This window comes from Ictidomys tridecemlineatus, chromosome 2, assembly GCF_052094955.1.
Source record: "Ictidomys tridecemlineatus isolate mIctTri1 chromosome 2, mIctTri1.hap1, whole genome shotgun sequence".
Taxonomy (NCBI): domain Eukaryota; kingdom Metazoa; phylum Chordata; class Mammalia; order Rodentia; family Sciuridae; genus Ictidomys; species Ictidomys tridecemlineatus.
In genome coordinates, this window is record NC_135478.1 from 136,677,831 (window position 1) to 136,749,919 (window position 72,089).

The 72,089-nt window shown below is 36.7% G+C and overlaps 1 protein-coding gene, 1 long non-coding RNA gene and 1 pseudogene across 3 annotated transcripts; 2 read left to right on the forward strand and 1 right to left on the reverse strand.

Moving 5' to 3' along the window:
* Positions 1 to 21,459: 21,459 nt before the first annotated feature.
* On the forward strand, positions 21,460 to 26,967 carry LOC144375349 (putative monooxygenase p33MONOX pseudogene; annotated as a pseudogene).
* Positions 26,968 to 37,801: 10,834 nt separating this feature from the next.
* Positions 37,802 to 41,750, reverse strand: Yae1 (YAE1 maturation factor of ABCE1). The gene is made up of 3 exons (XM_005319209.5): positions 41,617 to 41,750; positions 39,960 to 40,081; positions 37,802 to 38,252 (listed from the first exon to the last, which is right to left on the reverse strand). The coding sequence occupies exons 1-3, from the start codon at positions 41,743 to 41,745 to the stop codon at positions 37,823 to 37,825; spliced, it is 681 nt and encodes a 226-aa protein (XP_005319266.1). The 5' UTR covers positions 41,746 to 41,750; the 3' UTR covers positions 37,802 to 37,822.
* LOC144375350 (uncharacterized) lies at positions 38,146 to 44,519 on the forward strand. Of its 2 annotated transcripts, none has more exons than XR_013435054.1 (4): positions 38,146 to 38,283; positions 38,552 to 38,688; positions 38,834 to 38,941; positions 41,448 to 44,519. It is a non-coding gene; the product is annotated as an uncharacterized LOC144375350 (long non-coding RNA). The 2 variants fall into 2 exon arrangements; XR_013435055.1 differs by having other exon boundaries at positions 38,176 to 38,283; positions 38,523 to 38,688.
* Positions 44,520 to 72,089: the final 27,570 nt, after the last annotated feature.

The window sequence follows — 72,089 nt, forward strand, 5'->3', positions numbered from 1 at the left end:
TTGAGGGGGGTGGAATGATGGAATAGATCATAAAATTGAAAAAATTAAAACACTGACATTGAAGGAGTGCATCTGGTTTCCATTGATAATTGCTTCCAGGACTCTATGAATCTTTTCTTACTATTCTTCCAGTTTCCTCTGTCCATATGCCCATTGGTACCTTCCATTTTTTACCTGATGGTTCCCACCATGCCAGAGAAGGCTAAATGTTGCTGCCCCCTCCTCCCTGTATCCTTAGCAGATCCTGAGTCACGACTCTGAGTGTTTTTTATGAGTCATGTGTCCCTTTGGACCAGCCATCTGACCAGGAGACAGTTATAGAGCACAAATATATGAGAACTGCCATGTACTCATCAAAAATGGAGAACTTCACGGTTAATTTTATGTGTCATCTTGGCTAAATTATATAGCCAGTTACTTAATCAGACCCTGTTTTAATCATCTTTTTCACTGCTATTAGTAAAAGACCTGACCAGAACAATTTTAGAGAGGGAAAAGTTTATTTGAGGCTCATGGTTTCGGAGGTTTCAGTCTATAGACAATAGGTCCATTCCTCGGGGCTCAAGGTGAGGCAAGACATCATGGTGTAAAAGTGTGGCAGAGGGAAGCAGTTCACCTGGTAATCCATAAACAAAGAAAGACTCCACTTGCCAGATACAAATATATATAACTCCAAAGCCATGAGTCCCACCTCCTCCAGCCACATCCTGCCTACCTTCAATTAGCACTCAATTCCATCAGGTGATTGATTAATTCATTGATTGGGTTAAGGCTCTCACAACCCAATCATTTCTCCTCTGAATCCTCTTGGAGTGTCTCACCTGAGCTTTTGGGGGGACACCTCATATCCAAACATAACAGACCCTAATCTAGATGTTTCTATGCAGGGATTTTGCACAGTGACTAACACCTAAAAAAAAAATACAATTAGTTGACTTTAAGGTGATTACCTCAGCCTAGGTGCCTTGATGAATGGATAATAAAAATGGATACATACACACAAATGGCATATTATTCAGCCATAAAAAGAATGAACGCATCATTTGCAGGAAAACATGGAACTGGAGATCATGTTAAGAGAAATTTGGAAGACACAAATACAGGTATCACATGTTTTCTCATGTGGAATCTAGGGGGAAAGAGGCATGAAAGTAAGGAGAGAGAGAAGAGGAATGGGATAGAGGAATGAGGATGGGAGGGTAAGAGAAGGTAAAGGGGAGTGGATATGATCAAAGTATGTTATTTACATGTATCAGTATATCATGATGAAACTTTATTATTTTATAAAATTAAAATGTGCCAATGGGAGAAAAAAGAAGAAAAGGAGATTATCCTCCATGGTGTGGCTAGACCTACTCTCTAATCGGCTGGAGGGATTATGAGCAAAAGCAGGTTTCCTGGAGAAGAAATTCTGCCTCAAGATTGTAGTGTCACCTGGGTGTGGTGGTGTGTGCCTATAATCCTAGTGTCTTGGGAACCTGAGATAGGAGGGTTGTGAATTTAAACTTAGCGAGGCCCTAAGCAACTCAGAGAGACCCTGTCTCTAAATAAAAAAATACAAAAAAGGCCTGAGATGTGGCTTAGTGGTTAAGTGCCCCTGAGTTCAATCCCTGGTACCAAAAAACAGATTGCAGTGTCATCTTGGAATACAACTGAGTTTCAGCCTGCCCTATGGATCTATGCATTTTGGATTTGCCAGTTGCTACAATGGATCTCTGAATTTTGGATTTGCCAGTTGCTACAAACATATAAACCAATTCATTGTGTGTGTGTGTGTGTGTGTGTGTGTGTGTGTGTGTGTGTGTGTCTATTTGGTTTTGTTTCCCTGGGAAACCTCAACTGATAAAGGGATCATTCCAGGATGTGATAGATTCTCTGAATTGGGAGCCAGGTAGCTGCACCAATAGTTATAAGTGACAGTAAATGATACACAGAAGAATGAAAAAGAAAAAAAAGGGAGGAATAATGAAAAGTACATGTGATGAATAATATTAGAATGTGGCTATGCATTGACTTGTGAGTAGTTTTAAGTTACCTAACCTTGTCCTAATGCATAATAAGGAATCACCATAGAAGTTCAAGCATATATTAAAATTGTCATTCCTTTGTCATTCAGATTAAGTAATTCCTTCACTTCCAATTACTCTGTCACAGAAGGTTTCTATAATTTCATGTCTTAGCATGTTTTATTTTTTCTTATCTAACATTCTTTCACTAGTGTTTTTATCTTCTAAATAAATATATTAGTTTCTTATTGCTACTGTAACAAATTAGCACAAATTTAGTGGCTCAACACAAAAACAAATATATTATTTTATAGCTCTAGAAGTCAGAAGTATAAAACAGGTTGGTGTTTCCTCTAGGGGAGAATCTATTCTTTGCCTCTTCCAGGTTCCAGAAGCTGCAGATATTCCTTACCTGGCTTTCTATCTTCAAAGCCAGCAATCTCATCAGTGTTATTTTGCTTTTGTCATCCCACTTCTTCTATGACTCAACCTCTTACCTCCTTTTTATAAGGACTATTGTGATTGCATTGGGTTTACCAGATGATCTAGAAGTGTTTCCCCTTCTAGGATCATTAATCACAACTGCCAAATCATTTTTCCTTGTGAAATAACATTCATAGGTTTGTTATTAGGACATGAACATCTTCAGGTGGGGGTGTTATTCAGACAACTGCAATAAATAATTTTTAAACCAATATGTAAGTTTAAAAAAATCAAATAATATTGAGAGTCCCTTTCTCCAAGGCAAGTATTTTTAGCTTTGTGTGTGTATATGCTGGGGATTGAACACAGGGCCCAGGATTGTTCTTCCACTGAACCATATCCCTAGACCTTTTTATTCTTTATTTTTGAGACAGTTTTGCTAAGTTGCCAAGACTGTCCTTGAACTTGTGATCTTCTATATCAGCATACCTAGTCAGTGGGATTACAGGTATGTGACAGTGTGCCCAGTTAGCTTTTTATATCTTCATCTTTCTCAACAATGGGCTAACACTGTCATTCTTTTTTTAAAATCAATTTTAGAAATTATCTGTTGACTTCTTATTTTAATAGACAATTTTGTAGATGAAGATTTGGCATCCAACTTTCCCCATAAATTTTTTTTGTCCTGGGGATTGAACCCACAGGTACTTTACCACTGAGCTACATCCCAGCCCTTTTTAATTTTTATTTTGAGAAAGGTCTAGCAAAGTTGTTTAGGGCCTTGCTAAATTGCTGAGGCTGGCCTTGAACTTAAATCCTCCTGCCTAAACCTCCCAAGTCCCTGGGATTGTAGGCGTGCACCACCACACCTGGCTTCCCTATCATTTTTTTATAAGCCAATAATCAATGTTCGTATCATTATGATGGTGTAAATGTTTTTTTACTGCATTATCAAATAGAAAAGAATGATTTCATTTCCTTTTCTAAAGACATGACTTTGCATATTTGTCTTGTTTCATTTATATACATAATTTATATATACAATTATCTATTTCTACCTAGATTTCCTTAATGTTTTCTAAACATTTCATTGTATTATCCATTAAGTCTCCTTTTTCCTGGGGGTCAGTCCTCCTGATTTCTGTCCTAGTGATTCTCTAGGTCTACAGAAGAGGTCTTATCCTGTAGTTTGCATTAAAAGGGGAGACAGTGAGTAGAAAAGTGTTTAACCAAGATGCAAAGAAAAGACTACCAGCTCCAATTTTAAATCAAATTAAAGCAAGCTTGTAATTCGGACCAGCTGAGACTGCCTCTCCCCAAATCCTTGGGTTGGAAGACAGTATGCCAGCTCTCTAGGAGAGCACAAAAAAGTTGCAAAAGGGGAGTGTCTTGAGAATTTACAGATAACAGGATTTTGACAAGCAAAATACAAAGGCAGGTAGTAGATTAATGGTCTAAATGGTTCAACACTTAGGGAGTAAATTTAGATCCCAACGTCAGAATTTATGAGGCAACACTAAGGTTCCAGAGAGGGTTGTTATCTAGTCAGGGAAAACCAGGCATGGGTGAGTTCAAGGCACAGGCAGGCATTCCAGGCAAGTTTAGAAATCACAGTAATTTATAGTAAAGCAGAAATTAACTTTTCATGATTTTGTGACAAGATGGCTCCCAATCTTAAAATGGAACTAGGTTCATCAAAAAGGTGATGAAAACTTTTTTGAGAGTTATATTTCTGATTTGTTGGACTCACTATTGTCTAAATGTTCTATGGTGATAGGAAAGATTTTTAAAAATCTGACTGAAATCTTTATGCTTATAAAACAGGCCTGACTTTGGTATAAAATAGATCTTGCCTCAGTATTTCTAACAACCAAGTAAGATGCAGAGAGAACATTGTTTTTTTAAAATTAAATATATTATAATTTGTTCAGTTACAAGCCCATAGTCTTTTGCATAATGAATTAAAAAATTGTTAAAAGCAATTGTTTATACTTTAAATCTGAATGCCTTCAGAAGACTTGGCTTGATACTGAAATTCCAGAAAATGTAAAATTTTAATCATACCAGAATCATGTATAAATAAAATGTTAGATAGCATTAGCCTTTTTCCTGACTTTCCACTAACAAGAAATCAGTACAAGAAGTAAGTCATTCTATAAATATTTGTTGAATAGTTCTTATGGTCTGGATACCAAGTGTCCTGAGGGTTCTTATGTTTACCATTTTTCTTCCTCTCTTTGTTTTCTATCTTTCTGTGTTTTTTTTTTTTTTTGCATGCTAGATAGGTAAGCACTCTACCAACTTCACCATATCCCCAGCCCTGTGCTGAATATTTTATAGGCATTCAAGAAAGTATTGACCATTGAAAGATTTTAGAATTATAGGTAAATATAGCTTTGTTTCTAAGCCAATTTTTAAAAATTGCATGTTTTTATATCCACATGACAATGGCACCTCTGTTGATTTTAAAGTTATTCAGTAGTTCTTGTAGTTAAATTAATTTTGCTGATAGAACTAAAAAAATCAAGGGAAGGTGATTATCTGCTAGGATCTTTGGATTTGGCCTGATGGCTATTAAGGATTTCAGTAGAAATGGAATCAGTGCAGAGGAAAAGCAAAAAAACAAATAAAACATATGCATTAGTTATGTATTACTTTTGTGATAAGTTACCATAAACTTAATGGTCTAAAACAACACAAATTATTATCTTACTATTCTTTAGATTGGAAGTTCAACGTGTATCTTCCTGGGCTAAAATCCTAGAAGCTGCCCAACATTCTTGGCTCCTGGCCCCTTTCCTTCACTGGGCTAACATACCAGGTCAAGTTCATATGTGTTACCATTTCACTGGCTCTCACTTCCAATTCTATATTCTACTTTTAAGAATTATGTTAGGCCCAAATGTGTAATCTAGGATACTTTTCTATTTTAAAGCCAGTCAATTATCAAATCTTACTTCCTTCTGCAACCTTAATTTCCCTTTGCTATTTAAGGATTATTATATAGGCAACTTTATAATATTATTATGTCTACCACAACAAACTAAGGAGAGAAACCAGACAATCCTAAAAAGGGGGGAAATTATGGCATTAAGTAAACACCATAATTTGGAGTAGCAAATGTAATAAAGAACCATTCAAGAGAGGATAGCCTCTCTTGGTAATTCTTAATATTTTCATAGAATTATGAGACTGAGAAGAACTTGGATATGCTGTGTAATTATTTTGTTAGAAAGCAAAACATCAAAGCTAATTTATATTTGTAAAAAAATTTCAGAAAAGAATAAAAATTTTATCACTTATCTCTTGAAAGATTTGAACTTAAAATTATGACAGAAGGCAAATTTATGCAAATAATTCTGAAATGAGAAAGTGTATTTTTCTTAAATTCAATGCAATTACGGAAAAGGATTATATTTTGCAGTCATATAATTTGATGATTTTTGGATTGTAAATTGTTTAAGTTAATTATAAATAACTTCTTATGACTATAATGCTCTCTTGGATTTGTGTTTTAGTGCTATTTTGCTATTATGTCTGGGATTTTCTAATTTGCCCCTAAACTTAGGTAGAAAATACTAAGCACATCCTCATGTGTATACATAAATATAGCAAATTGGATGATGTTTTCTATAGCCCACCATCCACCTAATTCCACTTCCGTGCTCAGCAAAAATCTACTCAGGATGGAGTAGATTTATGCAGCATAGAAGAACAATTTCACTTTTTCCTTTTGTTCCTAATGGGAGCCAGGGACTCATCATTGTCAAAAGGAATGAGATTAGAATTTTCTATTCCTTTTATGTTTGCATGATGTTTCCCAATGTTAAATTAAAAACTTAACTACAGTGCATATTTAATACATCAACATTCTTTTGCCAAAAATTTATTAAATGAAATTTGAAGTCTAAATCCCAAATAGCTCTATTTTAAAATGATCATTTAAAAATACAATCTACATCTCCTTTCCCTATTTCTACTTTTGATTTTTTTCACTTTTAATTTTAATTTGTTATGTATGACAACGGAATGCATTACAATTCATATTACATATAGAGCACAATTTTTCATATCTCTGGTTGTACACAAAATAGAGTCACACCTCTGTGTCTTCATACATGTACTTGGGGTAATGATGTCCATCTCATTCCACCATCTTTCCTACCTCTGTGACTCCTCATTTCCCTCCCTTCCCTTTTCCCCTTTGCCCTATCTAGAGTTCATCTAATCTTTCTGTGCCCCACCACCAACACATTATGAATCAGCATCCTTAAATCAGAGAAAACATTTGGCATTTGATTTTTTTGGAATTGGCTTATTTCACTTAGCATTATATTCTTCAACTCCATCTATTTACCTCCAAATGCCATGATTTTATTCTCTTTTGATGCTGAGTAATATTCCATTGTGTATATATACTACATTTTCTTTATCCATTCATCTACTGAAGGACATCTAGGTTGGTTCCACAGTTTAGCCATTGTGAATTGTGCTGCTATGAATTTGATATGGCTGTGACCATGTAGTATATTGTTTTTAAGACCTTTGGGTATAAGCCAAGGCGTGGCATAGCTGGGTCAAATGGTGGTTTGGTTCCCAGTTTTTCAAGGATTCTCCATACTGCTTTCCACATTGGCTGCACCAATTTGCAGTCCCATCAGCAATGTGTGAGTGTACCTTTTCCCCCACATTCTTGCCAACACTTATTGTTGTTTGTATTCTAAATAGCTTCCATTCTGACTGGCGTGATATGAAATCTTAGAGTACTTTTGATTTGCATTGCTGGAGATGTTGAATACTTTTCATATATTTGTTGATTGATTGTATATCATCTTCTGAGAAGTGTCTGTTCTGTTCCTTAGCCCATTTATGGATTGAGTTATTTGGTTTTTTGGTGTTAAGATTTTTTAGTTCTTTAGAGATTAGTGCTCTATCTGATGTGCAGGTGGTAAGAATTTGCTCCCATTCTGTGAGCTCTTTATTCACCTCACTGATTCTTTCTTTTGCTGAAAAAGAAGCTTTTAAATTTGAATCCATCCCATATATTGATTCTTGATATTAATTCTTCATTATAGGAGTCTTATTAAGGAAGTTGGGGCCTATTCTGACATGATGGAGATTTGGGTCTATTTTTACTTCCATTAGGTGCAAGGTCCAGGGTCTCTGCTTTAATTCCTAGGTCCTTGGTCCACTTTGAGTTAGATTTTGTGCATGGTAAGAGATAATTTCACTTTGTTGCATATGGGTTTCCAGTTTTCCCTGCACCATTTGTTGAAGAAGCTATCTTTTCTCCAATGTACATTTTTGGCACGTTCATCTAATATAAGGTAACTGCAATTATGTGGATTAGTCTGTGTCCTCTATTCAGTACCATTGGTCTACAAGTCTATTTTGGTGCCAGTACCATGCTGTTTTTGTTAGTATTGCTCTGTAGTATAGTTTAAGGTCTGGTATAGTGATGCCACCTACTTCACTCTTCTTGCTAAGGATTGCTTTAGCTATTCTGGGTCTCTTATTTTTTAAGATGAATTTCATAACTGCTCTTTGTATTTCTATGAGGAACGTCACTGGGATTTTGATTGGAATTGCATTAAATCTGTATAGTGCTTTTGGTAGTATGGTCATTTGGACAATATTAATTCTGCCTATCCAAGAACAAGGTAGATCTTTCCATTTTCTAAGGTCTACTTTAATTTCTTTCTTTAGTGTTCTGTAGTTTTTGTTGTAGAGGTCTTTCACCTCTTTTGTTAAATTGATTCCCAAGTATTTTATTTCATTTTTTGATCAGGAACATATCTAAACATTATAAAAGCTATCTATGCTAAGCCCCAGGCCAACATCATTCTAAATGGAGAAAAATAGAAAGCATTCTTTTTAATATCTGGAACAAGACAGGGATGCCCTCTTTCACCATTTCTATTTAACACAGTTCTTGAAACACTGGCCAGAGCAATTAGACAGACGAAAGAAATTGAAGGGATCCAGATAGGTAAAGAAGAACTCAAATTAGCATTATTTGCTAATGACATGATTCTACACCTAGAAGACCCAAAAAAATTCCACCAGAAAACTTCTAGAAATAGTAAATGAATTCAGCAAAGTAGCAGGATACAAAAATTAACACCCACAAATCAAAGGCATTTCTGTATATCAGTGACAAATCCTCTGAAAGGGAAACAAGGAAAACTACCCCATTTACAATAGCCTCAAGAAAATGAAATACTTAGGAATCTACTTTCGATTTTTGTTATTAAATTTTCTTTTTTTGGACACATACACAAAAATAAAGCCAGTAGTCCCATAGGAGCTGGACATGATGGTACATGCCTATAATCCCAGCAGCTCTGGAGGGTGAGGCTTGAGGATCAAAAGTTCAAAGTCAGCCTCAGCAATTTAGTGAGACCCTGAGCAACTTAGAGAGACCCTGTCTCAAAATTTAAAAAAATAGAAAAGGGCTGGGGATGTGGCTTAGTTGTTAAGTGCCCCTGGATTGAATCCCTAGTATAAAAAAAAAAAGTCCAAAGGCAAAAAATGTGAGAACAGTATGTTAAGATAATAACAAGATTTTAAAATCATATGAGAGTTTTAAGGTGGTCTAGATCAGAGAATTTCTTTAATTGCTTTGCCATGACTCCTGAATGTAGCCAAGACCCTTCAGTCCATATTTTCCCATTTTCCAGTAGAAAGAACTCAGTGATGATGAATGAATCAATAAAAAGTAAAGTAGAGCTAGAATTCTAATTATTCTCAAAAATCCAACAGTACGTGAGAAGCATGCATATTCACCTATAAGAACTGGAGAAAGCACTTGATTTGGGAGGAGTTCTTAGCCCATGTATTAATCAGGATTCTCCAGAGAAATAGCACCAACAAAGGGTGTGCTTGTATATATATGATGAGGAGCCTGGTAGGAATTGGCTTCTCTGATAATGGAGACTGAGATATCCCAAGGTTTATAGGCAACAAGCTGGAAACCCAGTAGAGCTCATACGTAGTTCTAGCCTGAGCCCCAAACCTGAGAACCAGGACAGCAGAAAGCCAGCAGTCTCAGGACCAAGATTTGCCAGTTTTAATATGAGACTAAAAGCAGGAAAATACCAAAGCCCCAGTTTAATGAGTCAGGCACAGGAGTTTTCTCTTACAAAGTTAGCATTTGTATTTTATTCAGGCCCTCCATTGAATGAGGGTTACTCACACTGGGGAAGGCAACCTGGTTTTTTCAGTGTTCTTTTTCAAATGTAATGTCATCCCAAAACATTCTCGCAGACACACCTACAATGTATTACTAAATATCTGGGAACTCCAAAACCCAGTCAAATTTACACATAATACTACTTAATCGGGCTGGGGATATGGCTCAAGCGGTCGCGCGCTCGCCTGGCATGCATGCGCCCCGGTTTTATCCTCAGCACCACATACGAACAAAGATGTTGTGTCCACTGAAAACTAAAAAAATAAAATATTAAAAAAAATACTACTTAATCAAATTAGCTTTAATCTACTGCAAGCTGTGTAATCCAAGTACTTTACATAAATGATTTCCAAACACTCCTAATATATATTTATAATATTGATATCTGTCACATATTAATATTGCAATCCTGCCGTACAGTGTTTTCTTTGAGATTCACATGTCGGTAGTGATATACTGTATAATAAGAGACTCTTTGATTCTGTTAGGTATCTGCTCATCCCCCTGATGACTCAGGTGAATGCAATAGGCATGAATTCTGTTTGGTCTAAAGTAATTAAGGGTCCAGAATGGAAACAATCCTCCCTGTCAGGATATTGGTTTAATGACATATTATTATATATGTGATAAAGTTCTGGCCAATTAGAAGTGTAGGAAGGTTGCTTACCTAGCATGCACAAGGTCCTCCCGCACCACCAAAAAAAGAAAAATGAGAAGAGAGAGAAAGAGAGAGGGGGGGGGGAGGAAATATAGGAAGGTCAAGTGGAGTTGCTTCTTGGCAAGATTTATCTCATTTATAAGAAGATCCCAAGAAAAGGCCTTTATCCTGCCTCAGGATTTGTATATGGATGTGTTGCAGGAACTGCTACAGCATTTTGCTATAAGCTGAAAATATCAGAGTGAATATATTGAAAGACTCTACATCCTTCTACCAACCAACACTTCCTCCATATTTCCTGCTCTTCCTCTATAGTTTCTTTCATATGATATAATGAACTCCCTTATTATTTAAGTGAAGTTGAATCAGGGATTCTTTTCTGTTCCTTGCAACCAAATCTTTCAAAAATTGAGTTAATACTCATCTCACAGTTGGTGGAAAAATCCAATGTTTCTTTTAATTCCTTCAAGCTGACTTTCTTTAAATCAATATTTTTTCATACCAAACTCCATACAGCCATGGAACATGACTTTTTCTCAAAAAAATCTACTCACATTAGACATAAAAAGTTTTTTGACAGGATACGTGTGTATGCACATGCCTTTATAAAAATTTAGGCTAAGGGAATAGAGTTCATATTACTGCAGTAAAACATCTTAAAATGAACTTTTAGGTATTCTTGGGGAATACCTAAAGTTATACTAGGGATTGAACCCAATAATTTTACCATTGAGATACTTCCCTAGCCCCTTTTATTTTATTTTATTTTACTTTGAGACAGGATCTTGCTAAGTTGCTTAGGGACTCACTGAGTTGCTGAGGCTGGCCTTGAACTTGTGATCTTCTTGTCTACTCTTTCCAAATTGTTGGGATTGCATGCATGTGCCACCATGCCTGGTTTTATTTTCAAATCAATTTAGTTTTCTACTTATTTAGGGTCTCTGGTTTAGTTTTGCATATCAAAACTCATCATGTTCTGCTAAACTAAGAACATTTATTTACCTTGAATCTTACTTTGGGGAGCATAGAAAAATTGGCAGAGACTTGGAAATTTCAGTCTTCTTTCTTTCCCTTGTGTAAGACTCTGCAAATGAAAGGACACTACATGGAGAGTGCAGTCATCCTGCTTATCCACAATGATTGGTTCCAGAGCCCCTAGGAGTACCTAAATCCACTGATGCTCAAATTCCTTACATAGAATGGTGTAGTATTTGCATATAACCTATACAAATCCTACTATGTAGTTTAAAGTGTTTTAAAATTACTTATGATAATGCATTGTAAGTGCTATGCAAATAGCTGTCATACTGTGTTGTTTAGGGAAAAATAACGAGAGAAAAAAGCCTGTTCAGTACAGATGTAATTCTTTCCCATATATTTTCAACTGAAGTAGTTTGAACCTGAGATGCAGAACTGTGGACATAGGACTGTTACGGCAGCCCTAGCAAACCCATATGGCAAGTTAGTTGCATCATCTTCAGATGCCTGCAACTTTTTGGTGGTTTCAATATAATCCAAAAGAGAGCTTTAGTTGATATTATTTTATATAAACAGGCATTATCCAGACCAAACAAAACCAAATGTAAAATGAAATTGCTTTTTAAAAAATGTTTTTTAGTTGTAGATGAACACAATACCTTTATTTATTTATCTTTATGTACTGTTGAGAATCGAACCCAGGGCCTCACCCATGCTAGGCAAGTGCTCTACCAATGAGCCACAACCCTGGCCCAAAATTACTTTTTGATTAGGCATAATTCTAAAAAGTTTTCTAAGTAAGTTTTTTTTTGGAACCAACTACATAGTGCAAAGTTCTAGGCTGGGAGCATGCTAATTTTTCTGGCTTTATTGCTAAGTTGGTAGAGACAGTAAGCAGATTGAAAATAGTAGTAGAATAGTTACCATTGTTCAATTTTACTCAAATCAAAGTTCAGTGAATATCTTTAATACTATTACAAAAATATTGTGAAAGGTTTACTAATAACAGTTCACAAAATTTCTGATTATGGTAGTATTTTTCATTCTCAAGGACACGTGATTATAAATGTAGCAGTAAAGAATAGTCTGATTTCCCTGAATTAACTGATCCTTTTTTTGTATTAAATCTCATTTGAATTAAGTAGGCACTTGATAGGAACATTATAAAGATCTGACATTGATATGAAATTAGATAAGTTTCAAGTATTTTTTATGAATATTTAACTCTGAGAGGCATAATAATAGATACCCCAAAAGTGGTTGCATATTGAAGAGAGTTAATAGTAAGTAAATTAAAGAAAAAAATGGATTAAAATAGCAAGTTCATGTTAAAAACTGGGCCACACAGGATAATTAACAAAGATTTTTGTGGAGTAGCAATTGTCCTGGGATCATATTTGTCACTTCTGTCCTTTTAAGGAACAAATTAGAGGGCTTCAAAGAGACAGGACAGAAAGACCTAAAAGAACATCTGGTTAGAGATGCTTTATTAAATGCATCATTGACTAAGCCTAGGGAGTTTGTCCCTGCAAAACCTCCTAAGATTTTATTGTATTTTACTTAATTATTTTTATTTTGGTAATTGAACCCAGGGGTACTCTACCACTATATTACATCCCCAGCCCTTTTTATTTTATATTTTGAGACAGAGTCTCACTAAGTTGCCCAGACTAGCCTCAAACTTGAAATCCTCCTGCCTCAGCCTTTCAGGCATGTGCCACTGGGCCCAGCAGTTCTTGAGATTTTTGTTTACAAAAGTCTTATCATGAATAGAAACTGATGATGAAATGAAGTTTTTCCATGTTGTAAGCTCTGTAGCATCAGGAAAAATTCAAAGTTTCTGAGAAGATTCACTTAAAAAATAGAAATTGTTCACTCTAGTCCAGTATTTGACCTTGAGTATATCAATAACTATTTTCCCAAATAAGGTCACATTCTGAAGGATTGGGGTTAGAACTTCAATATATGAGTTTTGAGTGATACAACTCAACCTGTAGAACTCATAATTAAAATTATGTCTTATAATAATGGTTCTTACATTTCTTTACTGTCTATGTAAGAGGCACTAGGCACTGGGAATAAAACAATAAATGATAGTTCTTTTTCTTCAAGAAACATCAGTTCATGGATTCCTGCTCCTTCATTGATAGCCTTTTAACTTTTAAGGACATGAAATAAAAAGAGGACTAATAATTATTAAAGACTATGGCAGCACAGAAAAAACAATAATAATGACCAATATTTGTTGAACACTATGCAAGCTTCAGCATGCAAATTATCTCATTTAATCCTTACAACAATATGAAAGGACAGGAGGTATTATCATTGTCCCTGTTTACAGATGGGGAAACTCAGGCACTGAGAAGCCTAGCACGTGGCAGGGTGAGAATTTAAAACTAAGATGGTCTGCCCCTGAGCTATACTGCTATAAAACCCCTATAGTATAAATCTTCTAACAGTGGGAAGACTTGAAAAAATGTCTTCATCTTTGAACAGTGACATAAAGTAATATCATCTAATTTCTTCTCTTTCCCTTTGTTACTTTATTTTTTTACTCACCAACATTCACAAGTCCATTTATTTTTTCCATCAACATTTCTTCCTAAAGAAAGACTTTTCTCATCATATTCCCCCTGCTCCTTTCCAGAGAGGGACTCCCTTTCTACCCAGAAACTGAATTGACTCCACAGAACAGGGTTCTCTACTGGGAAATGGGGAAATGTTTGGCCTATTGCTCTAAGAACAGAAAACCTCTCATCTTTTAGAGGTAAAACTTTTGAAATGTGGAGAGGTGGAGTAAAGTTCATTTTAACAAAACAAAACAATTCTGCAATCCTGTTTTTCTGGGTCATATCTATTATCCTACCCTGCCACTACTAGCAAAAACCCAGTATCTTCACTGACATTTGTATGGTGACAGTAAATAAGGGTTTGCTGGGTGATCAGAGATATTTTCCTCCCAGGATCTAAAGAAAAAAGAAAACTCAGAAATGTTTCTGCTTATGACCTGAAGGAAAGTATAACTCAGTAATGCTATTTTGGGGAAGAAAAGTGAGATATATTAAACTTAGGTAAGTTGGTTCTTAGAGATATGATAATTTTCCAAAATTAACCTCATGGTAAATTAAACACTTTTCCAATTATATATCCCAACTCTCTCTCTATTCTAATAAAGACAAGATTCTGAGGGAAACATTAATAATATTTGATTATGTGGTATATCACAAGCAATTACAGAAAGTGTGTATCTACAGTAAATATTTTCTTTTACAATTCTAAAGACTTTAATAGAATCCTTTTACTGTGAAGAAGCCATAGTTCAAAAATGATTGCATTTTAGGGACAAGATTTGCATTTTCATTGTTAAATAATGGCAAATACTACTGCATCGTGACTTACTATAGAAATGTCTTTTAAAAGTCTAGGTGCAAATTGCCTTAGGAAGCACAGATTTTTTTTAAAACCAATTTCAGTAATGTAGAATCATATTTGCTTCCAGAACCTTTATCTTGAAATATCTTTAGTCATATTGTATTAACATGGTAATGTCCCCACATTAGTTGTGTCTTGGGCACATGTGTTTAGCAAACATGTATTGAGTATTTTATTACAAGTACTGACTAAAGGGCCAGGATACAAAGTTCAGTGAGAGATGGAGCATATTCTCAAGAAGGAGATTGTCTAATGCAGAAGATAGGTAGGTAAATGGGCAATTTCAATACAATGTGGTGAATAATATATGATGCAAATATGCACAGGGAGCATAAGACAGCCAGCTGGTGAGGTGAGCAGGGTTAGGATACTGGTTCAGGAGAAGAAAACATTGGAACTACACAATGAGTAACTGTTGTTAAAAGTGACTTACAAGCCATGTGCAGTAGCACACACCTGTAATCCCAGTGGCTAGGGAGACTGAGACAAGAGGATCATGAGTTCAAAACAGCCTCAGCAATTTAGCAAGGCACTAAGCAACTCAGTGAGACCCTGTCTCTAAACAAAATACAAAATAGGGCTGGGGATGTGGCTCAAAGTTTAAGTGCCCCTGAGTTCAATCCCCAGTAGTCAAAAAACAAAACAAAAACAACAACAACAAAAAAGTGACTTACAAATTTCTAGATCTAGTAAGATTTGATTTTGTCAGTTCCCAAATGTTTCAAGTGACAAGTGCAAATTTGAAAAGAAACATTTTTGGGGGCAGTACTGGGAATGAACCCAGGGGTACTTTACCACCGAGCTATATACCCAGCACCCTCTTTTACTTTGCAACAGGGTCTTGCTAAATTCCTGAAGCTAACATTGACCTTGTGATTCTCCTGCCTCAGCCTTTCAGGTCACTGGGATTATAGGTGTGCACCACTGTGCCAAGCAAGAATCATTATTTTGATGATGGGAAACTCAGCCACATGTGACTGATTTTGTCTTTTCTAGCTCAACTATCAAGGCCAGACATCAAGAAAATGATGTAGTCAATGGAGAAAGTTAATGTTTGGGTCAGGGACTTAGCTGGTTGAGTTAGAAAAAGAAATATGCTATATATAGATTTGACCAGAAAAAAACAAAAAAGGTCTGATTCCTTCTCATTTCAGGATGAGGTAAAACAGTTTCCAGATGAGTTCCTTGAATGCTGAATCTCTGTTTTTTTCATCTTTAAATTCAATCATTCCCGGCTTGAAACTCACCAATGTAACTGTTCAATGCCATCATCAACAGCTTTGAATAGATACAATGATATCTCAAATGATTGTACTTGAGAATAGGAGGTGAGGGCACAATTTCCCTCTCTATCTGCAGTAGTTACTGAGAAAGTTGTTTAGAAACTCTTCATTCATTCACTCAGATGTTATTCATCCTTAAAAAATATTATAGTATGAAATGTAAATTATAGGTTGAGAATTATTTGTCCAAAATGTTTGGGATCAGAAATGCTTTGGATTCAGGAATGCTTGCATATATACAATGAGATATAGTAGGAATAGAACCCAAATTTCAAAATGAAATTCATTTATGTTTCACATACCTTACTCACAGCTCAAAGAAAATTTTATACTATATTTTAGTGCACTTGGGTTTTAACTGCAACCTGTCACATGAGGTCAGGTATAGAATTTTCCACTAGTAGTGTCAGCACTTTACAAGTTTTGGACTTTGAATCATCAGAGAAACTCAGTCTGTTTATCTTAAGGTGTTTTTAGAAAGTCATTTGCATCATACCCCAAAATCTTTCCCCCTAGGCCAGCATAGTTTGCCACATGAAGGGTTTTTTAATTGAATTGACTTCATGGATTGAGTTCCTCGGCAATATTTTTCATTCTCAGATGTGTCCCAGGATCCTTTTCCTTTCTCCTCTGAGGTTATGCTACTGGATGTGAACTCAAATCCCTTTATTCAGAAACTTACCATGTGAACTTCCATAAAAACACTGTATAAAATCTTGGGCTGGGGATGTGGCTCAAGCGGTGTGCTCGCCTGGCATGCATGTGGCCCGGGTTCCATCCTCAGCACCACATACAAACAAAGATGTGTCTGCCGAAAACTAAAAAATAAATATTAAAAAATTCTCTCTCTCTCTCTTTAAAAAAAAACACTGTATAAAATCTTCATCAATTAAAAAGAATAATAGAATGGAAGGCCTGGAAATGTTCCCAGAAATGTCCTTTTCAACCTTAAAAAAAAAAAAAAAAAGAAAGAATAAAACAAATCCTAGTCTACAATATTTCTACTCACCTATCCATAGGAATAAAATTTAAGCCTAAGTTAGGATAAACAAAAGGTCTTATTAGTATGTAGGTTCTGAAGAAAAAGTACTCTAGTGGCTTCTTATTAACAGAAAGGCTAGATAGGAGTCCTCCTGACTAACTTGGTCCTCTAGATCTTCTTTTAAAAAGCTTTATCTCTAAAAGAAGGGGGAAATCAAAGCATGTTTTGATGGGGAGTAACAGGGTTGACATAAGTAAATAAGCAAACAGAAAATACATATTTCCATTACATATTTGGAGCAGATTTTTTCTTAATTGAAGAAAAAATGAGGCTCCATTTCCATTAGTGATGAAGTAGCATACATTAATCCAATCATCTCACAAGCAACCCTTATAACTCTGGACAAAATATGAAAAACAATGACATGAAGACATTGAAAAGTGACCAAAGCAGATAGAAAATGGAGTGGAATTAATCTGGGAAGAATGGAAGAATGGGGTGAGTTTTCCATTTTTTAAGACTAAACTTGAGGAAAAGCTTTAGTCTGCAATATACAGGATACGTCCGGCCCAGAAACTTGTAAACTTGTAGGTTAAGAATTCAGAGTCAGTCTGGGGAAACCACAGCCAGAAAGTGAAGGAGAATATTCCAGAAAGCATTGAGCCAAAACAAACAAAAATCCTCAACTGAGCAGATTTCAGCTACTGTTCATCACAGAGATACAGAGGAGATAAGAGTTTAGGGTTTAAGTTCTGCTAAGTAATTACATACTATTAAACAAAAATCAATATTCTTGAGAAGAACATGACAAAGCTCAGAATTTATACACCATATCATGTATTTACCATGTCTAGGATACAACCCCAAATTCCTAGACATAAGAAGACACAGGATAATGTGACCAGTGCTCAAAGGAAAAGGCAGTCACTGAATACCAATTATAGGATGCTTCCTGTGTTATATATAATAAGAAGACAAGGATTTCAAGGCAGTTCTTATAATTATACTTGATAAGGGTAAAGGAAATATAATTTTAAAAAATATTTTGGTTGTTGATGGACCTTTATTTTATTTATTTATTTATATGTGGTGCTGAGAATTGAACCGAGTGCCTCACACATACCACTGAGCCATAACTCTAACCCAGGCAATATAATTTTAATGAATGAACATATAGTAATTTACAGCAGAGAAACAAAACCCACAAATAACCAAATAGAAGTTCTAGAACTAGATATTAAAATGTCTAATTTTTAAAAAAATCACTGGATAGGCTTAACTACAGATTAGAGAAAGCAGAAGAAAGAATTAGTATTCTTGGTGATAGATCAGTGGAAATTATCCAATCTTAAAAAAAAAAAGAAGAAGAAGAAGGAGAAATCTTGGGGAAAATTAGCAGAGCCCCAGTGACTTAATAACAATACTGAGAGTTCTAACACATGTAATTAGAATTACAGAAGGGGAAGCAGGGAGAAAGGGAGAGAAAGGAGGGTAGGAAGAGAGAGAATGAATATGATATTATGACTGAAAATTTGAAGAAAATGGCCAGTGTGTTTCCAAACTTGATGAAATATATAAGATAGTGGTATTTTTTTTTTTTGCAGGATAAGTACAAAAAGAATTACACCTCGGCATATCATAATCAAATTACTGGAAACCAAAATCAAAGATAACGCCTTTAAGGAGAAAACCAGTACACTGTAAACAGGGCAACAAGGATATGTATAACACCTCACTTTTTACCAGAAACCAGAAGGCAATGAAAGTTGCTGAAAGGAAATGGGGGTGGGAATAAACCTTAGAATTTATCTATTTCCTATCTAAAGTATGTAGAATTCTTCCTCTAGGAAAAAAATATCCCCAAAGAAATGCAAATTAAAACAAAGAGACATCACTGCATACCTGCAGTGGTCAAAATCCAGAACCCAGACATGAAATGCTAGTGAGGATAGGGAGATACAGAATCTCTTGGTTTTTGTTTTTGCACTGGGAATTGAACCCAGGAGTGCTCTACCACTGAGTTACATTCCCAGTCCTTTTTATTTTTTATTTTGAGACAGCATCTTGCTTTATGTTGCTGAGACTGGTCTCAAATTGTGTGATCCTCCTCTCTTAGTCTCCTGAGTCACTGGGATTACAGGCATGTGCCACCACACCCAGTGAGCTACAGGAACTCTTGCTTATTGCTAGTGGGAATGAAAGAATGGTAGTGACGTTTTGGTAATATCTTACAAAATTAAACAAGCTTATCATATGATCAGCAATTGTACTTCTTGGTATTTACCCAGAACAATTAAAAATGTATGTCCACACAAGAACATGTAAGCAGATGTTTATGGAGGCTTCATAATTGCCAGAAACTGGAGAAAATCTCTGTTGTATTTTAGTAGGTAAATGGAACTGTGATACATCAACAAGTGCTAACAAGAAATGAGCTATCAAACCACAAAAGATATGAAGGACATTTCAATGCATATTACTAAATGGAAGGATTTGATCTAAAATGCCACATACTATATGATTCCAAATATATGACATTGTGGAGATAATAAAAACCATAGAGAAAATATATAGATCAATGGTTGCCAGGAGTTAGGTGGAAAGAGAAGCATGAATAAATAGGGCAAAGAGGATGTTTTTAGGGCAATGAAACTATACAATACTACAATGGTGGATTACATGTCATATATTTGTCCAAACCCATAGAATACACAACACCAAGAGTGAACCTTGGGGCAAACCATGCACTCTGGGTAATAATGTGTCCATTCAGGTTCACCAAGAGTAACTTATGGGGGCTGGGGCTGTGGCTCAGTGGTAGAGTGCTCACCTGGCACACATGAGGCACTGGGTTTGATCCTCAGCACCACATAAAAATAAAATAAAGGTATTGTGTCCATCTACAACTAGAAAAATATACATAAAAAAGTAATTTATGTGCCATTCTGGTGATGTTTATAACCAGGGAGTCTATGCATATATAGGGACAAGAAGTATGTGGGAACTCTTTGTACCTTCTGTTCAATTTTGCTATGAACCCAAACTTCTTTAAAAAGTAAAGTCTGTTAAGAAATCCTTAGAAAATGAAAGTGAAATAAAGGTACTTTAAGGTTTTTTTTTGGTGGGGGGGTAGGAGGCAGGTACCAGGGATTGAACTCAGGGGTACTCAGCCACTAAGCCACATCTCCAGCTCTATTTTGTATTTTATTTAGAGGGAGGGTCTCACTGAGTTGCTTAGGACCTCACCATTGCTGAGGCTGGCTTTGAACTCTGATCCTCCCGTCTCAGCCTCCCTGGCTGCTGGGATTACAGGCATGGGCCACTGGGCCTGGTTTAAAGGTACTTTAAAAGAAATGAAAACTAAAAGAATTCATTGTCAGTGAACTGACACCACAAAAAAAGAATTATTTATTACTATGTGTCAAATAGTATCCTTCATGTATTGTGCCTTTGTTTGTGTATTCCAAAGCCAACTCTGAAACTGTTAAAATAATTAAAAGTTAAGTTATATTGGGAATCTTAATTGGATTATTGTGGTATATAGTATCTAAAGTAGTGCTTTAGTAATTACTTAATATACTAAGTACTTAAATTTATATTATGTACAACAATAATTAATTCATATACACATGATTTTCTTGTTGATGGGGCTTGTCTTTACTGAAATTACATTCCTTTGTGTTCTGAATTTCTCTGCTTCTACAATCACATGCTGTAAAGTACTACACATAAATATTTTATTAGTGACAGATGTCAGGTGTTTTCTTCCTCTATGTCCTAAGGTTTGGAAAGGGACTTTTGGTGAGTCATTGTCTTGGTCTCTGTGGTGATGTATGACCTTATGTCTGTCTACTGCCTCCCCAGCATTGCTTCCTGAAATCAGGCTGCAGTTCCTTAAATGCTGACAGCTTGCAGCTGCTTTGGTTCCATCCTGGCTGCTGCTGCTATTTCTGGGAATTACCCTTGATAGGCCTCCTGGGAAACAGGAGTGTATTTTGTAATGGAGATGTAAGGTACTTAAGTAAATTACCTTTAATTATGGAAAACATAAAGGCTTGAAACTGAATAAGTGATCAAAACTGATTATCCTTTTATTAGCAGCAGTTAAGAGGAATACAAATTTAAATACAGAAGTCCTATCTTCACATTAAAAAACAAAAAACAAAAAACACAAAAAACCTTAAACAGTTACTAAATCACATACTAAATCTAAAAAAGCCAATTTATTTTTTATTAAAAAATTTGAGAAAATGATAGTTTTTATTTCATTAAAAATAATATGAGCATTTAATTAATTTTAATAAAAGTAAAAATCAATTTGGGTATGTATTATTACCAGTAAAATTATGGCATTTGCTCGTAAATAGATGGAGTTGGAGAATATCATGCTAAGCGAAGTAAGCCAATCTCCCCCCAAAAAAAGACCAAATGTTCTCTAATAAGTGGATACTGATCCATAACAGGGAGGGGGAGGCATGGGAAAAATGGAGGAACTTTGGGCAAAGGGGAGGGAGGGTGCAAAGAGGAGACAGTGGAAAAAATTCATTCCAGGCACCATAACCATTATGGTTTAGATATGATGTGTCTCCCCCAAAGCTCATGTTTGAGACAATGCAAGAATTTTCAGAGGTAAAAGATTAGATTATGAGAGGTATAACCTCATCAGTAGATTAATCCACTGGTAAGGATTAACTAGGTGGTAACTGTAGGCAGATAGGGTATGGCTGGGGGAAGTAGGTCATTGGGGCTGTGACTTTTTGTCCTTGGTGAGTGGAGCTCTTTCTGGTTCCTGGTTGTTGCTTTCCTCTGCCATGTCCTTATGCCATGGAGCAATAGTCAACTGCTATGGAGTCAGTTGATTGGGGAAAGAACATCTGAAACTGTGAGCCAAAATAAACTTTTTCTCTATGTTGTTCTGTTAAGGTCTTTTTGTCACAGTGGTCACAGTTGATTAAAATTAATAGAGGGCTGGGGTTGTGGCTCAGCAGTAGAGCACTTGCCTAGCACATGTGAGGCCCTGGGTTGGATCCTCAGCACCACATATAAATAAATAAAATAAAGGTATTGTGTCCAACTACACTAAAAAAGAAATATTAAAAAAAAACCAGTAACAGATACTTACAAGGACATAGATTATTTAGGAAATAGCACATGTTTCTATCACCGATGTTTGAGTATCTTTGGTTGTACTGATTGGAGATCACATTGCAAAGGAAGGCTGGTATTCATTGCTTTACAGTCATAGAGACAACAAGTAAAATAACGGTATGGTCAAACTTAAATTTTAGAAAGATTTTTCTGTTAGATAACTAGTCAGCCATGAGCAAGAAGGTGTGGGAAGGAAAACAAAGGGCAGTAACTTATAGGGAGGACATCAGGCATATACATCAAAGACAAGCCATAGATTATAGAACTAGGAATCACAGGGAACCTTAACAAAACAGACAAACATCTGGAAAATGGGTATGTCAAACCATAGATAATTGCATAAGTCACACCCATACCTTGTTACTAGGTCATCAGGACTCTTCCAAAGGAAATTTGCTGAGGGTTCTACAAAAGGGAGAATGCAAAACTAAGAATGAAAGAACTCAAAACTTAAAAAAAACAAAAACAAAAAAACCCAGATTCTGTAAAAGCCATACTGTTCTCTCCAGAGGCAGTGTGTATGGTGCCTATCTCATTAACTTCATTTCTCACTTTTATAGTCAACTCCTGTCTATATTCTGATGACTCACTGGACAATCTTGCTGTGGGATTGCAAGAATTTGTAGCTATAGATACTGGCAGCTACTTCAGCTCTGCCGGCAGGTCTCCTCTGAAACACTTCTGGTAATGTGGAGCACAGGGAAGCCAGGAAGATTATGCCAAGAGGCCAGGCAAAAATTGGTAAAGGACTGAATTAAAGCAATAGGAGTTAAAATCTACAGGTTTTACAGCTGACCCTGTGAATGACTGAGCATTCAGTTAAAACTTCTTTTATTAGGACTATGTTGGATACACACTAACAAATAGTTTTACCTTTATCTTTTTTGTTTTTCTTCAGTGCTGGAAATTGAACACAGGGCATTACACACGATAAGCAAGTGTTTTACCATTGAGCTACATCCCTACCCCTGATTATTTTTCTCAAATCCATTCAATTATCAAACAATATCTCTTATTAGATATTAGACTTCTGTCTGCCTGATGGTGTTCACAGATAACCTAAATTACTGATAAGTTTTTTTTTTTTTTTTTTGGTACTGGGAATTGAACCCAGGGCGCTTAACCACTGAGTCACATCCACACAGTTTGTCACATTCACAGCCCTTTTTTGTTAAAATATTTTTTTCAGTTGTAGATGGACACAATACCTTTATTTTGTTCATTTTTTTATATGGTGCCTAGGATCGAACCTAGTACCTCATGTATGCTAGGCAAGTGCTCTACCACTGAGACACAATCCCACCCGCTCCTGTCAATGGTCACTGACAGTATGGACAAGGTCCCAGTGGTGAAAGCTAGAGTCACCCATAGCATCATGAATTCTCTGATCTCAAAACAGACCCAGGAGAGCATTTAGCATTTTGAGCAATAGACAAGGCTGAGACATGCTGGCTACACAACCCACAAGGGCCTTGGAGAAGACCAAGTGCCTCTGATGGCAAAAGTATTCCACAAACTGCAGAGTAGAAAGATAACAAAAGAAGAGAAGCAGCCTGCATGAACCCAGTATATCCCAAGCAGTACCCCTCCCTGTTCTTCTAAGCAAAGGCCTAGAGGCTGGTTAATTTCTCATTTCTTTACAGCTTTGCTTGGCCAAATCCTAGCACCATGGATTCTGGAAGTGGGAATAAGGACAGAAATTCTTCAGAAAGGAGGTTTTTTTTTTGGGGGGGTGGGGGTGGGGGTGGGGGGGACCAAGACCTTTTTAGATGTCTGATTCTGGAGTTTACCATCCAGGCCTTCAAAAGAGCCTAGAAGCCCTCCCCAATGGAACTGATCTGTGCACAGGTCATCTCAATGGATGAAACCACCCAGGATGGATGTCCCAGAGATAGAAGAGAAGAAACAGTTGTCATCGACCTTAATATCAAACTCTGTGTTTTAGTTAGCTTTTTCATGGTTGTAACCAAAATATTCAACAAGAACAACTCAGAGGAGGAAAAGTTTATTGGGGCTCATAGTTTTAGAGGTCTTAGTCCATAGACAGTGGGGTCCATTGCTCTGTTCCCAAGGTGAGGCAGCACATCATGAGGGAAGAGCCCATCAGAGAGAAGTTGCTCAGCTCCTGGCAGGGTCAGGAAGCAGGGAATGAGGGGAAGGGGTCACAGGGAAGAAGTACCCTTTCAGTGCACACCTCCAAAGACTATCTCCAGTTACGCCCCACCTGCCCACAGTTACCACCAAGTCAGTCCATTCTGATTAAGTCACAGCTCCCACAATTCAGTCATTTACCTATGAATATTTCTGCATTAACACAGGAGATTTTGAGGGACACCCATATCCAAACCATAATATCCCATGTTTGCATGTGCTCATCATACCCACAGGAATCTAGAGTGCTTTCTATTCCAGGAACTCTGAATGGAAGTTTTCTTGTTCATTCTTCTTTTACCTTGTCTCTGACAAAGAAATATATTATATTATATTTCTATGAATATTTTGTTTACATAATGAGCTTACCTCATAGAGAATATTATATAGTATAGTATATTTATAAAAAAAACTCTCAAACTGAGGCTAGACTAGAGCCATATTGATTCTGAGAAACATTGGCACAAAGCTTATGCTTGTGTGGAAGAAACCATTTTGTGCTGCTTTAAAGCCAGACTTAAAAAAAAAAATCTTATCAGTGATGTTTTTCATTATCTATTTTTATCTCATTAATCCTAGACTTTGATCATTGCTTACTAGATAAATAATGTTTATATGTTTCCAAAACCTAGGTTTCTTGATTCTTTTTACCATCATCACTGTGAGCATTGATACATCATGGCAAAGAGGTGCCTACTGATAAGTTTGGGTGACCTTCCCTTCTTGACTCTGGTAAGGCTATGCTCCAGTCTTGCTAGTTAGGGGGACATGTTTGAGGTGTGGGATGCAATTACTGTCTAGACTTGGCAGGGAACCCTCTTTCTAGGCTTAAACTGGAGTCTCCTTCCTTTTTGGTCAACTTAAGAAATCACTGTCCTGCAGCCAGTTCTTCCTGTCTCATAGTACCTCTTGGGCCACTGCTTTTGGAGAGATGCTTCTCTTTTATAAAAGTCACAAAACAGTCACTAGTCTTACATATCTGTTCTTGTACTTTATATTTTTTTAATATTTATTTTTTAGTTTTTTTAAGTGGACACAATATCTTTATTTTTAATTTATGTGATGCTGATGATCGAACTCAGTGCCTCAAGCATGCTAGGCGAGCACTCTACCACTGAGCTACAACCCCAGCTCCTCTTGAACTTTAAAGTAAGATTAATTTAACTCCAATTTGGTTGGACATTTCCTAAAGGAAGAAAGTTAAGTCTACTGATTTGATATTGGTATATGTATGTTAAACTTATTTTATTTTTTTTGCAGTGCTGCGGATTGAACCTAGGGCTTGCACATGACAGGTAGATGGTCTACCACTTAGCCACCCCCAACCTCTGAATGTTAAAACGTTTTTAGAGTAAAGAAGATGATAAGTACAGTTACATTATAGACTTAAGGTTCATGTGAAATTAGTGTCATCTGTCATCTTTTGACTTCTTTATCCAGGTCACAGACTGAAACTTTTTTGGAGGAGAGAGAGAAGAATTCAAAACTTTTTTATAATGAAAGCATTTTTTTAACCAAAATGATTCTCATTCTCATCATTTATGCAACATGTTTTACAGCAGAAAAGAAATAGACTGCATTTTTATTTCTCCTCACTGTGTACATGTTTATTGTCTTAAACACTGTCTCAGATACTTTCTGGTTTTATTTTGGGTAGCATTCTGTTTATATAAGGAGCTGACCTTCTCATAGAGAAGCCCTGGAGTCTAAAATTGTCAGAACAAATAATTTTTTTGGTGTCTTCTATTGTGATCTCTTGTTTTGACAATAAAAATTCTTACTCTATTCTCAAAGATAAACAACACACTAATTTATAAGTTAGTTTCTATCACTTCTGAAACTATGTGTCTTATTTTATAATAAAAAAGTACTTTACTTTAAGCTAAAACTAAATTGTATAATTTTTAAAGTAAATTCTAAAAGCAGAGTGATCTTCCAATGCTCCAGGAGACATTTGTGTAAATGAAAAATCTATTTATAATTATCTAAGTCTACAACCTAACTCTATCTTAAATATAAATATATTATTATTTTGTCTTAATTCACTGCTTTTCCAGATTATAAAATAATTAGGCTCCTCATAGAATATTTGAATATTATAGAAACATTGTAGAAAATATTACTTAAGAAAAGTACATCTTGCCTGGGGGTATAGCTCAGTGGTGGAACACTTGCCTAGCATACACAAGGCTCTGGATTTAATCCCTAGCCCTCCCCCCCCCAAGTAAATCTTCCATGTCCTCACCTTGATAAACCCAACCTGATCTTTTATTAAAATTGGAAGCCCTCTTGCCACAAAGCCATGAAAAGCTAATTTCGGCTTTACTATAAATTACTGCAAATTCTGAACCTGCTTGGAATGCCTGCCGTGCCTTGAACTCACCCATGCCTGGCTCTCTGACCAGATAGCAGCCCTCTCTGAAACTTTAGTGACACCTCATAAATATTGGCCTTCCCTGGCCAGACAACGACCCTCTCTGAGGCTCTAATGGTCTTCATAAATTCTGATGTTGGGGCCAGCAAAAAATGTAAACTACCATTAGTGTGATGCTTTGTCAGAGTTCTGTTATCTGTAACCCCCCCTTTGTGTAACTTTATGGGCTATAAAGCTGGGCTGTAGGAAAGGTGGGGTGGCTGTCTTGTTCCCCGCTGTTTTGGGAGGGAAAGGCAGCCCGGCTGGTCGAAATAATAAACTTGCTTTAATTTGATTTTAATTGGAGTCAGTGGTCTTTTCTTGCGTCCTGGTCTAACAACCTTTTATGGACTGAATTTTATCCCCCTTAATTCATGTTGAAGCCCTACCCCCAGTACCTCAGAATATAAGAATGTGACTATATTTTGAGTTAGGATCTTTAAAGAAGTGACAAAATGAGGCCATTAGAGTGGGTCCTAATCCAATCGGACTGGTGTCCTTAGTTTGGGCAGATAAAGAGACACCAGAGATGTTTGTGTGTACATAGAGAAAATCATGTGAGGACACAGAGATGATTGCCATTTGCAGGCCAAGATGAGAGGCCTCAGGAGAAACCAAATCAGCCTGACACCTTGATCTTACACTGCGAGCCTCCAGAACTGTGAGCAAATAAATGTCTGTGAAAAGCCTCCCAATCTGTGGTATCTCATGATGACATCCTAGCAAGCAAACAGTCCATTGCTAGTGCTTTTTCCATTATTATAACAGAATGTCTGAGACTATGTAACTCATTAAGAAAAGTTTACTTGGCTTAAAGTTTTGAAGTTGAAAGTCCAAATAGCATAGTGCCAGCCAGCGTCATGTGAGGGCCCCTTAGCTGCCTCACATCATGGCTGGAGTGCATGCAAGAAGGAAATATCACATGTCAAGACAGGAAGCCAGATGGTGGGGAGTGGCCAGGCTTGATCTTTTATAACAGCTGGTTCTTATAAGAACTAACTTCAGGATCTCATGAGAACTATCTTAATCTATTGACTGCAGTAAACTACCTGTTGGTTTAAAGGTCCTGCCACCTCAACACTGCTACAGTGGGGACTAAGTCTCCAACACATGAACAATTGGGGGACAAATCATATCCAAACCCGAGTCACTGGGAATACAGGTAGGCACCCTTGTGCCTGGCTAAAATATACTTTTATGCTATCATTTGCAAATGTTGAAAAAATTTTCTTCTTTTCCTTCCCTCCTCCTTTTCTTTTAAAATATTTATGGAGAAAAATAATCATGCTAATTCCCTTTGGTTACACGAGTAGGAAGCTTGGCTGTGTCTGAGTCATGGCAATTTCATGATAGTTAAAGTTGTCTAAAGATGGATAAACCCCTTGCTAAATTGCAGGCTCAGGATAAAATATGACAATAATAGCTAATGTTTAGTGAGCATTGAATACATTCAAGGTACTTTCCTAAGCATTCTACATGTTCAGATTCATTTATTGATGTGTGTGTGTGTGGGGGGAGTTGGGGAGTATAGCTCAGTGATAGAGTACATGCATGTATGTACCCACAATGCATGTGGTTTGAACCCCAGCACCAGCAAATCAATCAATAACCAATCAAACACAGAGATTTCTTTCTTTTAATTATCTTATGAGATAAGCACTATTTGAGAGATGAAGAAAAAGAACTGGAAAGAGAACTGACTAGTAAGTGATTGGAGCTGTGCTTCCAAGCAGACAATCTAGCTTTAGGACTATCATTTTTAGCTACTACGGGATACTAAGTAAGCACTTACAAGGTGCCTGACACCAAGCAACCATTTTAAATGTTATTGTATGCAGTCCTCACAGAAATAATGACATTACTACCAATACTTCCATTTTACAGATTTTATAGATTTGGAAACTAAGAGGCTCATATTGCTTTATAAATAGATGCCATATGCTTTCTGTTTATTAAAGTGTACAAAATAATAGCAAACATGACCCAAGTTGTCCCAAGTTTCAATTTGATCTTTGTTTTTGAAAAAAGAAGCAACCTTGTGACAAATTCAATGAAGAGCTTTATTTTTATTTGGTAAGACAAGGTAGCTCCAGAAATTAAGAATTAAGAAAGCTAATTATTAAGAATTATTAATTAAGAATTAAGAAAGCTAATTCATTTACACTACTGAGAATAGAATCAGATACCACACTGTTGGAATATAAGCTGGTATTATCTGAAGTAAAATCTTAACATGAGTTGTTAGAAAATTCACTACAGTCAAATATGAATGGCTTTTAGCTTAAAAAATACCTGTTTTTTCTTCCATTTAAAGTTTAAAGTTGATTAAGTGTGTTTGTTTTCTGTTACTATTATAAAATACAGGAGATAATCAACTTAAAAAGAGGAAAGATTTATTTTGGCTTATGGTTTCAGCCCATGGTCACTGCTTTTGGGTCTGAGGAGAGTGTCATGTCAGGGGAACATGGTGGAGCAAAGCTGCTCACCCCCTGATGGCCAGGAGGCAAAGGGAGAGAAAGGTGCTGAGGTCTCAATGTCCCCTTCAAGGATATGCTTGTCAGTCTCCTGATACCTGTTTTCACCTCCCCCACCTCCCAGTAGTGCTTTAGGCTGGTGACAAAGCCTTTAACACATGGGACTTTGAAGGACATTTAAGATCCAAACTATAATACTATGTATAATTTAAGAAATAAACTTACAGTTTTGATATGATTTGAAAAACATATTGTATTGCCCCACCCCCACTACATCTTTTTCTGATCTAGTGTTTTGAATTAAGTACATTTGCTTTCTTCCCCAGATTTTGATTTTCAGGAAAGTGCACTTAATAGTTCTTCTTAAAAATGAACACCTTTTCAAACATTTTTCTTTTCTTACTATAAAAAGTGTTCACAACAAAAGATCATTCTGAAAAAGAAAACAAGTTCTACCACATTAATACAATAATTACTGTAACAGAGAATGACCTTCCATTTATCTGTTAAATACACACTTTAAATATAATGTATCCACACATTTCAACATTAACTAGCGACTTTCAGTTAAATATATACCATAAATATTTTGCTTATTTCTATAGTTCTCATAATGATAACTTATAATGGGTAAGTCAAATTTAAGCTAACATAATTAACAATTTTTAAATTGTCGGCCATAGGATGTTTCTAATTTTACTCTACATAGAATGTGGCAATGGATTATCTTTGTGCTGAAAGTTTCTTTTACCACCTATTTATTTTCTTAGATCAAATTTCTAAATCTGGAATTTTTAAGGCAAATGGGTTAAAATATCTTTGATTTGAGACATATTCTGTTCTAAAAATTCAAAAGCTACACTGATTTTTTAGTAAGTTTCTTTGTCACCTTCTCTAGTCATCCTTTCCATCAGCTGAACATCATTCATCATCAGCAATTCACTTTGCCTGCCTTTCTCAAGTTGTCCCCTGGTTACTTCCTTGCGGAAAATGTAACCTGCGGTGAGGTCAGGAGTATACTTGTAAGGGTCCATCGAAGCGTCAGAGAAAGAGACCACAAGAGACCAGCTTCATGCAATAAGCAGGGGGGAGTTTTATTGAACCAGCATGCTGGGGCTCAAGGCTCACTCAGGAAGGGAGAGCAGCCCAGAGCCCAGAGCAGAGGTCAAGCAGAGCTTAAGTACACTTTTTGGAGAGGGGGGGGGCTTTGCATACATCAGAACAAATCATCATGAGGCGCGGGAAAATTGAACAACAACTCTGAGACATGATTAGTACATTCATTGGCGGGAACAATCTGGGCAGGGGTGATTGGTCACTCCTAAGCGGGGTACACATTTAAACTGATTGGTTTTGGGGCCTGGATGCCTACGTGCCGAGCTACTTAGAGCCCTTAGCTATTAAACAACCAGGGAATCAATGGAAATATTTACTGGGCAGTTCCAGTATTGTCCTAACAGCTACAGAGATTACAAGTTCCAGGGGTAGCAGAGGAATTTTAACAATACCTGGTCTTTTACTTTTTAGCCCAGGCCTTGCAATTTAGAAACTTTACAATGCCCGGTCTTTTACACTTTAACTCAGGCTTTTGCAGCTTAGAATCAGCTTAGAAATTTTACCTTTACAACTGTTCACACTGGAAAGGCAGAGGCCTCCGAGCAGCTTAGTGAAAATGGATTCATATCTCTGATCTCAGTGTTGCTATTACCTTTCATGAAGGGTACCCTTTGTTCCAGCACTGAAAAATAAAAATGCTCTCTAAGCTAACAAATGGGGTGGGTCATAATGGATACTGCCAGATTTCAGACATTATATGAAACTCATAGAAGCCTATGAAAAGATTAAAATCAGAGACTATTAATATATCATTTGGCATCTTGAATAGCAGAACACTGATTTCAAATGAAAATGTTTAATTAGTTCCCACTTGGGATTTGAATGTCTAAATGCATTTAAATGAGTTTTTCTTCCAAAAATCAACTCCATAGCAATAATTTCTAGTATAACTGAGAGTTTAGAAATTTATGGTTATTTTTTATTTTTATAATTTTGGTACTGGGAACTGAACTCAGGGGCACTTAACCACTGAGCCACATCCCCAGCCCTTTTTTGTATTTTATTTAGAGACAGGGTCTCACTGAGTTACTTAGGGCCTCACTAAGTTGCTGAAGCTAGCTTTGAACTTGTGATCCTCCTACCTTAGTCTCCCCAGCCACTGGGATTACAGGAGTGTGCCACCTTGCCTGGCCTGGTTAGTTTTTAATAAGCAAACGATTGGCATTTTCACTTTATAATTTATAGTTACAAGTTAGAGAGTCCCTGGTTATTTCAAGATCTGATTATGGGAGAAAAGTGTTTACAATGTCTCAAAATAAGAAAAAAGAGAGATATTTTATTTTTAGGTATTTACATTATACCCTTATATCAGTCCAGTTTTTTTTTCAAAGACTACAAATACTATCATTGTAAAATGACTGTCATTATTATAAGGGATTTAGCAAATATTTATGTTTAAAAATTCCATCTTAGAACCACATACTTCAAAAAATAATAAAGCCATAGATAATAGTGATTATGCAATTCATAAGGAAAAGCTTAACTATTAGATGGAATGAGTTGTATTTGTTATGAGAAAAACCTATCAGGTTGTAGATTTCTTGACTTAAAAAAAAAAGGCATTGTGGGGCTGGGATTGTGGCTCAGCGGCAGAGCACTCGCCTAGCACGCTCGGGACCTAGGTTCGATCCTCAGCACCACATAAAAATAAAGCATTGTGTTGTGTCCATCTACACCTAAAAATTAAATATTTTAAAAAAGGCATTGTGATATGTTTGAGTGGGTTAAAAATGTTGCTGTCTTCTTCTACTTTAAACCCTGAAAAGCTGTACTTGTGTGGGAGAGAGAGCAAAACAGTGAGAAATGAAGAGATGGATTAGAATTGTTTCTAATGGTTTAGGCAGTCTTGCCTGGCAAGCAAAGTTCCATGCCTGTGAAATTATAATTTTACATGGTTTCTTACTGAATTCTATATGCTTTGGGTTGTTAGTTCTTTTAGGACTCAAAGCTTTGGCGTATAGAAGGTTTTTTTTTACAAATTGGCTTCTTTATGATTGGTTATTTTGATTTAGAATAAGTCTCAGCTTAGAATTATAAACAGGGGGTGCCCTTATTTCTTGTTTGTTGACATACCCAGAAATTCTCCCCACCTACCCAATCTTACAAGTGATTCAATCTATCTGGCATAGCTCTAGGGATAATTGTTAGCTTCTCATTTTTCTGACAGTGAAGTCTAAGGTCTAAAGGGCAGTTACCTAGGAAACACATACTGTACTAACATATCAGGGTACACGAGCACCACCCAGTGGCCTTGAACTAAATTCATCAGTTTTGGGGAAAGACAGGATCCAAAGGTCCAGGGCCTCTCTAAAGCTGAACTGCCTATTAACATATGAAAGCACTAGTATCCAAATTCTCCAGAACTGAATCTGTAGGTAGTTCTGATTGTACTTTGCTGACCTTCTTTCTGGAAAGATAAGACTATTAATGGGACAAGAAAATGGAGTGTTTTGCATGCTGAGTACTCTTGGCTCTTTTTGGCAAATATGTAGCAGTATGTAAGAGGTGAGCTAACAGTCTTTTTTTTTTTTTTAAGTAGGAATATATGAATGGTAAAGACACATTATCATGAAATGAATGACTTGGATTATCCTCCTGTGAGGAAGTATGAAGTCTAAGGAATCTAAGGAGAATTTAGTTTCTGTTTATGTTGAACATATCTTTCTATACCACATTCTAAATGATCGAGATTCTCTCCCCTAGTGAGCAGGAATGGTATTTTTCCTGTTTTAGATGTAGAGAAGACAAATTTCTGAGAAACTTTCATTTATTATTATTCGCATTTATTATAAAAATAATACTTGTGGAGTGGGGAAGTCTTGAAAATGCAGTAGAAATACTAAGTAGAAACAGCAAGGGGAAAATATAGTTCATATTTCCCCCACTAAACATGATCGCTGCTACTTTGTTATTATTTAGTGAGCATCTACCTTGAGCACAAATTCTGAGGCTAGACTTAACATAGGTTTAAATCTCAACCAGGTCATTTCATAGCTGTGAATTGGACAACTTGTTCAGCCTTCTTCATACTTTTTTTTTTTCCTATCATAGAATGGGATAATAATAGTTCTGTGGCATAGGGTTGTTATGAGAATAAACAAATTAAATATGTAAAGTTTTTAGAACAGTGCCTGTATACAGTAAGCACTGTTAGCTATTACTTGCCCTATTTCCTCCTCTTGTTTCAGCTCCTTCTTAGCATCATTAAAACGATGCACCAGGCATCCTGCTAGAAACAAATAATTTATTAAACTGTTTTCATCCAGGTTTTTCTTTTGTGTAGTTTCTTTCTGTACTTTCTTAATGGGTGAGACTTACTAAAATATAATTTTATGTGTTTTAGGCCTTTATATTATATTGCAGTATAATTTTTTTCTTTTAGCAGTACTGGGGATTGAACTTAGCTACATTCCTAGGCCTTTAAAAGATTTTTAGACAGTTTTGTTAAGTTGTTGAAGCTGGCCTCAAACTTATGATTCTTGCCTCAGACTCCCAACTTGTCAGGATTATAGGCATGCACCCACTGTGCCCAACTCAGAAGTATAGTTTTTAATGACTGATAAGTGCTATTGTCTTAATGTTAGTATTTAGCCTGGTATAATACAATCTGGATACATGGATTTTTATGATTAATATAAAAAATGAGGAGGAACAATGGACTTTTTTTAAAAATAAGGCAAACATAAAGGTTTGTTTTGTCTTCTAAAAACAAAAGGATGTATGATGTATTTTGGAATACTATATTTCTTGTTATATTGTCATTTTGCCTAGTAGACTCATTTTTTTTCCTCGATTCATCGAATATTCCCTATGCATCTGTTATAAGATATGACGCTAAGTGCTGTCGATGTTACCCGTTCTTGGAGAATTCTGAAGTTAGGAGATACTCAAAGTGATACAGAGGGTATATTGGGGAAATAAACTAACTCTTTGACTGATGAAGTTGAAATTTAAGCTAGCATTGAAGGATAAATAAGCACTTTCTGGGAAAGAAGGATGGAGAATGAAGTATTCTCAGCAGAAGAGTCAGCAATGAGTAAAACTGGAGGTTGGGAGTAGCTCTATTATGTTTCAAAAGAATTGTAGTATTGTATAATAAGTGTGGAGTGCATGGTGGGGTAGAAGCAGGCAGAAAGAAATAAGACTCACAATGCTGCTTGGGCTCAGAACTGAATTCATGTTTATAATTTACTTAGTAGAAAAAAAGAGTAATAAGTCAGTTTTTTTAATGTTATTTTCAGTTGTAGATGGACACAATGCCTTCATTTTTTTTTATTTATATGTGGCACTGAGGATCAAACCCAGTGTCTCACATGTGCCAGGCAAGCACTCTACCACTGAGCTACAACCCCAGTCCTAAATTGAGGTTTTAAATCAGGGAAATAAACTGTTTCAGGAAGATAATAGTGATAAGGAAAAGAAAAAAGAAATGACCTAAATTGGAAGTACTAACAGTAATGAGGCAAAAACTTAATTTAAAATCTGATGATTCAAATGAAAGGTCAAATTCAAAATGTTCTGAAGAGTAAAAATATTCAATTGACAATTAAGTAGGGTGTGGTGGAAAGGAAAGGCAGAGAAAGACATAAAGATTTCTAGCTTTGTGTGAACAGAGATGATGTTAATAGATTGAAAATACAAAAGGCAAAGTAAAGGGCTGGGAATATCGCTCAGTGGTAGAGTACTTGCCTAGTTCTGGGTTCAATCTCCAGTTTCACACACATACATGCACAGGCACACAAAATAAATTGGGATGGAAATGAGAGGGAAAGGGAATAGGAAATCTGTTTAGAAATGCTGTTTATGCTAAGCCACTGAAATAGGCATAAGAAATGGACAGTTGCAAATTTATGTCTGGAGCTTGGGAGAAGGATGGGGTTGAAATATTAGCTTTGGGATATTCAGTGTAATTGAAACCATAGGAGGAGGTGAGGTTCTCTGCTTAAGAGTGTAAAAACAAAAAAAAGATCCAAGAATGAAACTCTGGGGAATCCTCACAGTTAAGGGGCAGACAGAAAAGGGGAGAGTTAGCAAATGATAGGTAATAGTAACACCTAGGACAAAAAGAAAAACTATGCTGCGGAATACAAGCAGAAGGGATTGTAAGGTTCGTTGGTTGTGTCCATTGTTGGAGAGACAAGTGGTAGGACCGAAAACAAGCCAGTAATGGGCAGATGTGTGACTTTAGCTATCAGCATCCTTAGCAAAAAGCAATTTAAAGTGGAAGTATGAATAGGAAGTAAACATTTGAATGGTGATAACAGATTCTTGTGCAGTTTAGCAACATTGTGGCTAACAATGGGTCACAGAGAAACAATGGTGGTCCTATAAAATTACATCACCTAGTGACATCATAACCATCTTAGTTGAAGCACATTCAAATGTTCACACAATAAAATCACCCGATGATATGTTTCTCAGAATGCATTCCATGAAGTGATGTGATTGTAAATGAGATTAAGATGCAAGTAGGTGAATCCAGTTGCTTAGTTCCTGTTCACATATCATAAAAAATTTTATGTCCTCAGCAGTTCCAGCAATTGAAATGTCAGAAAATGGAGCTCCCCGATTTGTTAAAAAATATACCCAGAACAAAATATGTATGTATATACCCAGATATGTCAACACCTAGAAATAACTTACTATAGATGCAATTTCTGCTTCTAAAAAACATATTACTCAGCCTAATGTCTGGGTCCTTGGCCTTGACACTCTAGCTGTGCTGGTACTGGGGCAATCTTGCCTTTCCAATTATATTCATCTATAGTCTTCTCATGGGAAGACCTGGCATGCCTACAAACATATAAACCAAGGCAAAAGAAAAAAAAATCAAAAGTGAAGCAGGACTTCCTTTGCTCTTGTTGGTTCTAGTGCAGAGGCTTATCATCAACTCAGTGAATTCTTTTGACTTCATTTTCTATAAACATTTCTATAAACAGGCTCTATGTAATCAATGGTGTCAAGGGATATTATCTTTTGGGAATCTTATTGGGGAAGCCCAGATAAAATCTCAATAACATCATTAAGTTTTTACTCAGTGTGACCTTCTTGCGATAATATCACTAGAGATAGATATTTCACAAGTAATATGCAGGACAGAACAAAAACAAGACTTGAGATTGCTTTTAATATTCTGTTGTGGATTTTAGATTTTGGTTGCATCTAAAAATATGGAATAATATATAATAAGATGAATTAGTAAATCTCTAAAATGGTGTTCATATCTGGATATGGGCACATTTTTTAAAACCAGGTACCAAATGTCACTTTGATAGCTTCAGCAGGTTTTTATAAAATCTGAAACTCTATGGCATTCTTTTTTAAAAAATATATTTTTAGTTGTAGGTGAACACAATACCTTCATTTTTATGTAGTGCTGAGGATCTAACCCAGTGCCCCACCCATGCCAGGAGAGCGCTGTACTGCTGAGCAACAACCCCAGTGCTATGGTATTCTTATTTCAAAATTTGTTGCCTCAATTTTTCAAAGTTCTATGAACTCTGAAGAGGGCTCTAAGATCATAGTACATTTTCTTTGTCCCTTGAAGACATTTTAGCAGATTCTCTCACTACAGTGATATGTCTTTTAGCATGTATGGTACATAAAAATACTGATGAAATAGCAGCTAAGGCTACCAATGAAGGACAATTACCAGGGTGCCTCTCCAATTGGCTACCTCATATAAATTTGTATTTCAGGTGGAAAAAAGTGACGAAAAATTATTTTCCAAGTTTAGTACATGCTTAGATCCTCAAGTAAATATTTGAATCTTTAATTTATGCTAGAATAAAAAATTCACTTTAAGGTAATACAGAAGCCAGTTGTTTCTTATGTGAATTTTAAGCAAAACAGCCATTTAGAATAATCTGGAATATTAAGTAACACTAATAACTCTTTACTATTTGGAAAAACTAGGTACTTGAGAATGAAATGGATTTTCTGTATTTTTTATGGAATGTCCTTATTATTATTTTGGTGGTGCTGGGGATTGAACCCAGGGTCTTCTGCATGTGCTTGGGCAAGCATTCTACCAACTGAGCTACATCCCCAACCCTCTAATTTTTAATCAATATGTAACTAAAGTGAATTTTGATATCTTATTTTTAATTGTTTAATCAACAATATTAAGACTGCTTTCAATATAAACCTGTATATCTATACATATATTTATTTCTGTGTCTATAATGTTAGCCATCAGGTGACTTTTGGTAACTTAGGTCTGATTAGTTGGTGATGAGGTCTTGAATCCCCTGATTGTGATGGAAGTAGAAAGTAGTGTTAGGTTTGATTCTTGTTAGCTTTTGTTAATGAGTCTAAAAATGTTCAATTTTGATGAGATATTTGAAAATGATGACAACTGGAATTTCTGAGTATATCTTAAACTACAAAAGAATTACCAGTGACACAGAAAAAGCTTATAGTATAAGAGTGTTAATGTTGAAGTCATTGCAAACTTCCATGAAGGATAACATCTGAAGTGTTCAGAGCAGAAATGGTATTAATTCTGGTTACCCTATTAGGAAACAAAATGCTCTGAGACATTCCTTAGAAAAGGGAACATAATTTTTATAGTTGTTTGAGGTGCTGCAAAACATCTGTTGATATTCCCAACTGTTTAACTAAACTGGCTGTCTGTTCTAAAATCCAAGCAAGGTTTGGGTTTTCAGAATGTGAATGCTCTTGTGTTGTACAACGTTCTAAATATGAACAATCTTTCCCACTAGGACTCTTGCCACAGTTTTTGTTAAACTCAGCATTATTTTCACAGAGTCTTTCATCTTTAGTTTCATCAATCTTTTTCTTGTCTGGAACTACATGACAAAGGTCCATGTCCTCAATGGAATCCAATAAATCTACAACATGAGGCTGTGAAGTGATTGATTTCAGATGTTTGAGCACATACTCTTCACATTGGCCAACTGCATCCAGAAGACTATTTATTTCACTGATCAAAGTTGAACTATTATCATGAAGGTGACACCAGGAGAGCAAAGCACTGAATGAAAATACAAACAAGAATTAAAAAGGTAAAAAATTAAAGTCATAGGCTTTTAGAATGTTTGAGGCTAAGCCCTAAAAATCTCTTTCAGATAACATCATGCAAAATGTATTAATGATAATAATGTCAGTCAAAAGCAGAAGTTAATAATGGTAAAATAGGATTTAAAAATAAGGACATTATTTTTTAATACAAATTAGACTTAATCATGTATTTATAATCCATATTTCCTCTTTCACAGCTCTATAACTACTTTTCATATTTTAGACTTTCCCTAATAACTATAACTTCTATAGAGGTATACAACCTGGAGAAAGATCAGTAAAACAAGTTTCTCCTGTAAGGACATCAAACAGTTCCTGAACTAGTGATTCTTAATCTTGGCCACCCATTAGAATCATCTAAGGAGCTACGAACAATTACCTTGAAAAAGGTAAGAATTCTAGTCCTAACAGATTTAACATATGTTTTACTTTTCTAATATGGACAATACTGTTTTATTATTTTACATTTCAGAAATAACACAGTGGTTATTACGAAAAGTAATTATTTTGTTTGTTTTCTGTTTTGGTGCTGAGGATTGAACCCAGGGCCTTGAGCATGCTAAGCACTCTAATGCTCAGCTACATCCCCAGCTGAAAAGTAATGTTTTAATAATGGAATCAACAGACATAAAAGATTTAGCAGTAAGTTTTCTAAGCATATAAAAGATTAATTTAACTTGATGATATGAAGATGAACAATTAATCATTTTCCTATAGTAGTAAACTATAAATCCAGTTAAATTTTCTAAGACTATGAACTTGATAATTTTGTTTTAATCTTTCTTTCATCTTCTATCCTATTATTTTCTAAAATTATGAACACAATAATTTTTTGTTTTGATTTCTTTCATCTTCTATCCTGTAATAAAATTAGACTCTTTGAAATATTTTATGCCTTTCTCTACAGAAGAGTTTAAAATGTATAAAGCATCAAAGAGGATAAACCGGTCTGTCATGTTCTTAGCTTCATGTGTCATCTGACCACTTGGGTTTGTTATATGCCATTATTGCTATAAAATCCTGACAGGTACTCAGTGCTCAGGACAAAAACAAATGGAATAATTTTTCAATTACTATAATTTTCATTATGTACTTCTGGTCTAGAGGTTATCATATTGTGCTCTGCCATATGTACAAACACTAAAAGCTTTATTCAAAATCTTAACTTCTTTTAATTAGAGATTGATGGTAGTTTGGGTAGCAAAAGTATATATATTTTCCTACCATTTGTTTGCAAAAATGGATAACTCCTGGTTTACATATTCAAGTGAATGAACTAATAATGATTTTTACTTTTTGTTTGCTTTTTTTTTTTTTGTACTGGAGAATGAACCCTGGGGTGCTTTACCACTGAGCTATATCCCCAGCTCTTCTTAAAAATTAAAAAAATTTTGACACAGGGTCTTGCTATGTTGCTTAGGACCTTGCTAAAGTGCTGAGGCTGGCCTTAAATTGTGATCCTCCTGGCTCAGCCTCCTGAGTTGCTGAGATTATAGGTGCACACCAGTTCAGCTAATTTTCACTTTTTGAAGGCAGTGTAATTCAATTTTGTGCATTCAATACCAGGGAAAGCACTTTAGTTTAAATACTTTATTTTTACTTTTTTATATTACTTTCATAAAAATTCACCAGTAGTAATGACATTATAATTTAAAACTACCTCAATGTTCCTCTGAGTTGTCCATAGTTTATAATGACTTCTGCACCTTCCTTATAACCTTGATTGAAGCCCTGTTGGAGAGTAACTGCTTTGCCAGCATCTAGTCCATCTCTATAACCTTCCTAAAAATAAAGAATTGTGATTGTAATTAACACCAAGTGAACCATATGCAGGCAAAAATAAAGAATTGTGATTGTAATTAACACCAAGTGAACCGTATGCAGGCTTTTCTAGAAAGGCATAGTACTAATTTAGAAAACTGTGAAATAGGCCTTTACTATGCCATTGGACATATAATGGCATCCCACTTTTGAAGTCTAGATTTAATAAGCAAATTTTAAACACTTGATTCTCACACAATTTTAAACAATGTCTTCACAGAAAAGAAACATGGAAAATTATGTCTGGCCCCTTGGCAATGAACTCGAATGGTATAGGTGGATAAGGAGGCCAGTAAAGTAGCAAAAAAGTAAACTTTTTGAAAAAGAAAATGGGAAATTTGGCTTTAGAATTTTACTTGATTACTAACTTTGACTAAAATGCAAATTTTCTGTGGATAGAGATTTTGTCTTGCATCTCTCAAGGGTGTCACAGCACTCAGTATTTACTGGACTAGCACCAGTCTCAAATAAAGCATTTCTGAAAGGGACAATATGGCTGTTGGGCCAAGTTAAATAATATTTTACTGAAACATTAAATTAGGGAAAATTCCCAACTACAGCTCTAAGGGCATAATAAGACTGGCAAAAATATTATGTGGATGCAAATCTTATCATTTAGTTCTTATCCAGAATTAAGTTCTGAGTGCTTTACCTGAAAATTAAGCTTGTTCTCAATGAATAATGAGTCAAAGAAAGAACACTTTGTATTTACCAAATAAAAAAGAAACCAACTTTTAATATTGCCTTACCTAGCCACCAGTGTTTCATACCAGCTTTCCCCCACTTTCCCCTTCTTAAGCTCAATCTTTTCCATATGCCTTTGTGTTCCCCACCCATTCAAGCACACTGTGTCCTTGATAGCCATAATTAGTATAGTCAGTGTACATTACTCCCCCACCCCTTTCCTTGAGATCCTCATCAAAGTGCAAACTCTTCGAAGTCTGGATAGTTTTAAAGTAGGTCCCAGCTTGTAACGCAGCCCTCAGGTTCACAAAGACCGCGCAGTAATCTTCCCTGCCTCCCATTCCTGCTTGAATGCCCTAACTGTAGGCTGTTGGAGTGGAAGGTAGGGACTTGTTAATATACACACTCAACCACCAGCTGGTTCAGACACATACTAGATGTTATCTTTTTTTGTGTGCCGCCGGGGATTGAACTTCGAATCTTATGCATGCATGTGAGGCAAGCACTCTACCAACTGAGCGACACCCCCAGCTCTAGATGTTGAACTAGATATTGGTGAATGAACGGGTCCTCTATTCCTGCTTTGCCCTTTGCGTGAGTAAAATAAGTCAGGCGATAATGCGTTGTTTCACACGCTTTCAAGGAACCCGCTGGGAAATCCTAGCAGGACGCGGGCCAGACTGGCAATCAAGCCATAACGAGGGCAGCAGGCCAAGCTGGGAACACTCTGGACAGAGCTTCTTCACAACTCCGCACATTCCTCCCGCAACCCGGGACCCTAGGGTGTGCCCACGGCCTCCACTCAGGTTTACTTTGATTCGTCTCTGCATGTGATTCCGCCATTCTCGCTGCACCAGGAGCGACTCGTCCGCTTCCTCGTCAAATACGTCCTCTTCGTCAGCAGCGCTCGGAGTGGAGGACGCGGCTTGAACCCACGACATCACCGAGGCAACGGCAAGGGTCGCAGACCTCCGGAAGCGCAGGCACGTTCTTCCGGTGCGAGGGGCGGGGCGAAGTGGGCGGGCCTGGCTCGGAGGCGGCTGCGCGCGGACCTTGGGCTGTGTCTGCACTTCGCTCGTGTGCTTCGGCTGCTTCTGGATCTGGTGGTTCCCAGTGTTTTGGAACTCCTTCGGTTGACCCCTGTTAGTTGTGGGCGAGTCGCATTCCTCCCTCACCGGACTAGGCGGCCTTGATCTCCGCGGAAGGCAGCCGAGACCCTCGGTGTAACACTTCATGTTCCCATAACAGCCTCCACGCTTGTATGGGTTTTGCAGACCTGCGCGTGCGTGAAACCATCCCGGGTGATTAAGGTGATGGTCGACTGTTGTCCAGCCACTGTCTTCTAGAATTTCCCTCGGTATTTTGAGGGATTTGACCACCCGACATCTTTTTTTTTTTTTTAATTTTTTAGTCGTTGTTTCAATAATTGGATACAATACTTTTATTTTATTTATTTATTTTTATGTGATGCTGAGGATCAAACTCAGCGCCTTGCACGTGCTAGGCGAGTGCTGTACCGCTGAACCACAACTCCAGCTCGACCACCCTACATCTTTTAACTGTTAGGAGAGTAACCAAAACAATAGGTCAAAAAGTTGATTCGGCGCCCGATTTGAGATCAATAAGAAATATTAAGAGTATATTTGTACAACCAATACATTTTTTCCACAGCATCTGTCCCTGCCTCCCATTCCTGCTCATATAGTATTAATGTAGACTGTTGGCTCCGTGAGGGTAGGGGCTTGTTAATATACACTTAAGCGCCAGCAGGTTCTCAAACATACTAGACGATGAACCAGATGTTGGTGAATGAATGGGTATCAGTAGTATGCCTGCTTTGCCCTTTGCGTGAATAAAATGAATTATGTGATAATAATGGTTTATTCATCTGATATATTTTCTTCAGTACCTACTTTGTGTCAGGCACAATTTAAGGCTTTTAAGATACATGAGTGAATAATACAGGTAAAAATTTCTAGCCCTTGTGAACTTTGTATAGTGTATAATTAACAGGCTAAACAATAAGCAATATATAAGTAACTCATGTAGGTTGTTTGAAGATCATAAATGATAAATGGTACAAAAAGAATTTTAAACAAGCAAAGTAACAAAGTGTGTAAGGAAGTGGGTGGTTGGTGCAGGTACAATTTTACTTTTATTTTTTTGCTGGGGATTGAATCCAGGAGACCTTGTGCATGCATGTTCCACCCCAAGTTTCAAGGTCACAATTGTAAATCCTCAAAAAGAATTTTGTAACCCACAATATAAATACATAAATATATACCAAATATAAAATATGTATATATAATATAAACTATGTAAAGATATAGACATACGTTAATTAGAAACAATGAAAGCAATAAATATAACAATTGAAATGAATAAAATACAAACTTGTATAAATAAACCCCAAAGCTGGTTCTTTGAAAACACCATGTCTCTGATTTAAAACAAAACAAAACAAAATTGTACAAGATAGGAATTAGAAGGGAGGTAACCATCGATGGAAAAGAATATTAAAATATTGTAAATTACTAATTAAAACTCAAGAATATTACAGTTGAAAATCTAGGAGATGTGACTCCTTAAACATATTGACCTGTAAAGTAGAAAACCTGAAGAGATTAATTACCATAGAAAAATTGGAGATGGAACAATCAGATATTATGACATTTCCTCTAATGTGTAGAAAATAGAGGGCATCTGATGTTCATTATTATTATTTAATGTTCTTTTGGAGACCAATGAATGCAATAAGAGAGGCAAACAAAGTAATCTGTATAAATGTTGGATAATGAGTGATGAAGTTATTTCTTTTGCTGTTTATATAATTGTATGCCTAAGAAATGCTAAGAACTTCAGTTAAAAACAACAGAATAAGGGAATTTGATAAGGTTTTTGGATATCAGAAAAACAGACAATACTCCCTTTCTTTTTTCATTTTTATAATCTAGAGATATAAATAAGTATTCCTTTTGTCATGCCAAAAAATAAGGTATTTATTTACATATCTATTTAGAATTTAGTATGTATTTGGTATAGTATTTATAAATGTCAGAAACACACATTAAAAATCTGGTAGTGGGTGGGGATGTGGCTCAAGTGGTAGCGCACCCACCTGGCATGCATGAGGCACTGGGTTCGATCCTCAACACCACATAAAAATAAAATAAGGATATTGTGTCCACCTAAAACTAAAAAGTAAATATAAAATAATTCAGGTAGTAACAGGTAGACATTTTCAGTGTACAGTTTTATGAGTTTTGGCAAATGTATATTCCTGTACAACCGCCACCCAATCAAGATACAGAAAATTTCCATTATCCCAGACATTTCCTCATACTCATTTCCAATCCATCCTTCACCCCCAGTACCTCTGATCTGATTTCCATCACTATAGTTTTGCCACAATATAAATACATAGATATATACCAAATATAAAATATGTATATATCTATACATATAGATCTTCCTAGAAATGGAATCACATATGTCCTTTAATGTGTTTGGTTTCTTTAACTAAACATAATGTTTTTGAGATTCATTCATGTGTTTCTATGTCCAGTAATTTTTAATTGCTAAATATTTAAATATTGTTTTCATTGTGTGGATATGCCATAATTTTTCCACTTGTCCATGGTTAATGGACATCTATATTGTTTCCAGTTTTGCACTTTTCTGAATAAAGCCGCTATGAACATTCTTGAATGTATAATCTTGTGTGAGTGTGTGGGTGTGGTATTGGGAATTGAATCCAGGAGTGCTCTACCCCTGTATTATATCCACAGTCCTTTTTATTTTTTGTTGTGAGACAGGGTCTCATTAAGTTCCCCAGACTGGTCTCAAACTTTTGATCATCCTGCCTTAGTCTCCCAAGTAGGTGAGATTACAGGAATGGACTACCACACGTGGCTTTGTATTTTTAAAAATGAAATCTCTGCCCATTAAAAAGTTGAATTATCTTCTTAATGTGTTTTAAATGTATTCTCGACATAAAACCTGTGTCAGATGCATGTGTTACAAAATATTCTTTGTATATATAATTATATCTATCAGGATACAGATATAGAGAAAGAATTAGGAGTGTCAAGTGTATGAGGGTTACTAGAGACTCAGGAGCATAATGTCTGTGAAGGACACAAAGAGGTGAGGCATGGTGGCATAATATGTCTTTAATCCCAGTGTCTCAGGAGGCTGAGGCAGGAGAAACGTGAGTTCAAAACCAGGCTCACCAATTTAGTGAGGCCCTAAGCAACTTGGGGAGACCTCTTTCAAAATAAAAAATAAAAATAACTGGGATGTAATTCAGTGGTTAAGTGCCCTGTGTTCAATCCCTGGTACCAAAAAAATCAAACAAAAAAGAGGGAGCATGGTTAGGCAGGGTAAGCCTTCAGGAGGTGATGCTGATCTGATCCCTGTGATAGGGAAGGAAGGTTGAGACAGAATCCGGCAGAGGGCCTCAGATTTAATATAGATCTGAAAATGTCTTGGCCAATGTATAAAGGACCTCTGGAGCAGAGAAGAGGAGTCCTGCATTTTCCATGCCTGGCTGGTTCTGACTAATCCTGGTGGAGGATGCTCAGGAAGAGTGTGTCCTTGGTTAGAGATCTGAGGCAGATCCTGTGGACATTAACAGTTGGAGGCTGCTGCTAACTCTGCCTTCAAGAACCAGATGATATTTCAAGGTCCTTTTGAGGTTCTTCCAAGTGTGATTCTATTTCAAAATAGCATTTCTCTCTCTTAAAAAAAAAAAGAACTGTAAATAACTATGACATCGCCTGCATAAATTTTGGTGTCACTGTGTGAACTTACTCTAGAGTATTTAGTAAACTTATCTTGCAGCTCAGTGTCTCTTATATTAATACTGTATAATGGGGTCAACCTTTAGGATTCATTGTATTTTCTCCTCATTCTTTGGCTTATCATTCATCCTTGTCTTTTCTTTCGAAGGCTTCAACAATTCTTTTTTATGTCCTATTTCCTGTCTCCTGCTAGGTTTCATTCTTTATCTCAGTCTTCCACACTTTATTTGTGTCTTTTGCAAACTGTTCTTTTGCAGTTGACATAATAAACTCTTAAGAGGGCACAGACCTTTTCTCAAATCTTCAAAGTTTCTATCATACTGACTTTAATCATTCAGTCTTTGGCAACCAGCCAGCAGAACTGATTTCCATATGCCAAGGGAAATAGTTTTCCCATTTTTTCCTTGTCCCATCTAAACTTTCATATGTTCTATCCTTAGTGGTATTCAGCAACTAATTCCTTTGGTACCATCTTAATTGCTTATATCGGGTTTGCTCTCAGGCTATGTAATATGTATTAGAAAAATAAAATTGTTGCTCATGGTAAAAATAGATGAGAAAGCATTCAAAATATAGCTTCTAAAGAGAAGACTTTAGAATAAGAATAGTAGATTTCTGGTTAGCATTTCGATCCTTTATTTTAAGAGTATTGTGTCTATAGAAGACCCCATTTATAACACAGCTATCAAATCTAAGAAGAAAAGCATTAGTCTCTTATAGATTGCTTGTTGAATATTAAACCAGATGAAGTAGAAATTTTAGACAGGAAGACTGATTAATATTCTATTAATCAGGGACAGCTATGTCTAATAGCATTTAAGCATGTTTATCTGTCTCATTTTTTCATAAGACCCTTCCTCACCTCCAAGCTCTCTTATAGCTATTGCTCTATGCTTCTCTTTCTCTTTACAACCAAACTTCTTCAAAGAGTCACTTGTGCATCTCTCACCTCTACTCATGTAATTTGACTTCCAAACCCTCTGTCATTTAAAATGGGACTGAGGAGGTGAAGGCAATTTCCACAATATTTTTGCAGTTGATTCTCAAATGTCTCCCTCCTTGCTCTCCTCTGTGCATCAGATGAATGTGTCTAATTGCCTGCAGAGTACTCCGCTCAGATTTACCATAAGAATTTTAATGTATCATATCTGAATTTATCTTTGTTTTTCCTTCCAGTGTTCTTCATTCCCCTATGTTCTCTACTCAGATTGTGGTGACAACACCTATGACATCAGCATCACTTGGGAGCTTGTTAGAAACAATCTGTGGTCTCAACCCAGAACTACTGAATCAGAATCTGCATTCTTGGGTGATTAGTATTCATAATTGAGTCTGAGAAGCTTTAAAACTTATTGAATGGCACTACCACCTACCCATTGCCCAAGTCAAGAACCTGACTCCTTTATTTTTCCTCTTTATGGACACAGCAGCTTATTTGCCATGTCTTAAATGTATGTCAAATTTGTCCATTTTCCTCCAATCTCTCTGCCACTTCCCTAGTTCAGGGTTGTAACAGCTTCCTTAACTGATCTTTCTGCCTCTTGTCCTATTTTCTCTCCATACCATTTCTCTGATCAGTCAAAAGCATTATTCCTAAGATGAAATCTGATAGGGCTATCCTTTGTTTACTTATCTTCAGCACTTCCTGATTGTGCTCACAATAAAGTACAAATGCCTTTATGTGGCCAACAATGCCTTGTGTGGTCGAGCTCCTGCTCGCCTCTCTGGCCTCACTTCTTGCTACCTTTCACTTGTACACACCTATTTTCAGGCATTTGTCATGTGATTTTTCTTCTGTCTGGAAATGTGCCCTTTCTCTCTACCAAAGGTGATGTATTTTTTCAGGTTTTAGCTTAGATGTCATTTCCATTTCGAAGTTTTCTCTGATCATTTGGGTTAGTTGTTCCCCTTACATATGTACAGTCTTTACCACTATGTTCACAAATGCCTAATTGTCTACATTCTCTACTATATGCTCTGTGTGTTCTAGTTATCTATTGTATTCCTAATGCTTTGTAATAATAAATCAGTAGAAATAAATATTTATTAGATGAATTATTATTTAATAATTTATTAATACTTAAATTTTATTAAACAATTATTAAGCATAATTTACTAAATAATTTAATGAACTTAATTAAATTCTTCAAATACCACATTTTAAGTAATTTCAAGTTCCAGTTGTAAATATGCAATAATAAACTCTCTATAAATACAGATTAAGTGATACAGAAAAGATGAATAATAATTTTAAAATCTTTTATGAATTTAAAAACTTTTCCTTACCTATTTTATACTGTTTTGATATTTATTTTAAGGTTTATATATTTAGTTGATTTCAGTATGCATTGAAAACATTCTGATTCTTGGTTTTTCCCATATTATGTTTCTATTTTAATTTCCCTCCTAGTTTTGAAGTCTTCAGTTTTTCTAAGAGGTGACTCATGAGTAGGATGTTTTTTGGGTTTGTGTATATCTGATGTGAAAGTTGTTATTCTTGTCTCCTTTTAATTGAATTCCATAACCCATACTATTACTTTAAACTTTTAAGTCATGTTGTTATAAGCTTGTTCTTTCAACAGATATATATTCCACACAGACAGGTATAATCTGAGAATCCTTTAATGGGGATATTTAGTCCAGAAACATTTGTTAAAATTTGATCATGTGTTAGATTAGAAGGATGAAGTGATATGCAAAAAATCTTTATTTATTCCTTTCATGAGGACAGAGAAGAGGGTGATAAAATTCAGGGGAATGGGGGCGGGTCCCCAGGAACGATAAGGTTGAAGAGTTAGATGGCTGTCAGGAGACAGGTAGGGTGTTAGTGATGATTGTGGTGGTGATGGCGTGGGCAGGGAGATGAAGATGATGGTAGTGATGGTGGTGGTGGTGGTGGGGCAATGTTGGTAGTGGTGGCAACAGTTGAGAAAGCCTCTGACTTCGAAGGGTATCAGTGAACTCCTCCCTCATTATCAAAGGTGAACAATCAGATCTGACTCCTTTGGACCCCGAAAATACCTCTTAGGATTTTTAGGCATAACACAGAAAAAGTCCCTAAGGGAAAGACTGATGGAAGGAACTCCAGGTAGTTTTGATTATCAATAATTGTTTCTCTCCCACCCCAAGACACATTTAATGCAGAGAATAAATCACAAGCGAGGCACCGTGACAGGTATGGTGACAGAGATAAATGAAGTTTAGCTTTTTGTCTTCTTCCCATCTTGGTCTTTTCTTCCCATCTTCCAGATTTCTCTTTCTTTGGGCCTAGTAGAGAAGTCATGTTCTAACCTGTTAGAACATGAATAGGGCCATATATGGCTTATACTGGCCAGTGACTAGTAAGTCACAAGGATACTCTTCACCCCCCAGCTTGGGCATAAAGCTCTTGGCCTGAGCTCCAGCTTTCTCTTCCTCTGGTGTAGCAATCCTAGTTGTCACATGGAAATGGTGGAGCCACAGATAGGGACAGCCTGCATCTCTGAGTTACTGCCCAGAGGGAGCTGCTCTGTAAAGCTGATGGATCTGTGGTAGACTTTGTAGGTAGAAGAAATGAACTCTTATTAGTTTAACCATTATGATTTAGGGATTAGCATGCTACCTGGCAGAGCCCTACAAATACAGGTACTATGTGTGCTCTGCCTGGGTGTTTCCCCCATACACTCTATGGCTTCAAATAGTACCTCAGTATTTTAGCTCTTTCCATCATCACTTCTGAGATTTAGACTTACATATTTAGCTAAAAAATGGATATCTGCACCAAGAGGTTCAATAGGAAGCTTATACTTAATATGTCTAAAACTGAACTCATTGTTTTTTTAGCCTAACCTAGGTCTTTCTTCTGTATTCTCGATATCAGATAGTTCTACCACCATGATCTCTTTCTTTGACATGCAATATTGCATGAATAGTTAAACACAAGATGGTCTATCTATGTGAAAATATCTATATAATATTACTCAGTCATAAACATAATGTGTTATTGATACATGCTACAATATGACTGAATCTGGCAAACATGCTAAGTGAAATAAGCCAGTCATAAAAGGTTATATAGTATATGATTCATCATATGAAATATCCAGAGTAGGCAAACCCATACAGAGAGAAAATAGGGTAGTGACTGTCAAGGTTTTCGGGGAGGGTGAAATGGATAGTGACTACTAATGGGGATAGGATTTCTTTTTGAATAATAAAATATTCTAAAATTAGATAATGTTGATGTTTGCACCACTCTGTGAATACAGTAAAAACCACTGAATTGTACACTTCCAAAGATGAATTTTATGGCATGTGAATTATCTCAGTTTAAAATAATTACAAGTGAAGAAGAAAGAAATTTTAAAAAATCAATAGATTATACTTCTGGATAAAGTAGAATACTGAAAATCAATTTTGAAGATAGACTGTTATTTTGTGGTACATATTTCACCTAAAAATTAAAATGCACAATCAAAGTTTGGAGAGCATATGTTCTCTAATATTGAGCTAACATTAGCATTTATACCAGTAAAGCCATATTCAAGAGGACAATTTATGTTAAGCAATATTACATCAAGATGGCTAGCAGACATTGCTGGTGGAAATGCAAATTGGTATAACCACTCTGGAAAGCAGTATGGAGATTCCTCATTAAACTTGAAATGGAACCAATATTTGACCCAGTTATCCTACTCCTTGTTATATTTCCAAAGGACTTAAAATCAGCATATGATAGTGATGTGGCCACATCAATGTTTATAGCAGCTCAATTCACAATAGCTAAACTATGGAATCAACCTAGATACCCTTCAATAGATGAATGGATAAAGAAAATGTAGTACATATACACAATGGAATATTGTGCATTAGCCATAAATTAACCATAAAGAAGAGTGAAATTATGGCATTTATGGGTAAATGGATGGAACTGGAAATTATCATGCTAAGTGAAATAAGTCAATTCCCCAAAACCAAAGTCCAAATGTTCTGATATGTGATGCTAACACACATTAAGGGGGTTGGGGAGGGAAGAATAAAAGTTCATTGGCTTAGACAAAGGGGAATGAAGAGAAGCAAGGGGGATGGGAATAGGAAAGACAGTAGAATGAATCAGACATAACTTTCCTATGTTAATATATGAGTACATGACCAGTATAACTTCATATCATGTACAACTACAAGAATGGGAAGTTATACTCCATGTATGTTTGATATGTCAAAATAACACTCTACTGTCATGTATAAATAACAAAAACAAATAAAAATAAAAAATAAAAAAGTGAAAACAAGTAAAAACAACAACAACAACAACAACAACTAGATGCTAGCAGAGTGAAAGTGGAGAAAGCTCTAAAAATGTAAGTCAAAGCATACACAAATGCAAGATTGAAAATACAACGTACAAACCTGGAACTAAAAAATGGTTTTTGAAACCTTAAAGTTGTTATATTCACCTGTGCAGTTATTTATCTTATAATTAGAGTCTAATTTGTTAAAAAGAGAACAGATTGTGAGCCCTGATATTAAATTGCTTGTTTTCAGTCAAAATTCAACCCTATAGTTTTCAGCTGTGTGATCTTGGATTTAATGTTCCAGTACTTCAATTTCTCATTCATATATTGGGGGTTATGCTATAAATTATAAGCTGTCCCATTTCATTATGGGCCACTTAAAAACACTTCAATAAAGCTGGGTGCAGTGGCACATGCTTGTGATTCCAGCAGCTCAGGAGGCTGAGGTGGGAGGATGGCAAATTCAAGTTCAGCCTCAGCAACTTAGCAAAACCCTGCCTAAATAAATAAATAAATAAATAAATAAATAAAATGAAAATAGAAGGGTGGAGGTTGGAGACATAGCTCAGTGATAGAGTGCCACTTGGTTCAATGCCAGGGACTGCAAAAACAAACAAACAAAAATAAATAAATATAAAAATGCTGCAATTAATTCACAAAGAAAAAGCCTATACTATACCTATCAGCATGGCTGTCATCAAAAACTGACATCTAGTTAAGTTTTCCAGTATTTGTTGTTATTGTCTCCCCTTTTTTGTTCTCTTTGCTTACAACATTTTCTTAGTTTTATTTTTTAAAAAACTGATTTTCTCAGCTTGTTCTTCTAGTTCTCTATTTTAGCTTATTTTGTAATGCATTTTCTTTGAAATCAAGCATTTCTCTATTCCACTCCATTCTTTTTTGAAATCAGCTTGAGGTATAATTGACCTACAATAAATTATACATTTTAATACTGTATAATCTGATAACTTTTGACATGTATGTCTACCTGTGAAGTCATCAGCACAGGAAAGATAATGAACATACCAATCATCCCAAAGTTTTCTCATGTATCTTTTATTTTGTGGTGCTTGGGATCAAACCCAGGGCCTCATGCATGCCACTCTACCAATAATCCACATCCCCAGCCTTCTCATGTGCCTTTCTAATAATTTCCTCCTGCTTCTCTTTGCCCTTATACCTGCCCATCCTCAGGCAACCATATATCTACTTGCTGACATTGTGGGTTAGTTTATTCTAGAGTGTCATAAAAATGAACTATTAGGGTATGCATTTTTTTTGGTATGGCTTCTTTCACTCATCATACATATTTTGAAATTTGTCTATATTGTTATGAGTACTAATAGCTATTATTTTTTATTTCTGAGTAGTATTCCATTGTATAGATATACCACAATTTGGTTATCATCAAAACTAAAACCAAACCAAACAGAACCATACAACCCCGATAAGAACATTCATGTAAAGGCCTTTATATGGGCACATGTTCATTTCTCTTGGGTTAATATCTAGAAATGGTTGAGTTATATGGTTGGGTTGTTGTTGTTGTTTCTTGTTTTAGTACTGGGGATTAAACCCAGGACCTCGAACATGTTAGGCATATACCCAACCACTAAACTACCCCTTTATGGTAGGTTTGAAGAAATTGTTAAACTGTTTCATGAGATGGGTATAGCATTTTGTAGCATGTGTCATCACCCAGCAATACAGGAGAGTTCCAATTCCTTCACATCCTCACCAATACTTGGTATGGTTGGTATTTTTAATGAAAACCATTCTGATAGATGTATAGTGGTGTTCTAACGTAGTCTTGATGTGTGTTTCCCTAATGACTAATGGTGTTGAGAATCTTTTCACCTCTGTATCTTTGATGAAACATCTGTTCTCTTTCTCCCTTGTTTTTTTCAGTGTTGGAGATTGAACTCAGGGCCCCACACTTGCTAGGCTAGTGCTCACAACTGAGCTACATCCCCACCCACATTCTAATCTTTTGTACTGCATGTTTTTATAATGGACAGCCTTCCTTCTCATTCTCTTACAGAATCTAATTCTTTTTAAAGAAACTACCATTTCAATACTGTGATTTTTTTTTTTTCGTTGTTGTTGTTCTCAACCAAGTTAACTTCTTTCCAGGAGTTAGGAAGTGATGACATTTGTGAGATCAAACTATTGATGGCCAGGTTGTTAGGACGCTGTTTGTGCTATCACACAGAGCATCTTCTGTGAGATCCTCTGATTTCTCTTTGGATTTTAGTACAGGAATAGTTGTGTTTCTATAGAGTAAAGACTTTGTTTTTATCTTAAGTTTATATGAGTCATGCAACTGATTGTATTTTGCTTTCTTTGTGAACTGCTAGAATCCTTAGACTTAAATTTGTGGCTTACCTCTGGTAAATTGGGCTTAATGGCTTATATTGTATGCACAAACTTCACTCCTCCATCCATCTTACTTTCTTAATCTGTTATGGTTTAGATATGAGGTGAAAGCTCATGTGTAAGACAACACAGGAAAGTTTAGAGGTGAAATGATTGGGCTATGGAAGCCTTAATCTAATCAGTGTATTAATCCACTGATATGGATTAGCCTTAATCTAATCAGTGTATTAATCCACTGATATGGATTAATTGTAGACAGGGTGCAGCTAGAAGAAGTAGATTATTAGGAGGGTATCTTTGGGGTTTATATCTTGTCTCTGGTGAGTGGGGCGCTTTCTCTGCTCTCCTGTTGCCATGTCCTAAACAGCTTTCCTCTGTCACACCTTTCCATCCAGATGTTCTCCCTCATCTTGGGCCTAGAGCTATGGAGTTAGGTATGGATAGACTGAGACCTCTGAGACTGTGAGCACCAAATAAACTTTTTCTGCTCTACATTGTTCTTTTCAGGTCTATTGGTCACAGTGACCAAAAGCTGACAAAAACATACTCTTACTTTCCCTCCATATTTTAATTGATTTTATCTTGCAGTGTTATGTAATTTTGAAAGATACCTGTTTGTGTGCATGTGTGTATGTGTGAAAAGGCAGGGTACAGAGATACATGCTAACATAGGCTTTTATTTTGGAATAATGTTAAATTTGTAAAAATGTTGCAAAGATAGTACAGCCTTTAGTCTGTATAGCCTTTAGCCTGTTTCTCCATTGCTAACATATTACCATGGTACATTTGTCAAAACTAAGAAACAGAACATTGATACATTACTATTAAACTCATGACTTTATATGGATTGCATAAGTTTATTATTATTATTATTATTATTATTATTTTGCAGTATTGGGGATTGAACCCAGGTGCACTCTACCACTGAGCTATATCCCCAGCCCTTTTTATTTTTTTATTTTGAGACAGGGTTTCACCAAGTTGACCAGCCTGGCCTTGAACTTGTAATCTTTTGCTTCAGCCTCCTGAGTAGCTGGGATTATGGGTGTGTGCTGAGCACTCAGTTTGGATTTCATGTGTTTTTAAAATTTATGTTCTCTTTTCTTCCAGGATCCAACCCAGGATACTACATTGCATTTAATTGTCATGCCTCCCCAGATTTCTATGGTATTAACTTTGTTTTTTTAACTTTGATATTTTTCCCTTGCTTTTCATGACCTTGACAGTCCTGAGGACTACTGGCCAGGTATACTATAGCACAGGTCCCATATGAGTTTGCCTGATGTTTTTCAGAAATTAGATAGAGTTATGGGCTTTTGGAAAGAATATCACAGATGTGAAGTGTCCTTCTTTTATCACATTGTATTGGGGGTATATAATACCACATGACATTACGGGTGATATTAAGGTAGTGATTGCTTGGTTTCTCCATGGTAAAATTGCATCTTACTTATTTTCCATCTTCACTTTGGAAGTGAATCACTGAGTCTGATCTACCCTTAGGCTGCCTGGAAATTTTCCATAAGGAAGATTTGATTTGCCTCTCATCTGCCATTTTTGTAATTATTAATTTTTAAAATATATTTATTTTTTATATATTATCATTTGTTTAATATATTTCTTTTATACTTAAATTTATGCTCCAATACTACTTTTTTGGTTGTTGATTAAATTGTCCTAGTTTTGACCATTGACTCTTTCAGGTTGTCTCTTTCATCCTTTTGTCATTCTTCTATAGTGTCTCTCTCTTTCTCTCTCTCTCTCTCTCTCTCTCTCTCTCTCTCTCTCTCTCTCTGTTCTGGGGATCAAACCCAGAGTCCTGTGCATGCTATATAAGTGCTCTACTTAGCCACATCCCCATCATTTTGTTTGTTGAGATTTTCTTACTTTCTAGTATTACGAGATGCTCCAGGCTTATCTTGTGTTTTCTCTACTCTATCCCTCGATTCAACCATTTCCCATTTCTTCAAGGAACTTGGTTCTTTTTATTGCATGCATTTATCAAGCAAGATCTGGGAGCTGGTTGTGCTTATTGTTACTAGGGGTGTTATTGCTTTTAGACTCTCTGGAAATATAGAACTAGAGAGTCTGTGTAGGTAAATATACAAATATATTTTGTATATAATTATTTCTGTGTCTATTCAACTATGTATGTGTTAAGCTAAATGTGATATCTCTGACTGTAATTCAGACTACAGAGTTCATTCTAGCTTTCTTTTGTTGTAATCTATAACTTCCTTGTCCAACAGTGAGAAACCTGGTTCCCACCACCCACCATCTATTTACTTATTTCCTCAACCCTAGCATACATAAGAGTGGTCACAGAATTGTTAATGCATACCTGTCTTTCGTACATTCAAAAAATTTAAAGATATTTGCTCATCTTCACTCTTTTAAGAACAAATATTTTCATTGTAGGTGTGTACATGTTTAAAATGTGTATATCTAGAAGGTGGAAAGGGAATTCCGATATGTTAACTTCAATTTGCCTCTAGATTGAAGAATTTGAAATTGTTCAAATTCTTTTTTCATTTGCTTGATACTGTTGGGCTTGATTTGTATGAAATATAATGGAGTAAAACATGGTTACTGAACAGGTATGGATATTAGGACACATTAATTGACCGATGACTTACTTACTGAGAGTGTATTTTATTTTGACTTGTAAAGCCAGAGCATGAATATTTAGGCCAGTTTTGCTTAGACTGAGTGTTATCATACAATGTTTGAATGAGCATGAGCCTAGGTCTTTTTTTTTTTTTTAACTTTTTAGGACACCACTGAGTTTATTTATTTATTTATATTTTATTTATTCTAATTTGTTATATATGACAATAGAATGCATTTCAACTCATATTACACATATAGAGCACAATTTTTCATGTCTCTAGCTGTTCACAAAATAGAGTCACATCATTCATGTCCTCTTACATGTATTTAGGTAATGATGTCCATCTCATTCCACCATCTTTCCTACCCCCTGCTCCCACCCTTCCCCACGCTCCCCTTTTCCCTATCTGAAGTTCATCTATTCCTCCCATGCTCCCCCCAATCCCCATTATATATCAGCATCCTTATATCAGAGAAAACATTCGGCATTTGGTTTTTTGGGGACTGGCTTATTTCACTTAGCATTATGTTCTCCAACTTCATCCATTTACCCTCAAATGCCATGATTTTATTCTCTTTTAATGATGAGTAACATTCCACTGTATATATATATATATATATATATATATATATATATATATTATATTTTCTTCATCCATTCATCTACTGAAGGGCATTTAGGTTGGTTACACAATTTAGCAATTGTGAATTGTGCTGCTATAAACATTGATGAGGCTGCGTCACTATAGTATGCTGTTTTTAAGTCTTTTGGGTATAAGCTTAGGTTTTAGTAAGACTTAGATTTCAAAATCTTACTTATACCATTTCTTAGCTATGTGCTGCTGGATATGTAATCTAGCCTCTTTGAATGCTCTTGTCTGTAATGTAGGAGTAATTGTTCTTTTTGCATAGGGTTAATATTAGGATTTAGTGGAATTGCATAATTGTCTTCTCAAACTTTGGTGCTTTGCTCAATAAATACTGGTTTCCTTCCCTTTCCACCATCTCCTGAAATTTGTGATTAAATTAATCCTTTTATTCGGGGACATTCATTTTCTACAAAGGAACATTTCTTATCTGGAAGATCAGTGCAGACAATCCCACTTCATTAAAGAGCTGATGATTTAATAATTTACTTAGAAACAAGCTGTGACTTTCATTAGGAAACTCATCTGACATACGTGCAAAGAACCACTATTATTTTCTGACTGGCAAGAAAGCTGATGGAATATAAATACTTTACAAATGTACACTGAACAAGTTGCCTTCATGCAATGTCTGTACCTGAAGAAATATCATAGAGTGCCCTGCAGTAGATGAGGCTCAACATAAAATTTGTCACTTTCCGACCACTTGAAATATGGTCCCATTTCTTATACCCCATGCTTATTTGATAATGTCAGTCTGCCTCTTTATTTCAGTCGCTGAAATGACACAGGCTGGTTTTATAATTTGCCAAATGATTGAAGGTGCCAGGCTATTACCCCAATAACATCTCTGATTTCTAGTTCTTAAAGAAGAAGAGAGGACAGTGAACATTTAGCTCGAGGCAGATGTGTTCTGTGAGAATGTATATTCTCAGCATGTTGTTTGTGATTTTTTTTTCTTCTGTACAGCCAGAGGTGCAGAGGGACATATTTCAAATTTCCATTGGCAAGGAAGGGCTCCCTGTTCTTTTATACGGATTTGTAAAATTCCATCCCTTTGAATCTTGTCAGTGATCCCTGGACATCCTCCAGGCTTTCTTTCATAAAGCTTTCAACACAGATAGCTGAGTGGGCCGGGCAGGGAAAGGATATGTGGTGTGTGTTTGCCTGTGTGTGCGTGCGTGCTGTGTGCCTATCTGAAGCTGCCTTGATTGAAATGCCAATATTCTGTCGCTTTCTGGTCTGAATTTACTATAGCAATAAAATGGAAGCGTCTCCCCGCATAGTGAAGTGTAGCAGTTGAGCCTCACCATTTATTTACCTGAGTCAGTTTAATGGAGATCAGTGCTCTGTTCTTTTTGGTTCCTTTTTTGGTTCTTTTTGGTGCCAGCTTCTCATCGGCTGTTGAGATTGGGGAAAAGCATTTCCCCGGAGCTGTGTGTGACAGCTCTCCCTGTGGGAAAGGGCAGGAATCACATTCAATCTGCAGGGATGACGGGTGTGAGCAGAACTTGCCAAGAGTTTTATTGTTTTAAAATGTCTACATTTTTCTAGTTTCCACTTCTTTCGGAAAAAATATATCACAAAATATTGGCAAGGCGAAGTTTTTACTTCTTCCCAAATCATCAGATAAGGGATAATGGAAGTTGTCAAGCTATACAAACTATTTTGTGGTCTGCAGGTTCAAAAAACACACTTCATAATTGCTCTCAGAATTCTGCATGGCCTGAAGCTTTTGAAGTTTGAGAGAGAATGACAGAAAAGCAAAATTAAACAATAGTTATCCTACTAGGAGAAAAGACCCTGGATATTTCTTTTATTCTTTGGTGGTATATTTGGATTCAAAAGTTGACTTGTTCTTTAAATCAGGATTCTGAAAAAATAAAATTTTGGTAATAGACACAGACAAATATAGTCAAATGTCACATAATGACAATTCAAGGAATGATGGTCTACATATATGATGGTGGTTCTATAAGACCATAATGGAGCCGAAAAATTCCTATTGTTTAGCATTTTTACTGTACCTTTTCTATGTTTGTATATGTTTAGCTACATAAATGCTTATCATTGTGTTACAATCACCTACACCCTTCAATATAGTAACATGTTGTACAGGTTTGTAGCCTAGAACAATAGGCTTTTCCATATAGCCTAGGTATTTAACAGGCTATATCATCTAGGTTTGTGTAAGTACATTCTATGATGTTCACACAATGAAGAAATCACCTAATGACACATTTCTCAGAATGTATCTCTATCACCAATTGGACTATAAGTTTATTACATGACCTCACATGCCCAAAGGAACAGAGATATTATGGTCTGGATGTGAGATATCCATCTAACATCCAGCAATGTTCAGAAGTGAAATGATTAGGTTATGAGCACTGTAACCTAATCAGAAGATTAATCCATGTGATGGGTAATAATTCAAATGGATATTAGGTGGAACTATAGGCGGTGGGGCATGGTTAGAGGAAGTAGTTCATTGGGATCATTCCTCTTGGGGATTATATATCTTGTGCATGACTCCTGTTGCTCTCTCTGCTTCCTGGATGCCATGAGTTGAGAAGCTTCCCTCTGTTGTGACCTTCCACCATGGTGTTCTGCCTCACCTAAGGACCAGAGGAATGAAGTTGGCCAGCCATGAACTGAACCTCTGAAGCTGTGAACCAAAATAAACTCTTCCTCTTCTAAGTTGTTCTTGTCAGATATTTTGGTCACAGAGATTAAAAGTTGACTATAACAATATTCTTCTTCACTCATGACTTTTTTTACTCTGCACATGCTAACCTCAGGGATTAATTTTACTCTTGAGGCTGGTAGGTTTCATATAGTGAAACCAGTTGACTTATTCATGAATTCTTTCTCTGAGTACTGAATGCCAAATGCCATAAAGATTGTGAATACAACGATGGTTCAAACACATTTCTCAAACTTGACTATGAGCTTCTTGTGAGCAAAGAGCTGAGAGTTAAACTAGGGAAAATATATTATGCACATCAGAAAACCATGATAGACAGAAAATGAACTGCCATTAAAATATACAAATGAAGAGAGATGAAAGTGAGTTGTTCCTTGCTGGATGCAGTGGCATATGCCTGTAATCCCAGGACTGAGGAGACTGAGACAGGAGGGTGGTAAATTCGAAGCCAGTCTCAGCAACTTAGTGAGTCCCTAAGTAACTTAGAGACTCTGTCTCAAAATAAAAAAAATAAAAAGGGCTGGGGATGTAACTCAATGGTAAAGTGCCCCTGGGTTCGATCACATGTGTGTGTGTGTGAGTGTGTGTGTGTGTAAAATGAGTTGTTCTGAGTAGGGAAAAATAATGTTTGGTGCAGGATTGAATAAAGTCTTTGAGAAGACATTTGAGCTTAACTTCAAATTTATAGGAAAAAAAGAGATACATTCCAGGTGGTCAAAGATATAGACATGGAAAAGCAGAAGGCAGAATGTATTATTTCTTGTGGCGGTGAGTTGGGGAGACGAGGGAAGGAGAAAAGGACAATTCTGTAGCTCAGGGGCTGTTCTGGAATTAGGATTTATGGGCTGTATGGAGCATGTCTGGAGATCCCAGGAATACAATAGGGTAGGCAGCAAGGGGTAGGGGTAGGGAGTTTGGGCTGTGTGGTGTTTTCTGGTACCATTTCTGACACCAAATGTATGTCATTTTTACACACCATTTCTCTCATACCAACTGGATAGCTAACAATCCATTTTAATTTTGATACTATCTACCTGAAGTTAGCATCAGATTCCACAAGTGGAGAGGTTCAGTCCTGTAAGACTTTCCTTAATTCAGGCCCATGCTGACTCATACTTCTGCTCAGCCAACTATAAATTTGGGAATTTCTTTGACTCCACCCCTACCTTGCCTTGGGCCAAGGTAATTTAAGAATTTTCTAGAATGACTCACAAAAACTCAAGAAAGTACCCCACTTGGTATTATGATTTAGTATAAAGGCTACAACTCAGGAACAGCCAGATGGAAGAGATACATAGGGCAAGGAATGAGACAGGGGGAATGGGGACAAAGCTTTCATATACTCTCTAAGTAAGTCACCTTCCTAGCACATCCATGTCTCACCACCTGGAAGCTCCCACATCCTGCTATTTGGAGTTTTCAGAGGAAGTTTCATTGCATAGGCATGATTGATTAAAGCATTGGCCATTGGTGATTGAACTCAATCTCCACCTCCCCTCCTCTCCCAAATATAACTTGAAGGAGGAAATATTTATTTTGCCTCATGGTTTTAGTTCATAGTTGCTTGACCTCATTGCTATGGGCCTATGGCAAGGAAGTACATGGAAGAGCAAGAAGAGCTGTTGATCTCATAGCAGCTGGAAAGGAGAGAAATGTGCCTGGGACAAGAGTTACCCTCTAGGGCATAGCTCCAAAGACCTACTTCCTCCAACTAGTCTCCATCTCATAAGGTTTCTGCAGTCTCTCAGTAATCCATTCAATGATAAGATTAATCCATTGATGAGATTAGAATCTCCATGATCCAATCACTTCCCCAAAGCCCCACTTCTGAACATTGCTGTAATGGGGACCAAACTCCAACACATGAGTCTTAAAGTATATCCCCAATCCAAACTATGATAGAGGTTAAAAGTTTTAACCCTCTAGTTTTTTTTTTTTGTACCAACCTTCATTCTGAGTTACCTCCTGAGCATATAAAAGTCTGTAAATTCCAAAGGTTTTGGGCGCTCTGTGGCAGAAATTTGGGACAAAAGGCTAAATATTTATTTTTTATTCTACTAAATGACAGAAACTATTGACTTCATGATCTTACTAAGGAGGTCAGTAGTGAGAGCAGGGAACAGCAGGGAGCTCTGAGGTGACATCAGATGACACCACTCAGTCCGGGTTAAGTGTGCTGGTGGCTACTCTGGGGCGAGGGTGAAGACTCAAATTAAGATTGTAAGTGGGTCGGGAGGAAAGGGTCTATAAGACCACGTTAAACAGTTTCACAATGTTCTCTGTTTCTGGGCTTTAATTTAGGAAAAGTTAGAAGAGAAAACGAGCTTACTATACATGTCTCTCTTGCTCTTTTTAACAGATAATTTCTATTGTTGGAGCAATGCTCTCAACAAGAAAGGAAACAAGGCCCCAGCTAGTGTCAGTTCTGGGATAATCATCTAGAGTAATTACTTTCTCTGCCTGGCTGAGGATGATCCATCTTGTTAACAGTCAAAGTGTAAATATATGTGTAGAAAGATTTGGAGAACATGCTGACAAGCTGGCTCGAATCATTTAAAATGTTCTCACTTTTTGCTGCTGGCAGAGGCATCTTTGAAGGCAAGAAATTAGCTGAACAGCCCCCACCATCAAACAAAGAAGCCTACTCAGGACTCTACAAAACAGGGTTAACCTTGTCCTTGTCCTTTTCATAGATTGCTAAAACCTAGCCAGGGTGACACCCCTTGAATCCCCGAGAAATCACCTTTAGAATCTATTTTGCAAAGACACCCTAATGCCTTCCAAAGTATGTCTGAGGCCTTAAAGCTGCTTGAAAGGGGGTGGGTGGGTAGACGGTACCTCCCTAGGAGCAGCACAGCAAGAAGAATGGAAGGGAGAAAGGAGCTAACAGTAAGAACACCTGTCACATGCTGGGCTTCAGGATGGGTGCTTCACCTATGTTATCTCTTCAATTTCTCTCCAGAGCGCTGTGAATTTGGGTTTGCCCTCTCTGATTTACATACAGGAAAGCTGAGGGAGGACATTGTGAAAGTCTAATATGGTCTTGTAGACCCTTCCCCCCATCTCCTTACAATCTTAATTCAAGCCCTCACCCTTGCCCCAGAGAAGCCACCAGCACACTTAACCCTGTCTGAGTGATGTCATCTGGTATCACCTCAGAGCTCCCTGCAGTTCCCTGCTCTCACCTACACAAATAAGTAGGAAAAAATGTTAAGGCCCTAGATTAAAAATGGGCCAAGTATATAAAGAGAGAAATTATACAAGAGATAAAGTATAATTTATAAGAGATAAATTATAGTAAGCATATATTTTAAAAGCTTTACTTTCACAAGTAGCTAAAGCATTGCAAAAGAAAATTTTCATATTATCATTAATAATAAGAAGTAATATTTAAACTTGATGTAGGAAATGTGTTCCTATACATTGCTATAGGAGAGCAATTTACCAATCTCTGACATTAGGTCCATCTCTGACATATGGGGACCCATGACATAAGAATAAATGGAGATGCATATGCCATTTATCTAAATATTTAAAATATGTAATTTTATTCAAAGAATGCATTTGAATATATCTCCATTAAATATGTAAATGAAACTAGAAGAAATGGAAAATTAAAATATTCTCCTATATGTATATATTTAAGGTTAGTTTTCTCCTAAAATATTCAGAATGGCTTTTTAGAAGATAGATAGAATTATTATTAATGACTATAAGAATTCAAAAATTATTTGAATCAATCAGTTTATTTAAAACAATCCATCTTTGTTTAATTTTTAAACATTTAATTATATAGTAATTAAAATTTTATAAAAATAAAAATTCAAAAATTGCTTAATGTCAATGTGATTTAATTGCTAATGTAGGGAATTGTACCATGCTTATGCATGTTAGATCTACATTTTCAGAGAAACAAATTTAAGTGTCATGTAAGTTGGTGCTTCTCAACTTTTATAAATACATCATCGATTCCTGAGTAATTTAGGAACAATGAATTAGAGCATGAATACATTGTTTTCTAAAAATTTGCTGCATTTATGTTGAGAGAAAGGGCTTGTCAGGTTAATTTATCATCCTCCCTCTTATGTACTTCCTACTTCTCTGGAGAAGTGTCCTTTGATGTGGCAGTGACAGTTCATAATCTGACTATTATTTAGATGCAGTTACTTTGTGTTTTAAGGACATCAGAAAAAAGGGGTAAAGCTGTCTATTCCTGGGCTCTCACTGGTCTCATTCACGAAAGGGGATACTTAGAGTTACGGGTTTATTGTATAGTTTGCATTCTTGGTGTTTTCCAAAGATCCATGTGTTAAAGGCCTGTTCCCTTGAGTGGTGCTATTAGGAGCTTGTGGCACTATTAAGAGGTGGGACCCGGCGGGGGGTGGGGGGCTGGGGGGGTGGTCTTCAGGTCATAAGCACATGTCCTTGAAGGGCATAGTGAAACCCCAGCTCCTTCTTTTTTCTCTTTCTAACTTCCCAGCCATGAGGCAAGTGCTTTGTTCTGCTAGGAGCTCTCTGCTGTGGTGGGCTGCCTTGCTAGAGGCCTCAAAGCAATGAGAACAACAAACTACTGACTGAAAACTCCAAAAAATATGAACCAAAATGAAACTTTTCTCTTTATAAATTGGTTATCTTATGTAATGCAGTAACAGAAAGCTGACCGAAACACAGATAATTATGTGCCCTGCATCTTGGTTGATCCAGGCACCCAGGTGTTCTTTAGCAAATTCATCTATGTATGCAAGAGTGCATGTGGGCATGCGCACGTACACGTGCTCGTGGTTTGTGATATAGGTGAACCTATAATGTGTGGGACTTAGGGCAGGATTCCATGAGAAGTGGTATCAGAGGCAGTATCAATACATATCAAAAGCCTTAATGATCCCTTTGACTCAATGATTCCATTTTTTAAAAAAACTAAGTAAATAGTGAATGCTAGGAAATATGGACAAAGACTTATATACTACATTGCTTATTACAGCATTATTTAAAATGTCTAATAAGAGGGGGATTGTTGGATTTATCGTGATATCTAGGTGGTGGAATGACACATTGGCATTAAATATTTCTAAGGATTATTTAAACACATGGAAATAATATTTATGATTATAGTGTTGAATGCAAAAAAAGCAGTTTACAAAACTGTACTATATAAATATGACCCTAGTTAAAAATTATTTATTATGTAAATAATTTTAAGTAGCAACAACAAAAACCTACAGGAAGAAATTAATTCAATTATTTAAGTATTTTACATTTAACATTATATGTACTTACACCATCCCATACAGCCCTCACTAAGCACATGTGGCCATTTAACTTTAAATTCACTAAAATTGAATGAAATTGAAAGTAGAGTTTCTCAGTTGCACTGGCCACATTTCAAGTGCTCAGTTGGCACACGTGGTTTGTGGCTATTACCCTGGACAGCAGCTCCTTTTTCAGCATGGCAGGAAGTTCTGCTAGAGAGTGCTGGTACTAGAGAATTTCTGGATACATGAATATTTTTGAAGGTAGGAATGGGAAAACACACAGATTAGATGGCTGCATCCTATGAAGCAGGTTCCAGAATTCTCTTCCCTGCTCTCTTGTTTGCAAAGACAAGCACTAAACAGGTAAGCACACAAATAAATATACAGCAAAAATAATCAGAGGTGCCTTGAGGGGAAAACCAGAGAACAAAAGTGATTAAGGTGTATAGGGCTATGTGGGTGGGATGAGGGCATCAACTGTTTGCAGGAGCATGAGAAGGCAACAGTTAAATAAATACCTGAAGAGTGAAAATGAGCTAGCAAGGTAGACGAGGAGGTACAGTGGAGTGGTAGAGAGGGTGGTGATGGGGTTGTGTAATGGCATGTGGCCCATTTTGAAGTTTGGATTTTATTTAAATCCATAGGAAGTTCCCGAATATTTCTAAATACAGGAATGAATCGATCTCCTTCAAGTTTTAAAAAGATTACCCTGATTACAATCTGGAGAATGTGTTAGAAGGATGTCAAGAGTGAGAAGAAATGATATACCTCACCCTGGGTTAGGAATCCTTCCAGCACTTTCTTAAAACACCTAGTGATTATTTGAGTCTAGTGCAGGTGATCCTTCATACCCATGGGTTATATATCCATGGATTCAACCAACTGCAGATGGGAATATTTAAAAAGAATTGTATCTGTGCTGAACAAGTACAGACTTTCATATCTTTTCATTATTTCCTAATATAGACTAACAATTATGCACATAGTATTTACATTCAACTAGGTATTACAAGCAGTCTAGAATTGATCTAAAGTATACAGGAGGATGTATGTTGATTATATGCAAATACTATATCATTTTATACAAGGGACTTGAGCATCCTTAGATTCTGGTGTCTATGGGGGTCTTGGAACCAATTTCTGATTGATACTGAGGGACAACTGTATTTATTAATCATAATTACAGTTTTCTGTTTGCTTTTCTGTTTCCTCTGCCAGTCTGAGAGCTCCTTGAGATGAGGGATTGAGTCTTTTATCTCTATGTCATATGTCATATAATAGGTGTTTAACAAATGTACTTTTTGAGCAATAAAAAAAAGTAAATGGAACTGATAATCACATCCAGCTTTTTTTTCTCTAAGTCTCTAGTTCTCTAATCTGAAAAGTCTCCATTAAAGAAATATACAACTATAAAATTCTTTTTTTAAAGAGAGAGAGAGAGAGAGAGAGAGAGAATTTTAATATTTATTTAGTTTTTTTAGTTTTCGGCGGACACAACATTTGTTTGTATGTGGTGCTGAGGATCAAACCCGGGCCGCTTGCATGCCAGGCGAGTGCGCTACCGCTTGAGCCACATCCCCAGCCCTCAACTGTAAAATTCTGTAAACCATGTGTAGTGGAGAAGAAAGGTAGTTTTTGATCAATTATCTATCTATCTATCTATCTATCTATCTATCTATCTATCTATCTATCTATCTATCTATCTATCTATCATCTATTCATCCATCTCAAGGATTGAACCCAGAAGTGCTTCACCACTGAGCCACAATCCGAGCCCTCTTTATTTATTTATTTTTTAAATTTTGAGACAGGGTCTCTCTAAGTTACTTAGGGCCTCACTAAGTTGCTGAGGTTGGCTTTGAACTTGCAATCCTAATGCATCAGCCTCCCAAGCTGCTGGGATAAAATGCATCTGCCTCCACCATGCCTGGCAGAAAGGTTGTTTTCACACTGCTGTCAGAATTCTGAAGGGAAGAAGGATGAGCAGGGTATGCCTGTGCTGAGAGTGAAGTGTGGATAGGAGATGAGGTGATAATTGCGTGGCCGGAGCAAATTGATTCAAAAGCAATTTTTAATATTGGAGTTTTTCTGAATCATGAAAAAGATTATAAACATAGAAGATAGTCAAATCTTCCCATGTTCCTCAGTGTAAAGAAAAGGCAAAGCTCCCTTGGGGCAGCACCACTCTCAGAGCCCACTTTGACATCAATACCTAAAGCAAGGTGCTGGCAAGCTCATAGCACTCAAATGTGGTGCAATGAAAATTTACACCCAGGCACTGTTTCTACACTATAGTGTGAGATGCAAAATACAAATGGGGGCGAATGCAATTAAAGATACGTATGATAAAACAAATTCTGTGTTTCATATAGTCATTTTGGGGAAGGGAGAAGTTTTTAGATTGTAAACATGAATCACAGTGAGATCAGGGTCCCTTTGGCAGAGCATCACTCACTGAAGAGTAATTCTGCTGTTGTCGTGGGGCTCTGCGTGGAGGGTGAATTGATGATGATCCCTTCTTTATTGAGATTTTGGGCTCACATCTCATTTATGTTTATGCCTGCCAGATGGCAGAGCCTTTATTTGTCATTGTATTTCTTTGATGTTTCTTGATCTCTGAAACTCGAGTGCACAGAGGCCGAAGTGGTACAGTAAGTATATACCGGAAATGCATTGGTAAGCACTAAGAGAAAAAGACAATGCCAAGGGCCGGAGTTTATTCTGCAGGATAACAGGGATGAAGCACAGAAAAGGAAAGATTGATATTCAATATCTGAAAAAAATACCTTGACCATTCAACTTTAAGAATAACTTCCCGAGAGAAGCTGTGAAAATCCCACTACTTGAGGCATTTGAGAATAGATTGCATGCTGTACTGGAGATTCTCTTGCAGGGAGTCAAATGTACTGTGGTCCAGGGAGTGAACTAAAATAGACACAAAAACTTCAGAATGATCTTTTGTGGTTATGATTCTGAGAGTCAGGTCTTGCTTTACTGATTCTTTTGCTACAACCAATATGATTTCCCCCAAGCTGATCTGAAGATTGAATCTGAGCCTGAGTGCATCTGCATGCCCATGGTCTGGGCATCTAAGGCTGGTCAATGTGGCATCAGTCCTACAGAACTGCACTGGCGGATGGTTTTACTTTTCTTTCCTCTCTCCTGCCTTCCCTTTCTTCTCTCCCATCCATCAGATGAAAATAAATCATTCTGGTGGGCCTTTTGGAGTGCCTGCAATCTGCTGCTAACTTCATTGTGGTTTGGCATTCAGAGAATATGGATTTAAACCCATCAGAGTCAACATGAGGCATGGGAAATGCTGAGATCTGCTGACTCTTCCACAAATGGATAAGCTTCACAATGTGTGTGTAATTGCTATGAAAATCCCTCCCTGCTCCTGTATCAGGATGCCTAGAGATGGGCTAGGTGTTTAGTCTTTCTTTTTTTTTTGGCTTTTGCTAATGATATGATGTAGGAGAATGAAGATTTTAATTCCTTAAGCACAGACCAAACCTGTCATTCAAATTCAGCCCTGAGAGACTCCAGAGATAACATGTTGAAGGCTCAGGACTCATTCTTTTTTCTTCTCCTTAGTAATTGCAATTCACTTACAAATGTATTTGGGAAAAGTCTTTGAAGCTAGAGCTGGACAGGTTGCTGAAATAGCCACAGAATTGGATCTAAGGCAAGCACAGGGGCCCAGGTCAGTCAAGAGGCCAAGAAGGACTTGGAAGCTAGTTCTTAGGGAGTTTTCTCCTGATTAATTCAATTTATTCCATACTATCTCAGTTGACTTGGAGGTATAGTCATTTCTGACTTACTAATTTGGGTCACTTATGGTTGTAATATTTACAGTTGCAGTCATTTGAGCATGAACAGGAAGTCCATTCTACAAGGGAACATGCATAATTTCACTGACGCAGGAATTTGAATGACCAACCGTTGGAGGTAGATATGCTTGAGAGTCAGTTACCTCTTGAGCGACCAGCTGGTGGCCAGCCTCTACCTAGTAGCAAATCTTTTTGCTCTCCATTCTTCTGTGTAAGGTTTGAAGACATAGCCTTGGTGCATGCCATGATTTCTTAGATGCCTCTTGACTGCAAGCCTAGTTCCACGAAAGTATGCATGATCATAAAAAAGACCCCAGGAGTAGTTAAGCAGGACAAATTGGAGCATATTCAACCTTATTTATTCATCTTTGATTTTGGGCCAGACCCTGTGTTAGGTATCATAAGAAATACAAGATTAGTATGACCTAGTTTTTGCCCTCAAAGGAAATACAACCAAAAGGAGAAAACAAACAAACAAAAAAAGAACAAAAACAACAAATGATCATTATATAAGGCAATACCAGAGACCACTATTTTGGGATGTTTTCCAACTCCAAGGACCAATTCACTGATTCTCTGGACATCAGCTGGGTGTTAAACAATTAATTCAATTCTGTTCTGTGGAGTTAGGGTACATTTCCTTCCTTGCACATGGGTATATCCAGCAACCCAGAAGCTCTCTTAACCCCATTATTTAGGAGATTTTATGGAAACTCTACTATATAGGCACAAATGATTAAATCATCTCAGTCTCTCCACCCTCTTCCTTCTCTCCAGGTTGGAGAGTGGGGTTGAACATTCCAAACATCTAATCAAGGCCTCACCAGCCCCAATCTTGAAGTTATCTAGGGGCCCAAGCCATTAGTAATCTCATTAGCATGCAGAAGACACTAGTCACTCTGGAGATTCTGAAGATTTTAGGAGCTGTACCAGTAACCAGAAAAAGATCAAATATTATTTATTATTTATAACATAACCACCATAAAGATATTAACAAGGAAAGTGATATGTGGCCTTAAAAAGAAGAAAGATCCTAACCATTTTAAGACCTCATATTGCAATATCATGTAATGCTAACTGACTCTTCCTGCCCTGGGTTTCACTTCTGTGGCAAATTTCATAGGCACTCTTCTGCCTCTTCATTGGTATCCTCAATCAATGAAATGGATGAAAGTCAATCCCCCTACCCCCAACGCCAGGAGGAGTGTAAAGTACCTCAGATCTTTTGCAGAATAGGAGTTTCTTGCTGTGGAGTCTTATTTTGCTTGCCGTTCTGTTCAGTTCTTTATAGAGCTTAACTCTGTTGCCATTTTTTTTGTTGTTTCTAGAAACCACAATAAGATGAGGAGATTACTGTTTGAAACTTGCAATCCCATTATCTGTCAGTATATGAAAGATAAAAAGTGCCACGACTGTATCCAGAAAGTCATTTTTCAGTGGCCATAGGTGACAAGAATTACATTTCTTTACCAGGACATCTTGATGTGGCACATCATAAATATTCAGGTTCTGTAGACTTTTAAAAAAGATATATAATATCTTCTTTCCAGTGTAACACTACCTTCAAGGTCAGATTCAGGATGACTCAGAAGCAGGAACCAAGAATTCTTATACATGAGAAAAAAAGGTGCACTTGGGGAGTAGGCTGGAGGAGATGGAGGAAGTAGAAGATGGAAAGTGAAGTAGGCTTGGCTACTTCATACACATACATACTTATACTCACACACACACACACATATACTCACACACACATACACTTACACAAATACACATACTCTCACAACCACACATTCACAATCATACACTCACACACCCACTCACACACATATGCACTCACAAATACACCCACACAAATATACTCACACACAACCCCACTTATACTCACTCACACACTCACACTCAGCCATGCATGTACACTTACACACACATGCTCATAATCACACACTTACACTCACACTAACACACACATTCACAAACACAAATACGCTCACACACATACATACACTCAACACATCTCACAATCATACATGTACACTCACATACAGTTAGTTACACACATGCACACTCAAATACTCTCACAATTGCTCACATTCACATATATTCATATCACACTCTCAGGCACACCTACAGACACACACACTACACACACTCACACACATACAAACACTCAACACATCTCACAATCATACATGTACACTCACATACAGTTACACACATGCACACTCAAATACTCTCACAATTGCTCGCATTCACATATATTCATATCACACTCTCAGGCACACCCACAGGCACACACACTACACACACTCACACACATTTACACATGTTCACACACATTTATACAATCACGACACTCACATACTCACAAATCATGCACACAAGTGCACACACACACAAACACAGACACACTTTTGTGCACATACACAAACACACTCTCACACACACAGTTACACATGCTCACACACACTCATACAATCATAACACTCACATATACTCATACACTCACAAATCATGCACATAAGCGCACAATCTCACACACAAACACAGACACACTTTTGTGCACATACACAAACACACTCTCACACTTACACACATACAGAATCACACATGCACACTCACAAAACATACTTTCACACACACATACACTCACACAAATACACTCACACTTATACACGCTTACACACTCACACGATCTATACACACAAACTCACATCACTCACAAATACTTTCACACACCTACACCAATACACACAGACACATTCAAATGCACTCAAAAAATACACTCACATACCTATACCACTCACACTCACACACACATACACACTTAAACTCATACCCCCCACAAACTCAGAAACTCACATGCACACATTCACAGATACACACATATACACACACTCCCAAACATATGCAGTCACACTCCCAACTTTCACACACACATTCATATGCATATGCACACTCACATACATACACAGTCACACCAATACACACTCGGTATAATCACTTACTTACACACATACACTCACTTTCACAATCACACATGCACACATACAATACACATACATTTACACACACTCATGCACATTCACACACACTCATACACACATAGTTACGTATACTCACACACACTCAAACTCGTGCATACACATACAATCATACACACATATGCATATAAACACACCCCCGCACAGACACACACACTCTCACAATTACACATATTAACACACACACTCCCTCACATACACACCCACACACTCCCTCATACACACTCACACATATACACTCACACACTCCCTCACACACACTCACGCATATACAACCACACATTCCCTCACACTCAACATACACACCCACACACATATACTCACACCCACACCCACACTCTCACACACTCACATTCACAAACTCCTGCTACACACTCACACAATACATACCCATACATACTCTCCCACTCTCCCAATCACACTAACACACACACATACTCACAAACTCATGCACACATAACTACATTCATACATACACTCAATAATACACTCAACTACTCACATACACTTAATACATTCATGCATGCTCATACACACTGTCACACACTCACACATACAAAAATTCACCCGCCCACACTCTCATAATCACTGCCCCCCCACAAGCTCATACACACTCACACATGCTCATACACTCTCACAGTCACACACACATACACATAATTACACATATTTTTCACAATCACACACATGCACACACAACACACACCCACACCAACACACACCCACACATACCACTCACTCACTCAC

Excerpts from the sequence above, each read along its gene's own strand:
- Yae1 (XM_005319209.5), bottom strand. The coding sequence starts at position 41,745 with ATGTCGTGGGTTCAAGCCGCGTCCTCCACTCCGAGCGCTGCTGACGAA. Across the intron at positions 40,082-41,616 it reads ACATGCAGAGACGAATCAAA|GAAGGTTATAGAGATGGACT; the intron begins GTAAACCTGAGT and ends CTTTATTTTTAG. Across the intron at positions 38,253-39,959 it reads CAACTCAGAGGAACATTGAG|TGCTTTGCTCTCCTGGTGTC; the intron begins GTAGTTTTAAAT and ends ATTTTCATTCAG.